This window comes from Astyanax mexicanus, chromosome 13 (genome assembly GCF_023375975.1).
Source record: "Astyanax mexicanus isolate ESR-SI-001 chromosome 13, AstMex3_surface, whole genome shotgun sequence".
NCBI classification, from domain to species: domain Eukaryota; kingdom Metazoa; phylum Chordata; class Actinopteri; order Characiformes; family Acestrorhamphidae; genus Astyanax; species Astyanax mexicanus.
In genome coordinates this window covers 20,334,841-20,405,045 of record NC_064420.1, presented here as the reverse complement: position 1 = coordinate 20,405,045, position 70,205 = coordinate 20,334,841, and the positions used below count along the sequence as shown (strand labels likewise).

Sequence of the window (70,205 nt, the reverse complement as noted above, 5' to 3'; positions counted from 1 at the left end):
TGCAGTTCTTCCAATTTAGAGCTGAACAGAGATATAAACAAGAGTTGAACATTGTAGCTCTTTATTTGCTCAATTTAACAATTTATACCCCTGTAACCCATTCATCAGCGGCTAGAGCCACTAGACCAACATCTGAATCACTGGATTCTCTAAAAAATTAGTTCTTTCAGTTTGAATTCTTCCATATTATAGCTTTATTTCATGTTTTCTTCTCTTTGGGCTTCAAACGAGATCTGAGTTTTAAAAATGTAGATGTTAACTGTTAGACTAACCTCTGAATCTCAGTGATTGCTACTGACGAGTTCCATTTATTTATTTGCTTTCATTCCAATTATTTATTTTCTTTTACTTCCCTTTTAGTTCTTCCAAATTAAATGCTTTCAGAGAAATTCACAAGATTTAAAAATTACTCATTACTTTCTGAACAATTTAACAATTTACACATTTGTAACCCATTCATCAGTGGCTGGAGCTAGACCATGCTCTGAATCACAGGGCTCGCTATTAATTATTTCCATTTATTTGCTTCTATTTATATCAGAAGTTATTTTCTGTTTGTTTTTCTTTTTTCACTCAATATATAATATTTATTTTTCTTCTTTATTGGTTATTTTGGTTTAAATCTTAACAATTTCTGTTTAAATCTTTAATTAATTATATTCTGCACACAGTGGCTGATCTGGGACCAAGTAAGGGGCCAAAATTTTTACACCAAAAATTAAATATGCAATCAAAAATGTAAGAATTAAAAGGAAAAAGTGAATGTTGCAAATTAAAAAAAACAGGGGAAAAGTCAAATATGTATATTGAAATATACTTGGGTAAGTTGATTATTCTTTGCAGTTATTTGAAAATGACTTTAGTCTGGCTTTTACCGTCTTTTCTTTAGTTTCTGTATTTTTGTGGATTTTGCTACTAAAAGTCTTTTGCTTCTGGAATCTCTCATTTGCTTTTGCTGTATTTTTACTGCTAAATGTATTTAATCTGCATTTTGCCGATCTCCTTATCAATTGTACATGCATTTTTACTGTAGATAGACGAATAATAAACACACACAGTGTGTAAGAAAATCCAGCATTTTATTCATGTTTTATTTAAATCATTTTACTTTTCACAAATACTGTTATTTCCAAAAATCAAAACACCTCTTCTACATGAGCTTTAATCACGCTGCACGTCCACTGTTGGGCTCATTGGCGCCATTAGTGTTTGAACATGGAACTGCATCCAACTATAATCTGATCATTGCTCTCAGGCAAAGGAGAGATGAGAGGATGACAGGACAGGGGTACTTCAGGGAGCCAATCAGATTTCAGCTGAGGCCAATACCCCTGTGGCCCTGACACTTGTAACAATTTACACTTTTGTGACCAAAGTAAATAACAGGGCTCGCAAGAAACTAGCGGAATTTATTGGCTTTTATTTATTTTAACATATTTTTTTAACACCATAATACTTTTGGTTTTTTCTTCACTCATTACATTATTTCAGTGCTTCATTTTAGTCTTTCTTCTCTTTTGATTCTTCCAATTTAGATCCTAACAGAGATATTCAGAGCTGGAAACTTTATCTTGTTATTTGCTGCAGAATTTAACAATTTACACCCATTACTTGGAACTAATGTAATTTATTTGCTTCCTTTTATCAAAGCAACTGTTATTTTCTTTTGTTATTATCACTCATAATATTTTATTTTGATGCCTTAATATTTTTTTTTTCATTTAACTTTTCTTTCACTTCTTCAAAATTAGATCCTAACCAAGATATGAAAACGATATTATATTTTTAAAAAAATTAACAATGTTGTAACCCATTTATTAATTACAAGAGCTATCAGACCAACCCCTAAATCAAAAGGCTCGCTAGGAACTAGTTCCATTTTCTATTAAGCTCAGAAAATGTATTTTTTTCACATATATTATTATATATTTGCATTATTTCCTTTTTACTTCTCTTTCTGTTCTTCCAACTTTGATCCATACATAGATACTCAAAAGATTTAAAAAGGTAGCTTCTTATTTTCTGCACAATTTATTATTTTTTTTGTTTGTTTGTTTTTTCTTCACTCTGTAAATGAATGTAGTGCTTTATTTTAGTCTCTCTTCTCTTTTGATTCTTCCAATTTAGATCCTAACAGAGATTTTCACAAGAGCAGAAAACTTTAAAGCTGTTATTTACTGCAGATTTTAACAAATTACACCCTTGTTACCCATTTTCATCAATTGATGAGTTAATAGATCATCCTCTGAGTCACAGGGATCAATAGGAACTAGTTCTATTTATTTACTTTCTTTATCGAAGCATTTTTTTTATCACTCATAATATTTTATTTTGGTGCTTTATTTTTATATCCAGTTCTAGCTAAGAACTAGTTCCATTTATTTGATTTCATTAATCTCAGAAAATTATTTTTTTATTTGGTTTTGTTTTTTCTTCACTAGTAATACTTTATTTTATTACATTATTTCCTTTCTGTTCCTTCAATTTAGATTACAGAGATATTAACCAGGGTTCAAATGCAGCTCATTATTTTTTGTGCAATTTAGCAATTAACACCCTCATAACCCATTCATAGAGCTATTAGACCAACCTCTGAATCACTGGCCTCGCTAATAACTACTTCCATTTATTTGTTTCCAGTTATATCAGCAAATTATGTTTTTGTTAATTTTTTTCACTCATAATACTTTATTGCAGTGCTTTATTTTTCTTTTACAAATTACACCCTTTACATCAATGGGTGGAGCTATAAGACCATCTTCTGAATCACAGGGATCACTGGGAAATAGTCAGTTTTCTTTCATTTGGTGATTTATTTTACTTTTGCCTTTCAGTTTGTCAGTGTTTTTACACATACTGTAATTTTAGTGCTTTATTTATTTTTTATTTTTTTTTATTATTATTATTATTTAACAATTTACACGTTCATAATCTAGTCAATTATCAATGGCTAGATCTATTATAGACCAACTTTTGCATCACTGGACTCGCTACTGACTAGTTCCATTTATTTGCTTCCATCAATATCAGTTTAAAAGTTATTTTTTTCCTTCATTATACTCATCAGTATAATTAAACATTTATTAAACATTTCAGCAATTTACAGCCTAGTTACACATTCACAGAGCTATTAGACCATCCTCTGGATCACTGGGCTTTTAGGAAGTTTCATTTATTTTATTTCATTGATTTCAACTTTTTTTTTATTTCAACTCTGTACATGAGAAAAGCAGAGAAAAACTCCTTTTCCTTCTTTCTGCAGGATATGAGAACATATTAACACATGTCGATTCAAACAGGATTAATATAACCTGCGATTATTTTTTCTGGCATTTTAAAGAAAGTTAAAAGCACCACAATTTTTACTAATGTGGGAGCAAAGAGAAACTCTTAATGACAGGAACTCTTTAACCAAAGATGATATAAGGTCTAAGATGATTAAGAACGACTAGCCTATGAAGTTTTACTGCAATTTTGGAAGTACTCAGTAGTTTGTTTCTACTTTAACTGTCCTTTCATTCAACTAACAGCCTTTTTTTCCTTTAAAGGATGGCTTTAGATTCTTTTACATTCTGGAGACTGACCACCAGACAGATTCAAGGAATTAAGCAGACTTTATTGTCATTCACATCACATGTGGTAGATGAGGTGGAACGAAATTGTCAATCTCACGGTTCAGTTCCACCCAAAAGAGAAATTATTATCTAAGACAGATCAAATAAAATAAAGAATAAAATAGAAAATGAAGAATAAAATAGATAAATAGGTATAAATATAGAAAAATAGGGAAGTAGCATCAACATGAAATCCAGTATGAGTGCAAAAAGCATTTTTTCTGAAGCAGCATGGATGAACAATAATATCTAATTGTTCTCATAAATTGCCAGTGCAGTGTGTTGGCTAAGTGGAGTTTAAGAGACTTACAGCCTCTGGAAAGAAGCTGTTCTTCAGTCTGGTTGTTTTGCACTTGATGCTCCGCAGCCTCCTGCCTGAGGGGAGCGGGACAAAAAAATCAAGTGTGCTGGGTGGGTGGGATCCTTCATGACACAGGTGGTCATCTTCTTGCATCTTGAGGTGTAGATGTTCGAGGTGCTGGGGAGGCTGACTCCGACAATCCTCTGTCCATCCTTCACCACAATTTGCAGAGCTTTCCTGAAGCATCTGAAAGCCATCTGAAGACGTTCCTGAGAAATGCTCCTCTGAGAATCTTGGTATAGGTTTATATATTTATAAGGTCTGAGTACTAGCCAGTGCTTATTGCTTCAAGTATGTAAGATTTCAACTGATTTCATCATTGAACTGTTATCAGACTGCTGGCTATGGAGTCAAAAAAGGGTCATAAAGATTTTGAGTTTGTAAAACAGAAGTCACAAATGTACTGAAACTTGTAACTGCGTTTAAACAACTGCATGCACGAAAATCCAAATCCACAAATTAACTGGAATGTGCAAGCTTGAAACAGAAAGTAATATTAATAATAATTCAAATGTACGAATGTGAAAAAAATATTTTAATTATATATAAATATATATTTTTTAATTTGTAAATCCAATCTCTTGAATGTGTGAATCAGTACTGCTCAAATGGCTTAAGCTGGGTCAGACCAAAAATCACATGGAATTTGTGAGGTTGTAAATGTGACAGTGGGTGTTTTTCACTGTGGAGCTAAAAATCCTCTCATTCACCTTCTCTGCTGTGTGTGCGAAGCTCTAGCTGCAGTTGCGAATTTTGCACTGGGCGTGTCGAAAGGTGTGGCCGCCATTTTGGAGTCGGCCACTATGCGCCCCCCAGTGGATCAATTTACACTGAGGAAGGAGTTTAATAAAACAATAATATTCATAACTCTACCATTTTTTTAACCGATTTACACATTACAAATACGTGCTTTCATGCTGAAATACTTTATATTATGTTCTAATAATATGAATTAATTTTATATTTATGTACATAGATGCACACACACACACACACACATATATATATATATATATATATATATATATATATATATATATATATATATATATATATATATATATATATATATATATTAATAAATAAATTAATTTATGTACTAATTAATATGCTATACCATATGTCTGTCTTTGATAAAGAGCATAATGTAAAGTATTTCAGCATGAAAGCACATATTTGTAATGTGTGACAGCGTCCTGTATCATTACTACATCTCTGCTGTTTGTAACAAAACAAACCGTGTGTAAATCGGGTAAAAATTGGTAGAGTTGTGAATATTATCGGTTTATTAAACTCCTTCCTCAGTGTAAATTAATCCACTGGGGGGCGCATGGTGGCCGACTCCAAAATGGCGGCCACGCGGAACGTCAGCTCCAATAGACCAATAGACGACCACCTTTCGACACGCCCAGTACTCCGACCTGCAGAGACCCACCCATTGTTCTGATTGGTTAAACAAACCCTGTAATCTGATTGGTCCGGATAAAGCTTTCCTATTGGTCCATCAATCAGGCGTCAAAACAGGGTCAAAATTCAAGTACCCCTCGCTGCAGAACCACAAGTCCAGGGGGTGGGGCTGGATCTGATCCAAGGGGTGGAGCCTGACCTCCTGACCACCCATATCTTCTTTTCATTGGTTTTAAGTCATCGCATTTCAATTCGTCGTTAAACTTAACACGTGTCGCTTACGTTTCCCGACCAGGACATATTTTATCTTATCAAATAAATCCTGGAACCCAACCTTAAGACTTTTACCGTTTATAGATCAAAATGTTATTTGCTACGTAGCACATTTAAATCACACAATACAGATTTAAAAGAAGGAACATGTCTGTGATTACAAACATAATAAAATGCTGTACATTTCCTATATAAATATTAATTATTTCATTTTTTATCTTTAATAAAAAGGGCCTAAAGACAAAATAAAAAATAAATAATTAAAATAAAGGATGCCAATGAGTGTCTTATCTACCAGCTACCATGTTCATTTATTATTACAGATATTAATACACAATCAAAACGGCGAACAAAAAACAGAGTTCTATAAAAAGAGTGTAACGATGTATAATTTTCCAAAGAGCTTGGAAAAATGCCCAGTACACTGAGAGTATAGAATGAGGATGTTGTTACTGCCAGATTGTTATTTATATTTTTTCTTTCTCCTCTTCCCCTTCCTCTTGTATGTTCAGCGTATTTGTCATTTGTTTGAAGCTTTCTTTATTCTTGCTTGATGTTCAACTAAATTGACTGCATCTCATTTTGATTCTAATATTTTTTTTCCTTTGTGCCTGTTTGCTTTGTATGTAAAGTGCCTTTGAGAATCTTGAAAAGCGCTGTATGAATAAAATGTATTATTATTATACCTTAATAAGCCACTTTATTAGTCGTACATCTGTTTCTCATTATTCTTGTTCAGGACCCCCACAAAGCAGGTATTGTGTGGGTTATGTATCATTCTCAGCACTGCAGAGACACTGAGATGGTGGTAGTATGTATGTACTTGTGCTGGTGTAATGTTTAAACACTGTCAGACTCTATTAGACACTCCTAACTTGTTGATCATCCCTCTATATATAAAGTTACTGATGAATGTATGTGGTAAGAAAGCTAACAACTAGAATTTACAGCATCAATTTCTAGCAGTAATGCTGTAACATCTTCTGTTTCACCCCAATTTGTATTTTTTCAAATAAGATTTTCCTACTGCTGTGTTGAACTTAAATTTCACCTGTCATAACCTTTAGTTAACAAAAAAACTACCACAAATAATTAAACATTGATTTTATTAAAATCAGACATAAAACATAAAAACATTCAAAAACAGTCATAAAATAAGTATCTAAAAAAATGCAAAAAAAAAAAAAAAAAGACCAGCACAACACTATGGCTAAATGTATTTGTCCAGCTTAACACCATTTTGGCATTTTGTATCTCCAACAACAGCCTAACTTGAATATTACAAGCTGAGGTCAATCACTGCTGACACACGAATATTTCTTTTATCTCTTACTTCAGATAAAAAAGTTCCATGTCATCTTGTAACTCAAACATAAAAACAAAAGGTTGCCATATCTCCTCTAGGTCTGAACATTCATCTTGGAACAATTGGTAGGTGGCAAGGGCCAACAAAGCATCTTCCTTCTCCATGTCCAGAACTTTTGGAAGAAGAACCCTTCCCTTCAGTGAGTGGCTATTGGTATTCACCCATTCCGCTGCAGCCACAATATTCTTCATCATTGGAGAATCCTTTAGTTAAAAAAAATAACACAAACCAAATACTATTATAACAACTATAAAACAGTGATACTCCAGAATTTGAGTAAATGTTTGCAATACTGACATGCAATGGCCAAGCCAGTTTATGTGCAGGCTAACAACTATTTAAATGTATAAACACTACATGGTAGCATTACATGTTATATAATACATGCTTTTTATACTTACTTCAAAACTCTCTGGTGGGCTGCTGTTTTGCTGGGCTGGTGTTTGTCTAGACTTCACGTCTTCCATGGAGGCAGCTGCCACTTTACTTAAATGTAAATTAACAATATTAAAAACATGTGAGTAAAACAAAACTATTGTTGCAAAAATACCACTTACATTATGTACTATAGAGAATTTATGTCCTACCTTCCTACAGGAAATGTCTCCAGAAGCTGTAGGCACCACCATCTCCTAACATCAGGCATGTCAGTCTAATGTTTAAAGTTGACAAAAACAGACCAGCAGAATATTTAAGTCCAAAGTGAGACAGGAAAATATTCAACATAGAAATTAGCATGAACATTACCTGTGTGAAGTCAAATGGCAACTCCATCACTACATAGAGTGCATACTGAAAAACAAAAACAACAAAACAATTTTATTAAAGTGCTATCAAGTTGATTAATGTCCACCTTTAGGGTCCAAAAAAAAGTATTGCTTACCATCAAAATGAAGAGGCCACAGTCTATGCCTCCCCACTGTAGTGGAGCATTCTGCAAATTGCACACACACACGAACACACACACGAACACACACACGAACACACACACGAACACACACAAATTGATTCTACCTTTTCTTTGAAAAACGAAAGAAAATCTAGCAATAAGATGCTTACCTGAAAGTCTCCCAAAGTCACTTCTGTCCACTGGCCAGGACAAAGCTAATTTGCCACATGTCTGTATCAAAATCAGTAAAACTTTTAAATATCAACAACAACAGAACAACTCTTCTTAAAAAAAAAAAAAAATCGAACTCCAATGGGGTCTTAACCAGAACTACCCCACTCATGTTACAGTCAGTAGTGTGAGAGTTTTAATGTCTAATGATTTTAATAATGTAACAATGTTACATTAACCTAAAAAATAGTTCTTTCAAAATGTAATAATTATGTTTACAACTGACTGGAACATGAACCATATATAACAATTATGAACATATATGAAGTTATGAACGCAGAATCAAGGAACAAGAACATATAATTTTTCCTGAAGTAAAACCTGAAAACAGCAAGGTAACTGTGGTGTCCAAAGCCTACAGGATTTGTGGAGTCAAAATAAAAGATCTGCCTAGCCTTTGGTTTTAAAATCTGTGAGGAACATGACATGACAGACATAATTTGAGACTCAACTCAATACCATTACTAGTAGAGACTTGCAATCAAGCAATTAAACAATGTTACTTATCGTTGCTGTCCAATGAAAAACGTATCTCCATTTCTGTCAATTTGAACTTTTCTTTGAACCCAGTGGATGCCATTTACTTTGTGTGAACATTCCATGACAAATAGACCAACATAAAAGGTTCAAAATAGTTTGGAAAAAATATCTGGTTCCATTGATTTACATGATATATTTTTTTGTAATCTGATATTTTGGAGGTACTTGTTTTTCATTGGCCAGTGACCATATGCACACTAATTAATAGGGAAAAGAGAGTGAGAATTGTACAGGGAGAGTAAGACAGAAACGGAGACAACTTACGCATAAAATCCAATGTCCGGATTCCCAGGAAGGGAAAAGAATGAAATCTTGAACACTGGCATCGGTCTGTAAAGGTTTTCAAAACAAATCACTAAATTACAGGTAAATTACAAGACAATTGGATCCTCTAAAACCCCAACGTATAGCTTAAACAAACAGTTTAAATGAGGAGCAAAAAATTACATGATCTCTGACTGCTAACCTCTGTGTGCTACTCTGGAAGAAGGAGGCACACACTACAGAATAAAGGTCCCCTTCTAAGTGTCCATGAGGTACTGAGCAGCACAACCAGTACAAATTATAAGTAACTATAGCAAACACTAATTCATTTGACAGTTTATGTCCAATATGAAGAATTCACAACAGCAGTATTTAATCCATCTGCATACTGTTTAGCTAACACTAACCGCTCGTCTTCTAACATCAGCTTTAACCGTCAGTTAGCCACCTACTAGATAGCTTAGGTTGTTCGCGCAAACAGAAGCAATCAGATTTTCAATTAAGTAAAATCACCCAACGAAACTAATTAATAGCATTAGCAAAATGAAAATGTGTCTATTATGAACTTACTTTCACGTTCGTGATTGTTTACTTGACTCCGAAAGGCGAGTGAGTAAAACCGGATGGGGAAGAGTCCGATCTGCTTCAGACCAATGAAAACACGACGTAGGAAGAGTTGGATCAGATCCAGCCCCACCCCCTGGACTTGTGGTTCTGCAGCGAGGGGTATCTCTCAAAATTCGCAACTGCAGCTAGAGCTTCGCACACGCAGCAGAGAAGGTGAATGAGAGGATTTTTAGCTCCACAGTGAAAAACGCCCACTGTCACATTTACAACCTCACAAATTCCATGTGATTTTTGGTCTGACCCAGCTTAAGCCATTTGAGCAGTACTGATTCACACATTCAAGAGATTGGATTTACAAATTAAAAAATATATATTTATATATAATTAAAATATTTTTTTCACATTCGTACATTTGAATTATTATTAATATTAATTTCTGTTTCAAGCTTGCACATTCCAGTTAATTTGTGGATTTGGATTTTCGTGCATGCAGTTGTTTAAACGCAGTTACAAGTTTCAGTACATTTGTGACTTCTGTTTTACAAACTCAAAATCTTTATGACCCTTTTTTGACTCCATAGTTGGCCTTAAACAAGGTTTAAGAGACCCTGAAGAGAACAGATTGAGTAGGAAAAAAAAAAAAAAGAAAAGCTAAATGAAAGAGGAGACTTACTGCCCTGGTCGTTAATATGAACCAGACTTCTTTCTAAATACCAGCCAAGCCAATCATATGTTTTAGTTGCAAAATTAGTAAATAGAACATCAGAATGAAGAGAAATACTGAAGGAGTTACTGGACAACGGAAAATAAATCCTCACCCTGGTGGACAAGCAAAAGTTCAAATTGTGGTGAGTGAGAGCCCCCTGCTGGTCTGGAGTGACTTACAAAACCTAAACAGCCTTTGATTCCTCAAGTAAAGAAATGCAAGCCACCAAACCTTCTACTTAATGGGAGTATAATCAGTTGAAGAACTGATTTATCATGGTTTTGACATTAACAAAACCTGTGAGCTTGTAACTGCTGATATGTATGGTGTATAATAGCCTAAAAAGCTCTTAGCCCTTTTAAAGACCACAGGTGCGTTCACACCTACATTTGATCCGAACTTTCTGACTGTTCAGTTTGGTCTGAACCAAATTGACAGGTAGAACAAAGGACCAAAATTCGGTCCAAATTACCGTAATCAAGAGGTGGTCTTGGGCTGGATCTACTAAAAATTTTGGACCAATTACAGGTAATAAAAAACAATCCAGAGGAAGAGAGGTGATCCTATATATATATCCTGATATATAGGTGATACGTCAACAGCACATTGTGTCTTTGCTATAATAACAATGGGAAAAGTACTCCTTGCACTGCTCGAAACATGCAAAAGGCATTTACTAATTCTCCTAATAAATCATAGGTGTGTATTGGGCATAACACAAACAAAACCAACAAACCAATTAGTATGTCACTTGCCATTCCCTTTTTTGTCATTTTTTTTATTTCAATATCAGCAATCAACACTTTACAATTACTTTTCCAGTTTATATTATATGTATAAACCCACCATCTTTCTTCTCCCCATTTAGCCCTCAACCCCTCCCCCATTCCCTAACAATCCCAAATCTTCTTCCCATACCCCCCCACTTCTCATAATAACAATCCCCGTCCCCTAGCCCCCACCCCTCTCCACCCACCAAAGCAATATTCCCAGAGACTGTAAAAAAAGATGGGCGCCGTGTCGCAGCTCCCATTCATTCAATGAAAATGAAGCCAAAATCTTCCGCCATGTTGCCGATCCTGATACCCGATTCTGCACAGTAGAGACCAGAGGAGGGAGAAAGACTGTGGAGAGACAGCCTACTCATTTAAATAACCCCGCCCCTGAGGGGTGCCCTCCACAGAACTCACACAGTTATTGGTCCCACCCATACAGCCCTTTTACAATAACCACCTTTTTTTAATAGAGCTGTATAACGTTTTAAAAAACGAGTTCTGTGGGGATAAAACATTTTTACAATATAAGCAGAGGTTACACTAGCTGCTGCATTTAAATAAAGAAGGTACAATTACAGTATATTGGAAAAAAAATTAAATTAAAAGTTGTCTGTTTTGCCATTTAAACCTATGGGGATGGGTGGGGTTACACAGCTTTCTGCAACCAAACAGCAGGGGGCTCCCGACCTGTGGCGGCTTCACTTTTGAGAAACGATGCTCTGTCCAGCTATACACAGTCTATAAATATTCCACCCACCCCTCATAATAACAACAATCCCTGTCCCCTAGCCCCCACCCCTCTCTCCACCCACCAAAGCAATATTCCACCCACCCCTCATAATAACAATCCCCATCCTCTAGCCCCCCATCAAAGCAATATTCCACCCACCATGGCAACATTTTCATAGAAGTCCTATTTCAACAAGAGATCCTATAAATTAGATACCAAGTTTTCCACATTAAGATAGATTGTGCTGTATTAATTCTTGCTGATGACAGTTACTTGCCATTACCTTTAGGAGCCAGATGCGTTCTGACTTTGGGCACATTGCTAACTTAAAGGCGCAGTGTTTCTGTGTGTCTCTGCAGAGAAAACTGACCCGCATGTTCACCCCGTGAAGGTGCATAAGCAGGTTAATTAAGGGAATGGCAATGTTATTTAATTCTGTATTCGGTTTATATAGTGTGAAAACAACCTAATATTTAGTACTTCTACAGGATTAACTTGGAAAAACTTTGCTGAAGCTTTGCTGGTATTGGGAACAGAATTTGCATTTGCTCCCAAAACCACCTAACCAGTTACAGAGCCTTAAGAGAAAGTTGATGGTGCCAAGTGCTATACAGGCTTGTTAAAAAACTATACAGTTCAGCATATTTTTATATAAAAGAAAAAACACACACAAGGAAAATACTTCCAGCAGACCACTATAAACATAACCAGTGGAATATTATGTAAGGCTAACATATTACAGGCTCATAAATATGCCCTTTTCTTGCTACATGAGGCAAACTTAAAGTTCTGCTGCTGCAAAAACATTGCAGTTCTGCACTTTAAAATGATGCCAAGCTTCAAAAGGAGCCAAGGCAAGTAAACACTCCCACACAAATCACTTCAGCATATATCAACGCAACGCACCTCTTAAATGTAAATACATACATAAATAAATGAATAAAATCAAATCAGATGTTGACAGGCGTTTGTTCGTGTGAAAGAGGAAAGTTTATTTAGTAAAAAAAAACATTTCAGCCTTCGGGTGGACAGAAACGCAGAAATGTTGTACACGGAGACTCTGGGAAACGGCTTACAGGTAACAAAGTGTTGCCTTGTGCTACAGAAACGTATTGAAACCTCAGACCCTGATATTACAGTTGGGCAAATATGACACGCCTTTGTTTACATACATACATACATACATACAGTACAGTATCAGTCAATGAACCAACCAATTATGTTGTGGAGCCTCCATTCCATAAATATATATAACCTGCCACCTCTTACACATGCACTACAGGCACTTATACCCTCAGTTTCCCCCGGTAACAGCATGAAGACACTTTTAAACCCTGTAACAAACACACATATTAGCATACACACTCCAGTTAAAACAGGGCACAGACCCTTATGGTACAAATTAGAGGGATCAAATTATAATTATCTTTTTTTTTTAACAAGAGCTCCAATTCTTTTTTTTTTTTTTTTAAAGGCCTTCACCTTGTGCTCCTTAACTGCCATTATTCACCTGTTAGAAGAAGAACAGACCCTGTCATCAGAACACGTCTAAAAGCAACAGTGCTGATCCATAATCCTGGTTTGTTGATGAATTGGGTACTCATTAGTTTTGATTGGAAAAAGATCTCTAATCTGATATTAGCACTCCTCTTCTAAAACTGTTCATGAAGACAGGTCCCAGGCCAAAGTGCAGATTAAACACTATGTCTAAGTAGTGAGTTTCTCCGTCTCTGGCTCAGTCACTCTAAAAGACTCTATTCTCTAGGTTGCCACTCCGGAATGGTGGGTTTGGACCCTCACAGCTTGGCATTGCCCGGCTTCAGCTGAAGGTTCTGGAGCTTCATGGCCATGCCCATGTTCCCTGTGATCTTCAGCTTACCCTGGAAGAAAGCCTGGAGAGAGAGGAAAAAGAGATGAAGATGGAGATTAGCGCTAGAGTGACACAAGCAATGGAGCATAAGAATATAATATCTATGCTGATGGGCTAGGTGTTCTGGAAGTAAAGTATGTTCGGGAACGTATTGCTGGCGTATTGCTATCTTGGCAACAGAAAACACAGGTGCACCACTGTCTGTTTTAAACACTGACAACTCTCAACCTTCAGACATTCATTGCTATCTTGGCAACGCAGGTGCGCCGTGCACACTTAATGCACGTACACCCCCCCTCGTTACACATACACAAAAGGACATGCAGCATTGTGCAAACCCAACTTTTTATATCAATAATAAACAGAATACTAAATAAAATATTTATTATAAAATTGTTAAAGGCACAGGTCTGTTTCCTCTGCTGAGACGTGCAGAAGCGCTGCGCCATTAAGACAGCAATGCGCCAAACTCAGAATGCACCTGGCTCTTAAAGGAAATGGAAAGTGACACACTGACTGGTTTATTTCACGATACCCCCAAAACAAACCCATAGTTAATTAAGAAAATTAGTACATTCCTTTTGCGTGTTTCAAGCTTCACTAGGTGTACTTTTCCTGATTTTACGATAGCAAAGACACACCCACATGCCCAAAATTAAGCTGCGTGGTGTGCAGCTGACGGCTCGCCTATAGAACGCTCTATAGGTCTGTATTTCTTTCTGTCTAAAGATTCCAAAAATCCAGATAATTCTCCAACAAATTCTGTGACATTCTTTTAAAACTAACCCATAAATTACTATACATACACAACTAGGTGTGTGATTATACAAGATTTACCAGTTTATCCAGTTTAGCAGGCAGATAATCAGTCATCAGAATGTCTCATTAGTTTCTTTAAGGCTGCCAATTTGCTCACAGTAGTGGTGATGTCCCCAACTTCCACAATGCCAAATCTTTCGGTTGACATGTCTGGGACATTGCATTCTCTTTTCCATTTTGGAATAAAGCCTTGGTCATGATTCACAAAATCCCTAATTCCCCCAAGACCTTGGATACATTGGATATATCTGGCAACCTTTCAAACCAGGCATGCCAGCTACAGAGTTCTTAATGCCGACTGCAGACAGTTTTCCCCTAAATGTCCAAGCACTTTTTTGGAAAAACTTGTTTAAAGGAAAGAAGTGTGGAAAACGAGACTTGATTTAAGTTCTTGATTAGCAGCATCATAGTGCTAAAAGGAAAATAAAAATGAAAGAGGCCTTCTCACAGTGATTTACTCAAAATTGGGCTTATTAATTAATTTTGAACTTAAGCTACAGCATTTTCATGTGATACTATCTATTGGTATTTCATGTATGTCATGGGACAGCAGTATGAAAATAAATCATGAAGTTTCACCTCAGAGGAAGACCTGTATAAGTTTTGAGGTGTTGTCTTGAGAGTGAGGCTGATCTAAAGCGCTGCCACTATGAGCGGGAGGTCGAAGGTTCGAACCCTCGCTCATGCAGCTTTGCCATCAAGCTACCAGCGCTCAGAGGGAGCAAAATTGGCCCTGCTCCCTCCGGGTGGGTAGATGGCGCTCTTTCCCCACATCACTCTTAGGGTGATGTCCGCAGCACAGGGCGTCTGTGAGCGATTGTATCAGAACCGAGCCGCTGCGCTTTCCTCCGAGCACGCTGTGATGCTACTCGGGAATGCTGCAGCAGTTTGAAAAGAAGTGGTGGCTTACTACACATGTATCGGAGGACGCGTGTGCTAATGAGCCCTCTTGGTGTGTTGGGGAATCACTAGTGATAGGGGGAGTCTTAATGAGTGGGTTGGGTAATTGGCCGTGTAAATTGGGGAGAAAATGGCAAAAATTTGAAATAAAATTATATATATATATATATATATATATATATATATATATATATATACATATAATAAAAAAAAGCGAGGCTGAACACTGGCCAGTACGCTCGTGGCAAGAGACACAGACTGCGACAGACTGAGACAGAAAGGCGCACAGAGACAGACAGAAAGAAACACAGACAGAGCAGCACACAGACAGACAAAGAAAAACACAGCTTTAATAGAGGAAATAAATGTCTGTAACAGTACCTGGCTGAATGTAAAGCTTCTACCAATAAAATAAACTGGTCTATGTTAGTTTTGACTGAATGTGAAGGAGGTAAAGGCTGAACTACAGAGAGAACAAGACTCTTTCCTTCATTATTTTTCATATTTTGCATTGATTCTGTGACTTTTTGGAAAGTCTGTTACTTGAACTTTCAGTTCACAAAGACCAATCTGTCTTCAAAGTTAAAAAGAAACAATTAAACAAACATATATGAATAGAAATTAAATCCCACTGTGGTGCTCTTACATTGATTCTTTTATATTACATTTAAAAATCCATTAGGAAAAGTTTTAGTGTTCAATCTTTTGAAAGTTGCCATTATGCATGACAGTGCAGAGCTATCTGAAAAACAGTGTTTGTAATTCATATCTTCATACATTATGTGCCTGGCACCAGCGCAAACCGTACACGAATCCTGAAATCCTCTGACAATCCTTTGATCTGATACTCTCAGGCTACATTTAGACAGATAGTCAAACCCAATTTATTTTTAAAACATGTCTAACACCTGTCTGAATAACACCACCACCCCCACCCACAAAATCAGTCCTTTGAAAAACCCTAACTAGACTGGATTTGTATGCTGTTCAGCACACCATCATTAACCAGCTAAAACACTGAGCAGCCCATTAAAGTTTATACAGGATTTTTTTCCCAGACTTGCAGGTAGAATTAAGTGAGTGCAGGGAGAATATGTCACAAAAAAGTTTAGTAAATGCCTTTAAAGTCTGTAAATGTCAAAAGTACCTTTAAACAAGTAAAGAATCCGAAAAGACATCAAATTCTACTTTCAGTTCCAATCGCCAAGTGCAATCAAAGGTCTTTAGATCTAAAAGAAATTCAGTATTAAATAGGACTAGGCTATGCTAGACTATGATCTAATCCCATTTCTCTTTTGTACCCCTACCCCTTGTTTTTTTCGAGTGTAACCCTTGACCTTGGACCAGAGTTACAAGGGGAAGGGGTGAAATCTTGCCTCTAAGAATTGGGACAACCCTTCAAGCACCCTATACAGATATAGCTCCAGCAGTAGAGTGCTAAAGTTCAGCAAGCTAGCTGCTGGTTAACTAGTTAAATTTAGGGCATTGTATGTCTTCAGAAAGTGGGAGGGTGGTGCAGTAATTCATTATTATTGTCCACTCCTTAATTTCTCTGTGATGGGGAGCTGAAATGAGCTTTTATTGGCTTTTTTTCACCCCATTTATTTTTCCATTCCACCTTAACCGCTGCAGCCTCTGCTGTCTGTTGCACCATTTATGGATGCAGCATTGCTCAGCAGCCATGGAGTAAGAAAGCGCCAACTACACATCCAGAGGGGGCAGGGCCAATTGTGCTCCCTCTGAGCGCCGGCTGCTTGATGATAGTAACGTTTCATAGTTTCTTAACTAGTGTCAATTAATAATAAATTAAAACATGGTTAAATGGTCAAGTAATGTTTATTGCTGTCGTAAGTGACCCATTTTTATAAAACTTTCACAATTTAAATTGAGTAACATTTAAGCCCAACTTTTTTTATTTTGTGCATTACAGAGAAATTCCAACCAATCGACATGTTTCTATTTAACTGCTTTATCTGTTGCAGACCACTACCCATCTCTGCACACAGCTTCAGCATCAAAGCAGGCTGTGTTATGACTCATTAAAGCAACATCATGTAACAACTGTAACCTTAAAATAGTCAGAACAGAACAGCTACTGCACTATAGAACTTTGTTGGAGCTGTATGAGACCTCTTTAAAGAACTGTAGAAAAATGGGTAACCAGTCATATTAGTGAAAACATTGTGATATTAGTCTACCGCTTTGGTCTGAATGCATGGTAAGCACAGATTAAAAAAATAATAATAATAATAATAAAAAAAAACTATTTTTGCATAATCCTGTTTTAACTCACCGTCTGAGGGTTCATCTTCCCAGTCATCAAGGCCAGCAGGTCAGAGTCAGTCATGGTCATAGTACAGTCTGCCTTCTTACCTGAAAGTGTGTAAGAGACAGGGAGAGACAGAAAGAAAGAGAGAGAGAAACAGACAGAAAGAGAGAGAGAGAGAGCGAGAAAGAGTAGATCACTTACATTTCAAACACGTTTTAAAATGGAGTTGTTTTGCTTTGCTTTGAAATCAGGGGCGGGGGGCTGTTTCTCTCACACACTGTTTAATACAACAATTACATTAATATGGAGAAAAATATTTTTTTTTCAATGCAATTAAGAAATGAAACTACACATCTTGAATACGTATCAGTAGAAAATCAGTTTAATATTTTTACTCCTGAAAATAATATTTCAGTTATAATATTTTAATATTGAGATAAAAAGTATCAGAATAAAAAAAAAACTGTAAAACCTTGATCTCGCAAGATTAGCGCACACACTGGTGTTCCACTGACTTATTAAAACCCTGACAACAGTCTACTGTCAGACATTCATTGCTTAATCCAACTTTTACATTAACAATAAACAGAATACAGAATAAAATAACATTGCTGTTCCCTTAAATTACCTGAATGCGCACCTTCACAGAATGAATGCACAGGTCAGTTTCCTTGCCCTAAACAAAGCTACACCCTAAGTCAAGCTACATAGTGCATGGTTGACAGATCACCTACAGATCCTAGGAAATAGGGTTCTAAAACTGCACAAGCTCAAGGGACTGCTATAAGGTAGTACAGTCATAAAAGATAAAACACCCGCGCCAGTATCCCAGTTTATAGCAAAAATCTTAAGTTTTAAAACAAGACACTCAGAACTTTGAAAGTGCACAGAAAGCTACAAAAGTGGAAATGCATGAATTGCAGCAGTTGCTGAAAATTTCCACAAAATTAATTTTGCAATCTGTTCCCTTATAAACAGTGTTTTAATAAACTTCCTGTACACTTTCAAACTTCTCAGTGCCTCGTTTTAAATATCAGGGACCTCAGAATTCTACCAATGAAATTTGGAGCTACTTCAAGCTTGTTAAATGTGTAAAAATAGTGATTTCTTTGAATGGACAATACTATGCCCCTATCACTAGCATTGTAAGCCTGTTGTGAGCATCAACTAAAAGCTTTGAATTTTACTGAAACGCTTGGGGTTTCACTAAATCCCAAGTCCATTTCACACCGGAATTCTCCTTTAAAAAATAAAAACCTTATTTTTATGCATTTTATGCATTTGTTGTAAATTTTAACTTTTTTTTTTTTGCTGTTTGTGTACAGTGTTTTGAAACACCAAACACAATAATACTGTTTTTGTTTTAAAAAAGTTTTGAGATCTCTTTACTGAAGAGTAAAATATGAATATGAATAAAAATAAATGAATGTATTGTGCTGCATTGTGAAAGCTGAATACCTATTATATTCTGAAAACTGTAAACGGCATTGAACTGAAACTCACTCGCGTCGTTGTGAACGCAGCCCCTCCCCTCTTTTACATCCACGAACCAGAGAGCCTCGCTTCCACCCGGGCCGTCCTTCACCTTAAAAGCAAACACACCTCCGATCTTCTTCACAAACTGCTCCCCTTCCTGCACACACACGTCCGTGAAACATACAAAAAGATAAAGGTGGTTTAAAAAGGCAGTGCATTCTGCATTCTGGAAAGTAAAGTCTTTAAGACTTTCAGTGTGTCCTATTAAATGGTTCTAAAATTGTTTTAAAAATTGTTTCTAAACTGCACAGATCATTACAGTCTTAATATAAATAATAATAGACCACTTCAGTCGTGCATCATTGTGTAGTCCTCGTCTGCCCATATTTGGCGTTTCGTGTCTAAGCGAGTCTAACCCTGTAATTGATTTGTTTAAATAAGAATATTGTAATGTTACAGGGCAGTTACGGACACACCGTATTTTTTTTTACCTATAAGGCGCACTTAAAATCCTTTAATTTTCCCAAAAATTGTCAGTGCTTATAATTTGGTGCGCCTTATGTATAAATTTTACCAGGAATTAAGAAGCAGTGAAGCCACTCTGCTGAAGTGGAGCGCTGCACAGGAGTGGAGTTTTAGTTTAGTTCTCCAGTACTGAAACTGGGCTGCATTAGCATTAGCCGCTAACAGCATTAAGCACTAGCTCTTTTGCCGTTCAGAGGGAAGTATTATTGGCCTGTACCCTGCTGCTAACCCCGGCTAGCATTGCTGGGGCAGCATTAGCATTAGCCACTAACCGCAGCGCTAACTCTTTTGCCGTTCAGAGGCAAGTATATTGGACTGCAGCCTGCAAACCGCTAGCTAATATCACCCTGGGTTACCGGAACACTCAGGGTTCCTCAGTTTAGCTCTGTCATGCGTCTTTAGTGGAAAGCTAAAAATCTAAGCTTACTGTAAATAAACGAAAGCGCTTTACTCACCCAAATAAACAGTTTTCATGAGAAACAATTGTGTAGATTAACATGCAGTGCTCGTTTGACTGTGACTAAAGCTCTGCTTTACAGGTCTCGCCACCCAGTGGTGGTACGCCTTATAATCCGGTGTGCTATGTGAATGAAAGTAGACATTTTATGATAGTGCGCCTCATAATATGAAAAAAGCGCCTTATAGAGCGAAAAATACGTTGTGTGTATATATATATATATATATATATATATATATATATATATATATATATATATATATATATATATATATATATATATATATATAATCAGTGGTTTGCAGTGAGGCCTTCTAAGGGGTGAGAATAAGTGCATGTAAATAATTACATAATTTTTAATCAGGAAATATATATCATAGTTAGTGTAAGTGTAAGAATTTATTTTATAAATTAACTAAAATAAAAAAAACAGCAACTAATTTAAACCATTAGCGTTTTTCAGTTGCTACAGGACTTTTTAACCAATCAAAGCTTTTTAAAATGGCTTCTGCCCCCATGTGACTGCGTGCCCCTTCTCCTGATTTTAAGAAAGGTGTAGTAATGAATCTATTAGAAAAGTCGGACAGTCTAACCCATCTAATTCATGATTTTCTCTCCGGGGGTGGGGCCATGGCTGCCTAACCCCTTCTCAGTGCTGTGTTAAAGGTGTTACGCGTTGCATAGTCATAAACGGAGCTAGTTAGCTAACTAGCAGAAGGGGTACCCACTATATTAACTGCACGCCACTGATAAATATATATATATATATATATATATATATATATATATATATATATATATATATATATATATATATATATATATACAGTTGTGGTCAAAAGTTTACATACACTTGTAAAAAAACATAATGTTATGGCTGTCTTGAGTTTTCAATAAGTTCTACAACTCTTATTTTTCTGTGATAGAGTGATCGGAACACATACATGTTTGTCACAAAAAACAGTCATAAAATTTGGTTCTTTCATAAATTTATTATGGGTCTGCTGAAAATGTCACCAAATCTGCTGGGTCAAAAATATACATACAGCAACATTAGTATTTGGTTACATGTCCCTTGGCCATTTTCACGGAAACTAGGCGCTTTTGGTAGCCATCCACAAGCTCCTGGCAAGCTTCAGGTCGAATGTTTGACCACTCTTCTTGACAGAATTGGTGCAGTTCAGCTAAATGTGATGGTTTTCTTGCATGAACCCGTTTCTTTAGCACTGTCCACATGTTCTCAATGGGGTTTAAGTCAGGACTTTGGGAAGGCCATTCTAAAACCTTAATTCTAGCCTGGTTTAGCCATTCCTTTACCACTTTTGATGTGTGTTTTGGGTCATTGTCTTGTTGGAACACCCAACTGCGCCCAAGACCCAACCTTCGGGCTGATGGTTTTAAGTTTTCCTGCAGAATTTGGAGGTAATCCTCCTTCTTCATTATCCCATTTACTTTCTGCAAAGAACCAGTTCCACTGGCAGCAAAACATCCCCAGAGCATAATACTACCACCACCATGCTTGACAGTAGGCATGGTGTTCCTGGGATTAAAGGCCTCACCTTTTCTCCTCCAAACATATTGCTGGGTGTTGTGGCCAAACAGCTCAATTTTTGTTTCGTCTGACCAGAGAACTTTCCTCCAGAAGGTTTTATCTTTGTCCATGTGATCAGCAGCAAACTTCAGCCCAGTCTTAAGGTGCCTTTTCTGGAGCAAGGGCTTCTTTCTTGCACGGCAGCCTCTCAGTCCATGGCGATGTAAAACACGCTTGACTGTGGAGACTGACACCTGTGTTCCATCAGCTTCCAAATCCTTGCAGGCCTGCTTCTTGGTGATTCTTGGTTGACTCTTGACCATCCTGACCAATCTCCTCTCGGCAGCATGTGATAGCTTGCGTTTTCTTCCTGATCGTGGCAGTGACACAACTGTTCCATGCACTTTATACTTGCGTATAATTGTCTGCACAGTTGCTCTTGGGACCTGTAGCTGCTTTGAAATGGCTCCAAGTGACTTCCCTGACTTGTTCAAGTCAATAATTCGCTTTTTCAGATCCACACTGAGTTCCTTTGACTTTCCCATTGTAGCTTTTGTAGCTGAGTCTAATCACTGGGTCAAATGAGCCCTATTTAAATGGGCTCATGAGAAGTCAACAGCTGTAGTCAATCAGAATCACTTACAAGAAGTGAAGAGGCCATGACATGAAGCTAATTTGATTGACACAACTCGCTACATCACCAAAATTGACAAATTTTGTTGCTGTATGTATATTTTTGACCCAGCAGATTTGGTGACATTTTCAGCAGACCCATAATAAATTTATGAAAGAACCAAATTTTATGACTGTTTTTTGTGACAAACATGTATGTGTTCCGATCACTCTATCACAGAAAAATAAGAGTTGTAGAACTTATTGAAAACTCAAGACAGCCATAACATTATGTTTTTTTACAAGTGTATGTAAACTTTTGACCACAACTGTATATATTAGGGGTGTCACGATCTCGATATTTTATCGAAATCGAATCGAAATGAGGTCACGATCTCGAGTATCGAAGTCAAAAAGAGGATCGACGATCCCTCCCGCGCGCGCTACGCAAATAGCGCAGCGCGCTACGCAAATGGCGCATCCTATTCATTTAAATAGAGATAGCCACTGCATGAGCGCAGTCGGCGGGAGTGTGATCACTGTTTTTATCTGTCCAACGGGGGGAGGGGGGGCGGGGGTTGGGCGCGCAGGTTTTGTATCTGTATCTAACGGAGGGGTGGGTGCGCGCAGGTGAGAGCGTGTGAACTCGCTGAAATGCGTGTGTCAGTGTGACTTGAGAACACTGACTATAGATCACAGTGAGGTGGATTAAAAATCTTAAACTTATAATTGACTACACCTGTTGCTTTCCATTGAATTAAAAAAACATCTTTCTCTCAGATAAAGTAAACACAAGCGTGTTTCTGACTAAAATAAAAGCTTTTCAGGAGAGATATAAGTTATGTGTAAATATTTATAAGACAATACCTGACAAAATCTGTTTTAATGACGTTAATAAACATCACTGTCACAGCGCTAGTCAGTTTCACCACATCACTTATCTAACCAGCCTGTACTGATTTCTGCCCCCAATAATGCTTTCAATAACCTCTTGTAACCCCTGGGAGCCAGGGGTTACACTCTAATAGCCTTTAATAGTCTTCAGTAGCCTTTAAAAGACTTACCTGGCGGCCGTGGTGTGTCCACTAAACTCCGTAGTTATAAACATCCTGAGGTTAGCAGCGCGCTAACTGACTTGTTTATAATGTAATCCGAGCAGTGCCTCCGTGTCGGCTGTTCTAACCTGCTGCTGTTAGCTGCTTGGGCTGAAAGATGAACTGTAGTGAGCTGTATTATCCGGTTAGTGGGGTTAAAACCTTTATTTGTTTACAGAAACAGTAAAAACGGACTGGCTGAGCTCTGTAGCCCGTGGCTGGGCTCTACTGAAGTAGTGACTGAGTGAAGAGAGCGGGGCTTGTGCTGCTGCTGCTAGTGGTTGGATGAAGAACTGCAGCTTCATGTAATGAGCAGTTTCACCAGCCATCCACACACAGCTCTGATAAACTGCTTGTTTTAATAGTGCACACTGTTGCTACCAAAAAAAGTCACTAGATGGCATTACCATATATATCTTAATAAATAATAATATTTATAATATTTATAATAATAATAATAATAAATATATTATTTAAATTTTATGAGGCATAAAATAATAACAAGAAAAAAAAACAAGAAAATCGAGAATCGAATCGAATCGTGACCCTCAAATCGAAAATGAAATCGAATCGAGGATTTAGAGAATCGTGACACCCCTAATATATATATATATATATATATATATATATATATATATAAAATCCTTAACGTAAATCCTAAACATAAATCAGATCGGGTACATCCCTAGATCCTAATCAAGGTTTGACACAATAATACATCCATTAAACAAAAGCAGTATAGTTGTAAACTGAAAGACATTTTTTCAGTGTAGGATCATATTGGAAAGAATTTTATCATCACATAAACTCCATTAAATATTGTGAATTCTTTTAAGGTCACATCGCTCACCATATTTCAAAGTGTATCTAATTGTGTGATTATTATCTGATTATGTTTAAACCCTGTAACATATAAGGAATGAAGGAAATTCCTCTGCCATTGGTCACATATCACACACTGATCCCTCATTACAGCAGAGAGATGAAGTCTCAGGAATGTGAGAGAATTCTTTCAAACGAATTTCACAGCAAATTTCACAGGACATGCTGCAGCTTTCAAAGCCAGCAGTGTTCAGGTTACTGCAACACAGCTCCCAGCCTCCTGTAGTTCTCATAATCTACAGATAATAATAATAACATCTTTACAAACCTACAAAGCATGTTGTGTTTAGTGCTATTATTACACAATAAAACATTTAAATAAGAGAACTCCATTAATCATTATTCAACATCTCTACAGTATTTAATGGTTTAGATAAACAGAGCAATTTATTTTATTTATCAGTATTTTCTTGAAAATAGTGTTGGGCGATGTGGCACTAAAATTATATCGCAATATTTTTGGGTATACTTGCAATTATTATATTTTTGGCGATATGACAACACAATGAAGAATATTTAAAGAATTTCCAGAATACACTACAGTGTAGGGATCTGCCATATATTGTATATACATAAAATATATTATATATCTTAAAATTTGATATTATAAAAAAAAAAAAAAAAACTCCATATTGTGAAATTGCAATATTCTTGAAAGCGGCCCGTTTTGTTTGTTTTGCAGTTTATATGCATGCACTGTATAAGTTGAATTTTAGTTTTTGTGGTAGATATGTGGTGTTACATTACATTACATTTTTTTATTTTGTTACACTATTATTATTATTATTATTATACTTGGTAAGTTACTGTTTGACAAACATTAGATTTCTTTATTTCTACTGAATGTATGAAACTGTGTAGTAAATAAAACGCATAATATCTATTTTGCTGCAGTAGTATATTCTTGAAATTAACAAAAAACTGGCTTTACATATCATTTTGCAAAAATACAACTGAGGCCCAGCAAAAAAAAAAAAAAAAAAAATCAACATATAATATGAAAATGGTTCATCTCACATATTTGCAAGCATCCCCTGCAAAAACTAAAACTAAAACAAAACTGCAGTGTTATGATTTAATGTTACGTAAAACTATTGTGTTTTATATGTTGGTCTTTCAAAATTAATAAAGTAATGAAACTTATAAAAAAAAAGTTTAAACAAGTATTGTTTCATGAAAAACGGATGAAGTATCCTAATTGAACCATTACTTGTTAGAGGTAAGGAACACCATTGTCCTAAATATCAATAGAATATTTAGTAATGGAGTCAGTAATGAAATATTTACACTGATTGTTAGGATTATTTTGGTTTCAGACTTTGGATAATTAAACATGCACCGGGATAAATTGACCAGGGAACACCATTGCTGTTACTGACAAATGAACATAACAGGAGAGAGAAAAAATATGGTTTTATTAAATTAATTGTTCATTCATTTAGCACATCTAAAAACTTTAATATTCCAATTTTAACATCTACATATATGTCTACTATCAATCATTTCTGTGACATTATATTTTGCTAAAAATAAAAATAGGTTACTATTACAGGCCTACTCCCCCACTTTCAGAAGACAATCACTGTCTGCTGGCCATTTTACCTGGGTCTTTTGCAGTGAAGTTAACGGGAGGTGCAGTGTAAAGCTGCCAACACAGTCTGAATGGAGGAGTTCATTCAGATGAGGACAATGACCTGGTTCCTGGTGATAGCCCAGCATCAGAGGATGAGGGTCAGGTCATTAAATGGACTACAAGGCTGATAAATGAGGGGATGACACAATCTGGTACCACAAAAGGTTATTTAACAAATGCCACTGTAGAATTAATTTTGGTTTAATAAAGAATATTTTAAAAGTTATTTTAGTATGAAGAACATTTAGATGGATGAAGAAGCTTTACATACACTTCTATAACCCTTTAAAAGGTTCTTCAGACATACATCTCTTTCACAAACACAGTTTCTCTGTGGTATCTCTCCATAAACCTTTTGTGGGACCTTTATTTCAAGCTTATTTTCAATCTATACAGACCTGGACTGAAAACTAAATTCAGCTCTGATTTTGGTTCAGGCTAGTTTTCTTGTCATCTTATTTACTAATATCTCAGAGAATTGGGCTTTTCTACAGGGCTGAGGTTCAGACTCCCGTACTGCCATGCTTTTGCAGACTTGTTCATAAACACGTACCTCCTGTAGCTTTTTAGCAATCTCCTGAAACACAGCGTGAGCCTTGAATCCCTCCAGGCCTGTGGGGGCGCTAGTCAACACCGCCTGAATCATTTGAGAACTGCAAGAGAATTCACAAAAGCAAACATATATAAAAAGAGAATTATAACGTATTAAATATGACAAAAAAAATCCCTATAAGTTAAAAAATGTAGAACAAAAAAGAAGACAATGTAGAATAAAGGGATGATGTGTAAAATGTAAATAAATACAACTAAACACAGAACCCAATGATTTGGATTCACAGAACATGTATCAGACGCTGAAAATAAGACATTTTACCATTTCATTAAAAACATTAACTCAAACTTGATGGCATCAACACATCTCAAGTTGTCAAAGCTGCAATTGGAGCGATAAAACTTGGTATAAATGGAGCATTTTAGGGCATTTTCACTCCTGTAGTAGGTTTCTCTGGTCTGAGTCAGTTGAGGAGTTTGTTTACTCTGAGCGTTTCCCCCCTTGGTTTGGTTTGATTGGTCAAAACTGTCTGTCATGGGAGCAAAAAGATCCTGTGTTCCAGACTAGCACATATAAAGGAGCTGCTTTAATACTAAAGGCAGAAAATAGTGCTGCTCCACTTTCAAACACAGTGTTTACACTGGGATGCGCAGTGCAGATATCTGCAGTAAGTGTTGTTTGCGTACAGGTGTAAGTGAAGAACTCTGCACATGGCATTCAGTGTGAAAACACTGCATGGAGCAGAAGCAGTGACAGCATTTGTTCATAGCTGTGACAATTATCTGTGTAATAAATCAAGTTGAACTGCACCCGAATAGCCATTTAGCTCAAATAAAAGGAATACATGTGATAGCTGGGTCGGATCATGTCCTCATTACAAAAGAACAGCTATGGAGTTTGTTTGGGACTGGAGTGCAAAGACCCAAGTGCAACTACTTTTTTCACACCTGCTTAAACCAACCACACCAAGAGTACAAACAATCCAGAGTTCATTTTAACCGGACCAAATAGTGCTGGTGTGAAAACACCCTCAAACATTCTCCCAGAAATGGGCAGATATATGTTTCTCAACATAAAATTGCTTTGAGAGTTTGGATATGCCATCACTCTGCTTTAAAATCAGGCTGTACTGATTCTATACTGGAAATAATTGCATGGGCTCAGAAACACGTCCAGAAATCCATTCCAAAAATTTGTGAATACAGTTAATCTTTTACTGGCCAAAGATCATTTAAAATGAACTGTGGTGAAATGGAAAACTGTTCTGTGGTCAGATTAATCAGCCAATTAATCAGATTAATTTCTGGATTGTGTTGGAATATGGCTTTTTCTGATGCACCTACCCATCTTTACTTCTGAGAGGCCCTGCTTCTGTATAAAGCTTTTTTTATACCCAGTCATGTGAGTTTCAAACTGCTCCTACTGCAGCTGTTTTTTATTAGTACTACTATTTTTGGTTGTGAATCTGTACAATTTTATTATGTTAAAGCCTTTGCACAACAAAATCTGAGCTCAGCATCCAAAAGCTTGATACTTGGATGTGTTTTGAGTTTCAAGTCATCATCAATGAAGACACTGATGGTCACATGGGCATATTTCAATTCACTCTTAGTATACTATTAATACTTTGCTTCCATCTACTGGATAGATTCTGAACTACAGCATATGAGTAAATAAACATTATAACACTGACCAACTGATTGAACAAGTGGAATCAGGTGTGCTTCTGGTTGTAAAGAAAAAGGTTTGGGATATTGAATCAATGAATCATTTGATTTGGTAAAAGAAATCTATATATTTTTACAAATAGTAAGCTGCCCCCTTAAACCTTAAATGCAGCTTCAATATTAAACACAATGCAAACATATCCTCTTTGTAGTTCAGTGTAAAATATGTAAATCACTGCCACATAAAAAAAAGGTTCTACAGGTTTCTGACAGAAACAAATGTCTGAAAATGAAAATCTCCTTCTTGACTTATACTTTCAAAAGGCAACAACTAGCTATACAAGACAGTAGAACGTAACCACACAGCAAAATTAGTTTTTCTGTGATCAGGTTCTGATTTAACTCTACGTCTCCCTCAGTCTTCGTATAGCCCATCTAGTCTTCATAAAGTGTCTAATTTCTGTGCAAATTCTCGATTAACTGCTGAATCTACATTACTGGAAAGCATTTAGTCTATAAGGAACATGTGTCAGATTCCTCCAAACCAGACCCACAGTAATTTCTGCCTGAGGCTAATGTTGAACAGGCCTGTTTGAGGAATGTGTTTTGCAAACTGTTGTCTTGTACCTAGCTGCATCTGCAAAAACTAAACATGGAGGTCACCTGACGTTCATACTGTTTTCAGATCTCTTTCCAGCACACTTTTTAAAAAAATCACTGACATACTCAATTAAAATAAGCTTAACTTGCTTTGTGTTTGACAGTTCTGGTTTTGCACAAATTATAGTTAATCTAGATACATCTCTTTCAGGATTGAATCATTATCGGCATATAATCAAATACCAAAATACCAGAAATTATGGATTTATTGGTCTCAGTTTCCCAGAATTCAACAACCAACATTCTTCACTACAGGTTTACCCTGTTCATTTGATTATAGCACCACCACATGGAGTAATAAAGCAGTAACTTTAGTAAATTACATTGGGGACGAGTCTTAGAAAGTTTAGAGTGCTTAGGTTTCAGTAAAAATATAGACATTTATCAACACTTATTATTAAACAATATTCATACCCCTTGAACTTCTTCACATTTTCTCAACTTACAACAACAAACTTAAATGTATTTTATAGACATTTTAAGTAGGGGTGTCACGATTCTCTAAATCCTCGATTCGATTTCATTTTCGATTTGAGGGTCACGATTCGATTCGATTCTCGATTTTCTTGTTTTTTTTTCTTGTTATTATTTTATGCCTCATAAAATTTAAATAATATATTTATTATTATTATTATTATAAATATTATAAATATTATTATTTATTAAGATATATATGGTAATGCCATCTAGTGACTTTTTTTGGTAGCAACAGTGTGCACTATTAAAACAAGCAGTTTATCAGAGCTGTGTGTGGATGGCTGGTGAAACTGCTCATTACATGAAGCTGCAGTTCTTCATCCAACCACTAGCAGCAGCAGCACAAGCCCCGCTCTCTTCACTCAGTCACTACTTCAGTACAGCCCAGCCACGGGCTACAGAGCTCAGCCAGTCCGTTTTTACTGTTTCTGTAAACAAATAAAGGTTTTAACCCCACTAACCGGCTAATACAGCTCACTACAGTTCATCTTTCAGCCCAAGCAGCTAACAGCAGCAGGTTAGAACAGCCGACACGGAGGCACTGCTCGGATTACATTATAAACAAGTCAGTTAGCGCGCTGCTAACCTCAGGATGTTTATAACTACGGAGTTTAGTGGACACACCACGGCCGCCAGGTAAGTCTTTTAAAGGCTACTGAAGACTATTAAAGGCTATTAGAGTGTAACCCCTGGCTCCCAGGGGTTACAAGAGGTTATTGAAAGCATTATTGGGGGGCAGAAATCAGTACAGGCTGGTTAGATAAGTGATGTGGGTATTGTCTTATAAATATTTACACATAACTTATATCTCTCCTGAAAAGCTTTTATTTTAGTCAGAAACACGCTTGTGTTTACTTTATCTGAGAGAAAGATGTTTTTTTAATTCAATGGAAAGCAACAGGTGTAGTCAATTATAAGTTTAAGATTTTTAATCCACCTCACTGTGATCTATAGTCAGTGTTCTCAAGTCACACTGACACACGCATTTCAGCGAGTTCACACGCTCTCACCTGCGCGCACCCACCCCTCCGTTAGATACAGATACAAAACCTGCGCGCCCAACCCCCGCCCCCCCTCCCCCCGTTGGACAGATAAAAACAGTGATCACACTCCCGCCGACTGCGCTCATGCAGTGGCTATCTCTATTTAAATGAATAGGATGCGCTGTGTTGGTGCCGCGCCATTTGCGTAGCGCGCTGCGCTATTTGCGTAGCGCGCGCGGGAGGGATCGTCGATCCTCTTTTTGACTTCGATACTCGAGATCGTGACCTCATTTCGATTCGATTTCGATAAAATATCGAGATCGTGACACCCCTAATTTTAAGTGATAAACCAACACAGTAGCACATCATTGTATAGTGGAACGGAAATTATACATTTTGATTAAAATCAAAATATAAAAAGTTTGACATGCAAAACTATTCAGCCTCCTTTACTTTGAAACTCCTAATTAAAATCCAGTGCAGTCAATTGTCTTCAGAAGTCACTAAATTAGTTAGAGTACAGCTGTGTGTAATTTAGAATCAGCATAAATACACAAATTGTGTAGGCCTCAGAGGTTTCTTAGAGAACAATAGTGAACAAACAGCATCATGAGACCAAGGAACTCACCACACAGGTCAGAGATATAGTTGAGGAGAAGTCTAAAGCAGTTAGGTTATAAAACCATATTCCAAGCTTTGGGTATCACAAGGAGCACTGTTCAATCCATCATCCAAAAATGAAAAATGTATTCTACAGCTACAAACCTATAAAGACATTGTCGTCCACCCAAACTGACAGATCGAGCAACGAGAACACTGGTCAGAAAAGCGGCCAAGAGGTCCATGGTCACTCTAGAGGAGCTGCAGAAATCCACAGCTCAGGTGGAAGAATCTGTTTACAGGACAACTATAAAGTTGTGCACTCCACAAATTGGGCCTTTTAGGAAAAGTGGCAAGAAGAAAACTATTGTTAAAAGAATACATAAGAAGTGCCTTTTGCAGTTTGCCACAAGTCATTTAGGGGACACAGCAAATATGTGCTGTGGTCAGATTAGAACAAAGTTGAACTTTTTGAACTAAATACAAAGCACTGTGTGTGGCACTGTTCATGTGTTAGAATGGCCCAGTCAAATTCCTGCCCTAAATCCCCTAAATTGCGTTTCTGTGGCCTAAATTGCTGTAAACAGACGCTCTCCATTCAACCTGGCTGAGCTTGAGCTGCTTTGCATAGAAGAATGGGCAAAAATCTTAGTCTCTAGATGCCAGAGACATAGGGACATACCCCAAAAGACTACCCCTGTAGACCATACTTGGCACTAGACGTACTCTCAATAGGTTCACGTTCTTGATCGGCTCCAGAGAGTCCCATTCTATTGGCAATACTTCTCTACTGGAACTAGAAAATTCAGATACACAGTGTAATGCCGACCTTACACCTAACGATTTGCAAGTGATTTCACTGTTGCTGACAAATTTCCATAGTCTAAATCTCAAGAGTCAAGAGTCTAAGAGTCAAGCTGCAGTCACGTCATCTTGATGGTTCAGTGTAAGGTGCTAAGAATTAAAAGTTTTAGTTTTAGTTTTTAGTTTTTTTCCCGTCCTGCGTTCACATAAAATCAACTGTGTTTAATTTTATCGTAAGTCTTGAGACTTGGCTCACGCAAATAGTCACGTCAACAATGTCAACAACCAATAATAAAGCTACGGGAAGCCGCAAGGCAAGAATATTTTACGTGAGTCTTTACAAATGATTTTGAAAAAAAAAGAACACATTTTTTTTTGCTTTTTTGGATCTTATTTTAATATGTAAAGTATTTTAAAAACAGGAAGCATTTCAACGTCATTATATGTAAAGTTGTTTTATTTTGCACTATTTTGTCTTATTGCGCAGTGTTAGTTTTGATACAAACAAGTTTGATAAATACACATTTTGCAAGAATTATGTTCTTAATTCCATCTAAAACAAAGGCTAATGTATAGCAGTAAAACTGTAATTATTTGCTATACAAGGGTGTAGCAAAAAAAAGGGTATTTATTCTATGTATTCTATTTAAAGAACTAACAGTGTGGCAGTAAAATAAACTGTTGATTGAGACAAAAGTTGTGAATCTCTGATAAATCAAATTTTTTATGTTGATACACATTATTAATATGTAATATGTATTGTATGTAAACTCCAGCAGAAGCATGATGGGAAATAATCTCAGAAAGAATCTAGCTGCAGTCTTGCAGTTAAGTGACCCGCAGTCTTTACAAAATCTTAGTCTGTTAATAAAAAGTCTGTGACTAGCCTGTAGATGTGCGAGGGTGTCAGACTTCAGTCTGTTAAAAGTCTTTTCAGAGTCTTTTCAAAGTCCTGGACAGCCATAGCTGAAGCTCCTGTATTTAGTTTAAGACTCTTTAACGGGTGGTGCAGGTGAGCTACGAGACTGCAGGTGGAGAACTGTGTTCAGTCTGTCCTACAGAGCGGAGATATGACGGATATTTATTAATAATATTGGATAATTCTCTGTTTTGGATTAGATCTATGCGGTTTTCCGTGAAAACCCGCGGCTGTTTATACAGCCAGTGTTCTGTCGAGTTATGCTACCCATCGATACGTGCATAAAGGCACTGCGCATGCGCTGACCTACACTTTTAATTATTTATCGTGTTTTTTTTTTACAATAAATCTGTTACAACCTCACTGTTATTGCTAAAAAAAACTGTAAATGGAAATTAATAATAATAATAATAATTATTATTATTATTCAAAACAAAATGCAAATGCAGTTTGTAATGGCCTCTCATTGCCATAACTTTACCATGATACTGTGATTTATGCTATCCAACTATACTAACGCTACATCTACTGGGTCTTCTACTGGCAACATGCTCTAATAAGGGCCTTTTTTTGTATTTTGACAGTTGAATATACACTCGGGTAGCACGGTTTGACAGGGTAGCACAACTCGACAAAACACCGGGTTGGGAAAACGCTGATCTCCACCTGATATCCACACGCACAGCGCATGCGCATATGATTTGTAGATCAACGGTTCTAGGGTACACTAATCGAGCGAGCGGCGGGCTGTGTAAACGGGTCAGTCCGCGGTCTGTAGTCGGTTTACCGCCGCTGTGATCTCACCTGGACTTCTCTGTTAGCAGCATCCTGCCGTCTGCGCTCAACCTGCTGCTGCTGCTGCTGCTGGAAGGACGAAGGACCGGGCAGCACTTCCTGCTGATCCGGCTCAGCCAGAGATAGTTCACTGGGAGACTGAACACTTCTTGTCTAACCAGTAACATCACAAAATTGCTGTACACCGATAGAGGGAGCCCGCGAGTGAGGACAAAGTGAATGGGGCAGAATGGAGATAAATGGCCAAAAACACACAATAAAATAAAATCGTATCATTCGCCTGTTTTTCCATTTTTTTTCTAGAGGAAAGTAGCTAAAACATGCTTGAAAAGTCGTTGATGGTTAATTTTACAAGGGCAAAAAAACATTACATTCACGAAAACAAAACTAAAGAAGTAAAAATTAGTACCTTTAAGAAAACAAAATTACAAAAGCAAAAATTAATTTACAGCAAAAAAAATAATAATTTAAGAAAACAAAACTACAAAATTAAAAACTATTACATTCAAGAAAACAAAACGATACAAATAAAAATTATATTTAAGAAAAAACTATAAAAGTAAAAACTAATTTGACAATACCCAAAAACATTACATGGGACAAAGTTACAGTTAAAGTATTAGTTACTCTATAAAGCAAGCTAATGTAATACAGAGTAAAGATGTTTTTGGTTTTAATGTCTCAAAAGTCTACTTTACTTTGAATCTAACGGTCCTCTTTGGGGAACATTATTTACACAAATTGCAGTTTGGTTAAGGTAAACCATTTTATTATGTGTTATTATGTGATTCTGTTGAATCTAATTTGTATATGTAGTCTCTTAGTTGCCCTAGCAACAAAAAAGCTGTGTCCACTATAAAGTACTTGAAGGAGTTAAATTAGCTGGTTGATGAATGGGATATGTTGTCAGTATAAACGTTTTGTTTAGCTTGTAAAACCTTTTTGGGTTGTATGAAGATAATGTCTAATATTGTTACATGCCTGCAACTGCTACAAAACTCAGTGGAACAGTAACCACATGGCAGAACAGTTAGTAATTAAACATTCTAATTTAATTTTCAATTCTGAGCAGCTTTTATCATGATTTAGCTAAAAGAGAGGGGCCAGTGGTGCATCCTGGTATTGGGAAGACACTGTGCCCTGCAGCCCCACCTCCCTGCGCCCTCCACAGTCACACACACACACACACACACACACACAGTCTGTAGCGACGGCCACCACGTTATGGTTATATTAGCAGATTTTACCATTGTTAACGTGTAATGTATTATAACAAAAGCATTTTGACCTTAGATACAGACAGAGATACAGGAAGAGAGAGAAGATATTCATATGCATAATACAAGGGAGCTTCTCATGAAAACAGATAAAATATTTGAAGGTGAAAGACTTTACATAAGAAAGGTTTTAGAGTATTTATGAACTCAAAATAAGATTACATCATCACTGTAGCACACATATTGATATAAATATAATTGACTGTGAAACTGGTATGGAGAAAAATAACCTTTATCTAACTGACATATATTGACTTCAGGATCTTACATAAAGTGGTCTAATGCTGCCATCTGCTGACAGCGTGTTAAGCCTCAACCCTGAACACACCAAGCTTATTATTTACTTTGGGCTTCAGGGTTATGCACACCACTCATAACAATAATACAACTTTTCACTGTGATAAATATAACATTAAAATAAATAATCATTTAACCAAACAGATAACTATTTAAGTTGTTTAATGAGCTACAGTTCTAAAAATAAACGATTACCTTTTCTACAGAATCAATAAAACATTAACTTTCTATGGTTAAAACGTTTATTATTAAAAAAAAACCCTTATTTTGCTGAGAAGTCATTAAATTGTACAGATTGTATTATATAGTCAACAGCAGATCTTCAGTGTTGTCAATATGGTGAAAATGCTTGGTTAAAATTTATGACAGTGTTTTCTCAATAATATTGTGTAGTCAAAAGGGTAAGTCAGTTAATTTACTTAGATTTATTTGGCTGTAAACTTGGTTATTAAAATATATATTTCAGAAATGAAAGTGGACTTCACCAATATTGCCAATAATACAAATGTATTTAATGGTCATGTACAGTTAAAAAAAAGTTTATTGTAGTACTTAAAAAAATATGTACAATGCAGACACTGACACACTTTTTTATAGTATCAGGTACTAATTGTATTGCAAATATATCCATTAATATTACATAATATTTTCCAATACAGCAGCGTATACATATTTACACAAATTGCAACATATTTACAGAGCTAATAAACATTATAAATGAGTTTTTTGCATTTGTTTATACTGTGCTGATCTAACAAGGGAGCTGAGTAATAGGATGGAGAGTAAAAAAGATAAAAAAAACCTTTAGAAGAACAGATAAAATTACTGCTGTTTACATTGCTCTGTGGCTTTCTTCAACTGAGGAAATTTATGCTTCTTCATATCTTGGACTAATCTTTCTCTCAGCTCCAATTGCAGTTTTTGTATTTCCATATCTTTAGCTCTAACCAGTTGATCCTTCTGGTTTCTCAGCTCTTCCTCTCTCTCCTGAACCGCTCTTTCCACGTTCTCTTCCATCTCGTTTCTCAGCTGCTCTTCTCTCTCCTGAAATGCTTTTTCCGCACTCTCATACATCTCCTTTCTCAGCTCCTGCTCTCTCTCCTGAATCGCTCTTTCCACATTCTCATACATCTCATTGGTGTAGCAGCCCGCATCATTTTCTGATACTATTTTATCAATTATTTCGATCAGTCTGACGACCTGAGACCGATCATCTAATTTCTCATTGTTAAAGACACAATAACGGCCACCGCACTTCTCCACCACCTGATTCAGGGCATCTCCTGCGCTATCTAAATACTCCTCTATGGTCTGTGCTGATAACCGATCTCCCCGAGTGAAGAGAACGATGGTGTATTTGGTCGCCTCTTCTCCAAAGATCCACTGCAGTCTCTCTACCGTCTGTTTATCCTCCTGAGTAAATCGCCCCACCGAGACCACAAGAAGGAAGACGTGAGGTCCAGGGCAGGACAGTGCGATACATTCAACCAGCCTGTTAATTATCGACGATTCTGTCAGGTCAGTGTCAAACAGCCCAGGAGTGTCAATCACAGACACTTTTCTGCCGTCAACCTCTCCTTTTACCTTTATACAGTCTTTGGTCACTGATTGGGCAGAATGGGATACTTGGAAAACATCCTTGCTCAATATGGTGTTTCCAGTAGAGCTCTTGCCCACACCAGTCTTTCCCACCAGCACAATCCTCATATCAGACACTAAAGACACAATGGGCAGAAGAATTAAGAACATGGCTTTGTTTAAAGCAAAGTATAGTTAATTTTTTTTCTCCTTTATTGCTCACTTTCAATGTTACATTAACAAACATGTAACACGTTTGTCTGGATTAAGAGGCAATGGCTTTAGCTCCCAGGGAGCAGAGATGTTCACTAAACCGGTATTGTATCTGCTGAGCCACCACTCCCCCAAATAAAATGGCACAAAATAATGCTATGAATTTGTTTAAGTTCTTCCAAGGCATGTATGTTTTTTTTTCAGGGAAATGTTGTATTATGCCTTTGTTATACAATTTATTTTATTTATTCATTATCTAGTTAAAAAACTTACTTGTAGGTGGATGACGCATGCTGTCACTGTCTCCTGCCTCTTTACCAGCTGTATTTCAGAAATAGGCAAGAAATCCAAATTACCACATTCAGATTGGTCAGGTTGCTTCGGTTGCTCAAATGCAAATAGCAATAAATATTTTCATCTCAAGAGCATCTCAAAAGCAAAGTGTCAGCAGAGGGAAGCAAGAAGTGCTGTAAGATTTTCCAGGAAAACACTGCACTGACTTTGGACTTGATAATATAACACACTGGATCAACACCAGCAGATGACATGGCTCTCCAAACCATCACTGATTGTGACCATCAGTAAATTTTATATTTTATTTGGAAATCAAGGGACCAAAGTCTGGATGAAGTCAGTGCAGTGTTTTCCCATAAAATCTTACAGCACTTCATGCTTCCCTCTGCTCACAACTTTTATGAAGATGCGGATTTCATTTTCCAGCAGGACTTGGCACACGGCCAAAAGTACAAATCGGTTTTCTTAGACACAGACTCTTTATTTTATTTTTATTTATTAGGTTTTTATTGGCTGTAAGCCATAATCATCAACAATAAACTAAATAAACACTTAAAATAGATCACTCTGTGTGTAATACATTTATATTATATATGAGTTTCACATTTTGAACTGAATTACTGAAAAAAAGTAACTTTTCAATTATATATATATTTTTGGAGATGCTTCTGTAATTCCAGGACTACAAAATAATTATATAATGGAATAGATCAATACATAGTTATATTATGTATTAATTTGTAATCAAAACTTACTTGAAGTAGGATGCTGCATGTTGTCACTGTCTCCTGGCTCTTTGGTAGCTGTATTTGAGAATGCAAGAAATCAAAAACACGTAGCTGATGTACTTTAAATATTATAACATTACAAAAAAATAAAATAAAAAACACTGAGTTTAACACTGAGTTATGGCAGCAAATATTTTTTTATGTTAATTATGAACAACCTTTAAATAATCTTTATTTATTATTGCCTCACAGGTAAGTCTGGGTAATCTATTTTAAAATGAGATATCATGAAGATAAGACAATACTGTTTATATTGATATAGCTCTGACAATTCACCTTTCTCTTCTCCCAGTTTTGAATATGATACATCTTTCCACCTTTAGAATATCTCATGTCAATCTACAGCTGAATTTTAATAAAAGTGGCTGTATAACATTTGGAACACGTAGCTTTCTTTGTCTTAGAAGTGACTTTTAGTTATTATCTTATGGGATGGAAAAAATAATGGGATATATCACATATCGCATTTAAGCAATAATAATAATAATAATAATAATAATAATAATAATAATAATAATAATATACGTTATTATTATTATGATTATTATGATTATTATTTCTACACTGCAGGAAAACAGTACACGCTATAATAATAGAATACAAACAAGATATAAATATTTAATGTAAAGAATAGATTAATACAAACGATGCATATTAAACCAACTTCAGCCTCGTTGTTCTGACGCTGATTTGATGCATTAGACGATGGGAAAAAAAAGGTTAATATGACGTACTTTTGCTATCTGGGTGATTTAAGGAATACAGTAAATCGTGATAGAAGCTAAGCCAGGACAGAGGTGGTGTTATAACACGGCTGTAGGGAATCGTATTGTATATTATATTTAAACAAAAAACTTCAATCAGTTTACTTTAAACAACTGAAATCGAAAGTAAATCCAGGGGCGCAAAAAAACCCTCGTTCACTCTGTTCAACTAATAGATTTCATCGCTCCACACTTTCTGAAACCGCGTAAAACTGCAGTTGAAATACAACAGATTACAACTTAATAAGTTAATAAAACTCACCAGCGTCACAAGTGTAGTCGTTGTTTTCAGCCATTTTGGAATCAACACCCTTAGCTTCTTCCTCCGAGGGCGGGGGGGGGGGGGGGGGGGGTTCTCTTTTTAGTTTCGTTTTTGAGTTTGCGCAAACTCCGTTTGGGCGGATATAGGACGTGTTCGAGGCTTTCTGGGCACTTTGCTAACTTGTTATGGAGCCTTTACGCTTTTAGACAAACTACAAGAACACATTAATGTAACCAAGTAGATTTATCGCGTCGTTGAGTCTCAGAAACGCAAGTTATGAACATCCATGAGAACCCCGTCTCCTGAAGACTTCAGCTCACAGCCCGCGCACAGCCATGGCATGGTCCAGTAAGTAGCCTCAAATGCTAATCTAAAGAGCTAACCTAGCTATAACCTTCTGTTCCGATCAGTATTTATCAGTTAGCTAAATATACGTTGCGTTTGAGTGTCAGCAGTTAAAAGAATCTATAAGGAAAACCTTTTGAACACATGAACGTTTTAGTTTAAAGTTATTGACCTACTCTTTATTTTGATATAATCAGCCAGTGTCTCACAACTTAGTAAAGTTAAAACTTGAAAAAGGTTAGCTAGCTAAGCGTGTTATCCCTGAATCACACCAGTGTTCATTTCTGATAAACAGCAAATTAGCCAGGGTAAAATGTACATAACATATGTAGGATTGATTTGCCAGACAGGTATTAAGCCTAGTCCTGGTTATTTAATTTATTCTTTCTGTCGAGAATCTCCATTCAGACTGCTGTGTAATACAGGCCCGTTTTTAAAATAATATCATGATATTTGAGCTAATTTTGCGATAACAATAAAAAAAGAAAGAAAGAAATATTTTAAATAATTGCCACAAAATACATTTTCAGTTGAAAAGTTTAAAATCTGCACTTTTGTACATTTGCGCTGTACTTTTGTTTTTAAGAAGCCTCGTGATTATGTACAGCTCTGAAAAAATTAAGAGACTGCTTTAGGTTCTTAATCAGTTTCTATGATTTGGCTATTTATAGGTATATGTTTGAATGAAATGATTATTGTTGTTTTATTGTATAAACTACTCCCAAAAAAAAATCCAAATAAAAATGTTTTTAGTGAAAATGAGAAATGGCTGGAATGAAAAAAAGATGCAGTCAGAGCTTTCAGACCTCAAATAATGCAGAGAAAACAACTTCATATCATACAATTTTAAGAGTTCAGAAATTAATATTTGGTGGAATAACCCTGTTTTTTAATCACAGTTTTCATGCATCTTGGCATGTTCTCCTCCATCAGTCTTACACACTGCTTTTGGATAACTTTATGTCACTCCTGGTGCAAAAAATTCAAACAGTTCACTTTGGTTTGATGGCTTGTGATCATCCATCTTCCTCTTGATTATATTCCAGAGGTTTTCAATTTGGTAAAAACAAAGAAACTCATCATTTTTAGTGGTCTCTTATTTTTTCCAGAGCTGTATGTCATAAAAACATTATAATAATAACAATGATAACAACAACAACAACAACAACAATAATAATAATAATGAAACAAAAATTATGTGGTGTAGCAAATAAATCTGCCAACAATACTAAAGTGCAGAATATCTAATGAATCAGTATTTATTTCAGAATTTCAGAAGCAAAAAGTTTTACTCAGCTAAATAACAGACTCAAGACTAGTTTCAGAAGCTGTTTGTAGAAGATCAAGGTGGTAAAACATGGATCATTCAGACCATTCTCTTTGCTGGTAAGCAAGTTAGCTGATATTGTGATGATATAAAAGCCTTATAATAGTACTTCACTCTTTTAAAGAGAAGTTAACTTTTGATAGCGAGTTAAGAATATTCAGATATTGCAATTAGAATCGAGAAACGTTTTACATATGGTACGTAAAAAAAATACACAGAATATTTAGAAATCAAAATAAGCACTTTAGTTATTTATCCAATTATTTTCAAAGATAATTTATGCCATATTACATGATCAAATAGGTGCAGCTCTACTCATTAAATAAACAATAAAAATAGACAGTAATTGGGGCTGCAAAAATGTTAAGGTTAATGTAAGCATAACAGCATATGTTTTTATTTGAGTTTGATGTGTAATCTGATGCCAGTATTACCATTTTGACCAAATTGATGTTCTACCCTTGGAAAGGATAGTTATTTAGTTTATCAGGTGACATTTTGATTTCAAATCTTGGTATTTATGTTTGGTTTACTTTTTCCAGACAGACAGAGGGTAAAATGCTAATTGTTCAATATGTTACATGACTCATATTTACTTATTTTCCTTAACTTGCAGGGCCTTTTAGGAGACAGGAGCTCAGGGTGGTCCTTCTTGGGAACGTAGGTTCAGGCAAAAGTGCATCAGGCAACACTCTGCTAGGCACCTCGCGCTTTGCCTGTAAAGTCAGTGCCTGCCCAGTCACTCATCAGTGTGAGGCTGAGACTGTGACTCGGGAATGGGGGAAAATCACAATGGTGGACACTCCAGGACTGACTGCAGAAATAGTCACAGATACTAAAGAAAAACTGCTTAGGTGCCTTCAGCTCTCGGCTCCAGGGCCACACGTTTTCTTGCTGGTGATCCCCCTGGGTCGATTTACCCAGGAGGAGAAGGACACAGTGCAGAGGGCAGCTCAGTTATTTAAGGAACATTTTTACACATTCACCATCATTCTCTTCACTTTTAAAGACAATCTGAAAAATAGCTCAATTAGTGAGTACATCAGCACCGCTGGAGAGGGTCTTCAGCAGCTGCTGCAGAAGTGTGGCCACAGGTACCATGCCTTCAACAACAACAATCCCACTGAATACGATCAAGCGGAACAGCTTTCATGGAAGATGAACAGCCTGGTACAAAAGAACTTCAGAACATATTACACGTTAGATGATCGCAGTAAGTATACAGAAACTTTAGGCATCTGTTAAAGTTCAGTCACATAATCACTATTAAATTCATGTGTAATGAAATGAAATGAGTTTTTGAAAAAGACACATCAAGAGCTGTAATCATTTTGGGATATTTTAAAATAATAGCATTACTTAATTAAAAAAATCACTGTCCTTTCAGGAAACCACAGCAAACACCACCGATACCATATCAAAACCTTAGCAACCACTTAGCAATAATATAGCAACCACTATGGATACCATAGCCACACCTTAGCAACCACCTTGCAACCACTTAGCAGCTCCTGTTTAAAGGAATAAAAAAAAAAATTCCACTCACTGTCCACTTTATTAGACACTCCTGTTGATCTGCTTCATGTTGTAGATGTAGTCTGATACAGAATCTAATGCTGCACAGTACTTGGGTCATCTTCTCATCCTTTATCAGTGGCTACAGGACACTGTTAGATGGATATTTCTGTTTGTTGTATTATTCTCAGTCTAACAGTGACACAGGGGGTTTTCAAACTCATAGGGGTTCCTTATCATACTACATGCTAACATAGTATGTAGGGACACAGGTCGATTACAGTATATTGTCATACAGATAGAGCTGGGCAATGTGGCCTAATAAAAAAAAAATATATATATATATATATATATATATATATATATATATATATATATATATATATATATATATATATATATATATATACACACACACATTGGCTTGCAAAAAAGTACCCCTTGAACCTTTTCACACTTTTTTACCTTTTCAGCTTACAACTACAAATAAATGTATTTTTGAGATTTTAAGTAAGAGACCATCACAAAGTAGCAAATAATTGTGAAGTGCAATGAACATGATACATGATTTTCAGAATTAAATAAAAAAAAAAGTTTTTAGCCCCCTTTACTCTGAAAGCCCTAAACAAATCCAGTGCCATTAGTCACCTTTAAAAGCCACTTAATTAGTTAATAGAATCCAGCGGTCCATCTGCCTTTTGAAGTACGGCTGCAACTAATCATTATTTTGGTAGTCGACTAATCAGATGATTATTTTTTTAGATTAATCGATTGGTCAACTAGTATATCTGCCATGTCCTCCATCTCTAAAAATGATAGAAACAGCTGAACGAGATTTAAAAGGCATTTAAATGTCTGGATGTTGTTTAAACATGGAAAGTACTGATATTTGGTGATTAAATATGTATTATATCTGTTGTGTTTGGGCATTTTGAGACACAAACTGAGTTATGTGTAACCTGTGGGAGTGAGCCATATTTGATATTTAAATAATCAATATTGTCGATTATGTTGACTAATAGTTGCAGCTCTACTGTGAAGGCCTCAGTGGTTTATGAACAAACTGCATCATGCAGACCAAGGAACTCATCAGACAGGTCAGAGATAAAGTTGTGGAGTTTAAGTTTAAAGCAGGGTTAGGTTATAAAAACATAACCCAAGCTTTGAGTATCCCAATGAGCACTGTTCAATCCATCATCCAAAAAATATAAAACAGTATTCTACAACTGCAATCCTGCCAAGACAGGGCCGTCCAGCCAAACTGACAGATCGAGCAAGAAGAGTCTGACCTTTATGAAAGAGTGGCAAGCAGAAAGCCATTGTTGAAAGAAAGACAAAAGAAGTGTCATTTGCAGTTTGCCACAAGCCATGTAGGGGACACAGCAAGGGTTTTTGGTCAGAAGAGACCAATGTTTACCTTTTTGGCCTAAATGCAAAGCTCTATGTGGAGCAGAAAAGAGAAACTGCTCATCATCCTGATGACACCATCCCCACTGTGAAACATGGTGGTGTCAGCATCATGCTGTGGGGATGCTTTTTCTTCAGCAGGGACAGGGAAGCTGGATAGATGAAGCTAAATACAGTTCAATCCTCGAAGAAAACCTGTTGGAGGCTGCAAAAGAATTGAGAAGGAGATTTTTCTTCCTGCAAGACAATGACTGTAAATATACAGTCAGAGCCACAGTGGAATGATTAAGATCAAATAATATTCATATGTTAGAATGGCCCAAACAAAGTCCTGACCTAAATACCATTGAGCTTCTGTGGCAAGACATGAAAACTGCTGTTCACAGACGCTCTCCATCCAACCTGGCTGAACTACTTTGCAAAGAAGAATGGGCAAAAATCTCAGTCTCTAGATGTGCAAAGCTGGTGGAGACTTACCCCAAAAGACTTGCAGCTGTATTTGCAGCGAAAAGTGGTTCTGCTAAGTATTGATATAGTAGGGCTAAATACTTTTGCACATCACACTTTTAGATTATTATTTGATTCAGATTTTGAAAACCATGTATCATTTTTGTTTCCTTTTCACAATTTTGTGCTACTTTGTGCTGGTCTATAACTTAAAGTTCTGATAAAATACATTTAAGATTGTGGTTGTAAGGTGACACAATGTAAAAATACCCAAGGGGTATACATACTTTTGAAAGCAACTGTACAGAAAAGTGGATCTGATAAAATTGATATTTAGGGCACCAACTGGGACACCAGTTTCAGGAACCTTAATTTGTGCAGGATCTATAGACCAATCTGCAACATCTGTAGGCAAAAGTGCTACAGGATGCCATATTTCAGCTTGCTTCCAGGCTAGAAATGGCACAACTGGGTACTAGAGCATCCTTGTACTTTACCAAGAGCCAAATTATTTTCTTCTGGTATCATAATCACATAATCATGCACAAAGCTTATATGAAAGCTTATATAACTAATTTTAGTTCGTATTTGGCTGTTCACACTTCATCTTTTAATGTGACTTATAGCCTACAATTGTCTGAACATTTAACAGTACAGTATGCAGGGTTTCCCCCAGGATTTCCTTGAAGGTGCGGTGGCAGGACCCCCCGGTTGGGAACCGATAATTTATATTTTAATACCCTTTTCCAAAGAAAATTAAGACCAACTCGCAAGATCATATACGTTAAAATAAAAAAACTATTAATTGTTTACGTTTAATCTAGCTGCTTGAAAACTTCAAATGTGAATGCACAAGACACAATACGAGACACAAACATTACAATTTTCTCACTGTACAGTATACACAATTAAACTTTATACAAAACCAAATTCAATTTAATATATTTAATATATATGTATTATTTATTCGCTCTTATCTGTATTAGGTATTTTAAATGTGAGAATGAGTAAATAAAATAAAAAATATTATTGAATTTAATTAAAAATTGTGCTTATTAAAACAGACAAATAATATCTTTAATCTTTAATTTAATTACAATAAAATGTTTACTGGACCGTGAAAACAAATGCATCACAGAGCTGTTCTAGGGTGCCTCTATTCTAGGGCCCTACATCCTTGCTTTATGACAGCTCCAGAAACAGAAACATAGCGTGATTTTCACTCCACCAGGTGAGTGAGCCTGAGTGGACACCTGCGTAAGTTGAAGCTGTTTAATCACTGTTTAATTCATCTCTCTCTCTCGCGCGCGCATTATGTTTCAGTCTCTCTCTCTCTCTCTCTCTCTCTCTCTCTCTCTCGCATTATGTTTCAGTCTCTCTCTCTCGCTATTTACAGGCGCGCTCTCGCTCTCTCTCTCTCTCTCGCGTTATGTTTCAGTCTCTCTCTCTCGCTGTGTCCTATACTCACACTCTCTCTCGCGCGCGCGCGTTATGTTGGCACTGCATGACTAACTACCGATTTCCACCCCCGAAGTTCAACACATGGCTGACGGAATTATTCCCCCCTAATTTTAGCTCCGGCCAAATTAAGACATTTTGGGTGAAATTGTAAGACAAAATAAGACTTTTCAAGGCCTTATTTGACAAAAATGAAATTTAATACCATTTAAGACTTTTTAAGGACCCGCGGCCAGCCTGCTACATGTGCAGGACTGGAACACAGCTGTGCGTTTAGGAATTACGGCTAGAGGAGCCCTCACCTGTAGCCTCCCGAAATAGATGCAACATGCGAAACCAGACGTGTTGTGTAGGCTACGTCTACAACATATTACCGATATAACCCTTGAACAATGTTCAACAACTTGTTCACAAATATAAAAAAAACATCATTTCAGCGCCACATACCTCGGATTCAGTTGTCCAGTTTGACAGCCGGTGTCCTGTCGAGATGATCAAATTCCAGTGTCAGAAACGAGAGAGGGCGGGGCAACGCTGATCAAGCGCGGGAAAAACGCCGGGCTCCGAATTTTCACGAAGGGTGGCGGGGAAGAACGAAGGCGTGGCGGACCGCCGCACTGAAATGAACGTGGCGGAAACCCTGGTATGGCCTTTCCAGCATCACTGCAGTTATCAAGAAGCTCCAGTTGTTGTTAACTATCACAGAGAATTGTTGTAAAAAAGCTTGTTGTAAAAAGAACAAGTTGTTTGGCCACACTGAATTCTGGTTTGCATTTGTTAAACTTCACTTTCAATCTTTTTATTTTTATTCTAACACTAAAATGCTCCTGTTGCCACATTCAGATATTTCCTGAAAAGTTTTTCAAACACAGAGTGGTTGTGATATTTGCCTTCTAATTTAGTTTAAAGCAGTGTTCCTCAAAAGGCGTGACCTAGGAAAAACATTAATGGTTTAACAATGTTTAGTTTTTTTTTTTTCAAATTGGAACAGTAAACAAACCATGGTTTTACATTGAACTGCTTTTATACTAAATACAGAAAAGTTGATGTGCTTTTTTTTTTTCAATCAAAAGCACCATGCAGAGGTTGTCTGCTGATGTAGACTCGCAGGGTCATCAAATATTCAAATGTTTTCAAGTTGTTTACACCACTTTGGCCAAGTTGCAACCCAGCCAATCGCTCAATCGCTTTCAGACGAAAATACACCATTACTCATTAGTGCTTTTTAAATAACTAGGACTATTAATTCATTAATGCACTCTTTTTTCAAAAGATTTTTGACATTTTAATTACAGCCTATAGAACAGAACTCTTACACTATGACATGCTCATCTTTATTTCCAAATATCTGTGTTTGTTGTTTTTTTGTACTCAGATTTAGCTTGATTATTATTCTTACAGTTTTTGCAGATTTTTCGTTATATAAAAAAAAGCACACATAGACTGTTGGAACAGTCTAGTGACAAATGTAGTGCATAAAGGAAAAAGTAGTTAATAAAGTTAAAAAGAAATATATTTCTATTCTTTCTGTTACATTTCTATTAAATTACCAAAATAAGTGAAATAAATTTTTCTAGCAGTAAAAGAAATTATTATTCTCGGTGCTAGCCGGAGTTAGCAGCAGGCTGGGTCAATTTTATTGAACGACAACATGGTGAATACTTTTTGGCATCATTTCTAAAGAACAAAAGGGATTCATGGTGTCCAAACTACAGTAATTGTTTATTCATTATCAAAATGAATGTGTACATAAAATGTTTCATTTCTTTGCAGTGCGGGAAGAAAGGATGGAACGTGGTAAGTCCTTCTTTTATCTTTATCTCTGTCAGTCGTGGGTTTGTTTTCTTGTTCAGAAGATCAGTAACAGGTTGGAGGATTATTACGTTATTTTGAGATTATTTACTGCTAATGTTTATTAAAATAATAGCCTTTAAGTTTTGTTGCATTTAAATTATGCTAACATTGAAATATTTTTTCAAGCAAGTGACCGTTAATGGAGGTGGGACGAATAAAGTCAAGTTTCTGAAATGAAACACTTCTACTGCAGTACAGATTTATACTAACATTACTGGCTTTCAGTAGACTAGACTTACATTACTTAACAAGTGTATTTAAAACTCCTCCAGTTCAGTAACAGCAATGTTTAGCTCGGTTCAAATACAGCTACACAGGTTATATAATCTTCTGTATTTAGTAAAATATCCAGCACAGCAGACTCTCTATCTGTTAAAAACTAAAAACACAAAGTAATCACAGTGTAAACAGAGACAGAGGAGAATTCTGCCCTCAGGGTTTTCTAACAGAAACAGTGAGAGTTAGGAAAAAAATGGAAGCTGCTTCTCTGTGTGTTTATATACTAACCCCTCACTCGTGCTGAAGTTAACGTTCATTTTCATGGAAAGTGGATTAACGCGTCTAACGTGCGTTACCCATTAGTTTATTAGAATATAAAAAGCAGTAAAGGCACCTTAGCTAATGATGACAGATTATACAGATCCCTTTTACACCCAAACATTGCTACTGGGCTGAGCATGCAGTTCAGCGCGCTGCCTGAAAGGATGCTGTTCCTGTTCGCGGCGCTACTTAAACAGGAAATAGAAAATAAACTTTCTCGAATCCTATCGCCCGGGCTTATCATAGTTATCGCAATATATATTTTCCTTTCAAAATATCGATATCGTTTTATCGCCCAGCACTAATATATATATATATATATATATATATGTATATATATATATATATATATACATATATATATATATGTGTATACACATTGGCTTGCAAAAAAGTATTCATACCCCCAGTGATGTCAGTAGCGCTTTATTTAGTAACGCGTGACTCTAATCTGACCCTTTTTTTCAGTAACGAGTAATCTAACGCGTTACTATTTCCAATCCAGTAATCAGATTAAAGTTACTTATTTAAGTCACTGTGCGTTACTCTCTCTCTCTCTCTCCACCTCATCTCCTCCACCAACACACACACACACACACACACACACCGCTCCCTTACCCATTCCCCCTCCGCTCTTCCCCAATCACACGCGTCTCGCTTTCTCCCCTGTCTCTCTCTCTCGCGCTCGGCGTGTCTTTAGTTTCCGCCCGTTTTTGTTTTTCGCCAGTTCTCTTTATAAAGGCGTTTTTTTTGCGGCCGCGTCCCAATTCACTAGCCAGGGCAGCGGTCTGCCACAAATTTGATTGGCAGAGGAGAGCGTTTGAAGATTTTACACCACACGTGATTGGAAGTTCACTGTGGTGCAAGAAAAGACAAGAAAAGTTCCGGTGCTTTAAATGAACACTGTCAGAATTAAATCCTTCTCAGTAGTTGGGTCCGGTATGGGTCCGTATTGGACAACGTCTGGGTCCGGACCCAGACCGCAGTCTGCAAATATGTGATCCCTGGTCTAGACCGTATACACGGTTCTGTTTTATAAAACCACTCCTTGCTGCCCTGCAGAGAACAACAAGTTCAATGTTCAGTTTTACAATGTTAAATATGTCAGGTCAAGAAAGACTTTCTTTATTTTATATATTTTTTTATAAAAACAAGTATTTATGTTTAGTAAAATCAAGAAAGACCGTATTTTATTTTTTATAAAAAAAAATTATGTTAAGTTGATTTTTTTTATTTTTATTTAAAAAACTTATTTTTTTAGGAAATAGTTCAACTTAATAGAGATAAATTGTTGCTGTTAAAAATGCATTTTCCAATAAAGGTAGTATTGGCAAAACTGGTTATAATGTTTATGTTAAGGCGGCGGGAGGTGGTGTCTGCAGCTGCTGAAAGTAACTAATAAAGTAACTTGTAAAGTAACTTAGTTACTTTTAAAATCAAGTAATCCATAAAGTAACTAAGTTACTTTTTAAAGGAGTAATCAGTAATCGGATTACTTTTTCAAAGTAACTATACCATCACTGCATACCCCTTGAACCTTTTCACATTTTCACCTTTTCAGCTTACAACTACAAATAAATGTATGTTTGAGATTTTAAGTGAGAGACCATCACAAAGTAGCACATAATTGTGAAGTGCAATACAAATAATGCAAATAGTGCAAATACAAAAAAAAAAAAAAAGCCCTGAAACAAATCCAGTGCCATTAGTCACCTTTAAAAGCCACTTAATTAGTTAATAGAATCCAGCGGTCCATCTGCCTTTTGAAGTACGGCTGCAACTAATCATTATTTTGGTAGTCGACTAATCAGATGATTATTTTTTTAGATTAATCGATTGGTCAACTAGTATATCTGCCATGTCCTCCATCTCTAAAAATGATAGAAACAGCTGAACGAGATTTAAAAGGCATTTAAATGTCTGGATGTTGTTTAAACATGGAAAGTACTGATATTTGGTGATTAAATATGTATTATATCTGTTGTGTTTGGGCATTTTGAGACACAAACTGAGTTATGTGTAACCTGTGGGAGTGAGCCATATTTGATATTTAAATAATCAATATTGTCGATTATGTTGACTAATAGTTGCAGCTCTACTGTGAAGGCCTCAGTGGTTTATGAACAAACTGCATCATGCAGACCAAGGAACTCATCAGACAGGTCAGAGATAAAGTTGTGGAGTTTAAGTTTAAAGCAGGGTTAGGTTATAAAAACATAACCCAAGCTTTGAGTATCCCAATGAGCACTGTTCAATCCATCATCCAAAAAATATAAAACAGTATTCTACAACTGCAATCCTGCCAAGACAGGGCCGTCCAGCCAAACTGACAGATCGAGCAAGAAGAGTCTGACCTTTATGAAAGAGTGGCAAGCAGAAAGCCATTGTTGAAAGAAAGACAAAAGAAGTGTCATTTGCAGTTTGCCACAAGCCATGTAGGGGACACAGCAAGGGTTTTTGGTCAGAAGAGACCAATGTTTACCTTTTTGGCCTAAATGCAAAGCTCTATGTGGAGCAGAAAAGAGAAACTGCTCATCATCCTGATGACACCATCCCCACTGTGAAACATGGTGGTGTCAGCATCATGCTGTGGGGATGCTTTTTCTTCAGCAGGGACAGGGAAGCTGGATAGATGAAGCTAAATACAGTTCAATCCTCGAAGAAAACCTGTTGGAGGCTGCAAAAGAATTGAGAAGGAGATTTTTCTTCCTGCAAGACAATGACTGTAAATATACAGTCAGAGCCACAGTGGAATGATTAAGATCAAATAATATTCATATGTTAGAATGGCCCAAACAAAGTCCTGACCTAAATACCATTGAGCTTCTGTGGCAAGACATGAAAACTGCTGTTCACAGACGCTCTCCATCCAACCTGGCTGAACTACTTTGCAAAGAAGAATGGGCAAAAATCTCAGTCTCTAGATGTGCAAAGCTGGTGGAGACTTACCCCAAAAGACTTGCAGCTGTATTTGCAGCGAAAAGTGGTTCTGCTAAGTATTGATATAGTAGGGCTAAATACTTTTGCACATCACACTTTTAGATTATTATTTGATTCAGATTTTGAAAACCATGTATCATTTTTGTTTCCTTTTCACAATTTTGTGCTACTTTGTGCTGGTCTATAACTTAAAGTTCTGATAAAATACATTTAAGATTGTGGTTGTAAGGTGACACAATGTAAAAATACCCAAGGGGTATACATACTTTTGAAAGCAACTGTACAGAAAAGTGGATCTGATAAAATTGATATTTAGGGCACCAACTGGGACACCAGTTTCAGGAACCTTAATTTGTGCAGGATCTATAGACCAATCTGCAACATCTGTAGGCAAAAGTGCTACAGGATGCCATATTTCAGCTTGCTTCCAGGCTAGAAATGGCACAACAGGGTACTAGAGCATCCTTGTACTTGGTTTTACCATGGTTTTACATTGAACTGCTTTCATACTAAATACAGAAAAGTTGCTGTGCTTTTTTTTTTCTTCAATCAAAAGCACCATGCAGAGGTTGTCTGCTGATGTAGACTCGCAGGGTCATCAAATATTCAAATGTTTTCAAGTTGTTTACACCACTTTGGCCAAGATGGAACCCTCAATCGCTTTGATTCAGACGAAAATACACCATTACTCATTAGTGCTTTTTAAATAACTAGGGCTATTCATTCATTAATTCATTAATGCACTCTTTTTTCAAAAGATTTTTGACATTTTAATTACAGCCTATAGAACAGAACTCTTACACTATGACATGCTCATCTTTATTTCCAAATATTTGTGTTTGTTGTTTTTTTGTACTCAGATTTAGCTTGATTATAATTCTTACAGTTATTGCAGATTTTTCGTTATATAAAAAAAAGCACACATAGACTGTTGGAACAGTCTAGTGACAAATGTAGTGCATAAAGGAAAAAGTAGTTAATAAAGTTAAAAAGAAATATATTTCTATTCTTTCTGTTACATTTCTATTAAATTACCAAAATAAGTGAAATAAATTATTTTTATTAACATGGTGAATATTTTTGGCCTTATGTCCAAAGAACAAAAGGGATTCATGGTGTCCAAACTACAGTAATTGTTTATTCATTATCAGAATGAATGTGTACATTAAATGTTTCATTTCTTTGCAGTGCGGGAAGAAAGGATGGAACGTGCAATTCCATAAAAGTCCTTCTTTTATCTTTATCTCTGTCAGTCGTGGGTTTGTTATGTTGTTCAGAAGATCAGTAACAGGTTGGGCTGCTGTATCAGACACTGTCCAAAGCTCTAGTTGACTGCAATCAAATCCTCACAACAATGATCCAAACTCTAATAAACATCCATCCCTGTGAGCTGGAGACAGTTACTGCAGCAAAAGCAGGATAATTCTCTTGATTTCAGAAGAAACTATCAGTAAGCAGGTGCTCCAGTGCTGTTGTTCATATGCTCTACTTTAGCTACATCTGAAATGACGTTAAACTCTGAGGACTAGCTGTGATCACTTCTTGTTACTGCAGAGCTGCACTGTGGATCTGAAAGTGGGGATCAGTTCACTGAGCTGTGGAGCTGAACATGCTGTTCATATTTCTCTTTTAAAGCTCAGTGTTGTTTCAGAAGTCAGTCTATGTGAATGTAAACTGTTTGCTGCAGTTCAGGAAAGAGCAGCATCTGAACAGTGTTTACGTTAGGAATGTTCTAGTGCAGATCCAGAACAATCCCACATCTTCCACCACAGAAAGCTTTTGCTGTAATTCCTCAATGTGACTCTTCAGTTTTACACATGTACACAATATTTTTTTTTGGGGCGCCGCAGTATAGTATGATCGGCAAACTCACATCCTCACTAGCTTATACAGTTGCATCATAGAGAGCATCCTAAAGACTGCTACAGGCAGGAAAAGCCAATAGATCAGGTTAGACCGCAGTCACCCAGCACACAGCCTGTTTATCATACTGCCATCAGGCAGAAGGTGACTCCTCTCTCTCTCTCTCTCCGGCGTATGTCCTTAGACCCTCAGTTCTGTTGCTGCAAGCCAGTCCAGTGTTTCGTTGTCCAGGTCTATTAGACCTTGAGTGCCATTTGGTGGCCGGAATTTGGGGCAGGTAGTCATCACGTGTTCCAGAGTTTGTGATGGGTCCCCACATTCGCAGTGGGCACTGTCTGTAAGACCCCAACTCTGCATCACTGCACCAAAGCGCCCTACTAATGTTCTCAGGCGGTTTAGGGTTGTCCACTCCCTATGGGTGAGATGCTGGCCAGGTACATCCGTCAGATCTTTGATAAACTGATGAAGTGTAGATGGTCCTGCTGCCTTCCACTGGTCCTTCCATCTTGCCTTCACCCAGGAGGCCTTGGAGATGTCAACTGGTGTTGTGCAGAGCAGTTCTGGGCATGTGTGGCAAAGGGGCGTCGGGACTTGAGGCGCATGCGCTGTGAAGTCTTTGTGACGGTCTTGTGGAGGAGGTGGGATTCACTCAACTGTGCCTTCCGAGCTAGAACCAGCATGGCTGCTCCTCTTCTGATCTCTGCTGGGGCAATACCAGCGAGGACAGGCAGTTGATAGGTTGGAGTGGCTCATAGGCATCCAGAGATGGTCAGCAGGGCAGTGTTAAGGCTGCATTCAGCTTCTTTATATGGGGGCCACGGCACCAGACTGGGGCGCAGTACTCAGCGGTGGGGAAAACCAGGGCCTCAGTGGAGATGCGCAATGTCTTTGTGTCAGCTCCCTACGTAGTGCCAGCGAGACGCCGTATCAGTGCAGCACGGGTGCTGGTTTTTGCCTTGACGCAGTCCAGGTGTTGCTTAAAGGACAGTGTTCTGTCTAGCTTCACTCCGAGGTACGTCGGGGAGGGTTCGGATTGTAGCTGCACATTATCAACTGTGATGTTGATTTTGCGGGTTGCATCCTTGTTGTAGAGGTGGAACATTGTTGTTACAGTCTTATCGACACTGAGCTTGAGGTGCCAGTTCTTCAAGTAGGAGCACAAGATCTCCATGTCCTTGGAGAGGCCCTCCTCTACTGCTTCCCAGGATCGACTGCTGAATAAGATGGCCAGGTCATCTGCATAGCTGTACTTCCGGGATGTTGTTAAGGGGAGGTCATGGATGTAGATGTTAAACAGCATTGGGGCCAGCACTGAACCCTGTGGGACGCCGTTCCTGAGCCTTCTCATCCTACTGCTTTGGCCATTGCTGGTGTGTAGTCAAAAGCTGCGGTTGCTTAGCATCTCCATGATGAAGCTCACCATGTGCTTGTCTGGGATGGTATCCAGAAGCTTCATATGTAGCCCACGCAGCCAGACCGTGTCATATGCAGCTGTGAGGTCCAGGAAAACAGCACCAGCTTTCTCACCTGCCTGAAAGCTTTCCTCTATGTCATGGCACAGGAGGGTCACCTGATCTGTTGATCTGCCAGTTCAAAAACCAGCTTGTTCTTTGGGCAACTGGGGGTCAATCACTGGGGTGAGACGTGCCAGGATGAGACGCTCAAGAAGCTTGTAAGGAACACACAGAAGTGAGATGGGCTGGTATCCCTTTGGGTCATCACTTGGCTTGTTCGGTTTCGGGAGGGCTATCACCTTTGCACAACGCCAGATCTTGGGCAGTTTTAAGTACCTGAGGCATGCAGAGAGAAAGGAACAGAGCCAGTCAGTTGCTTTCTTGCCTTGGTGTTTTATGTACTCAGAATGGATGCCGTCTATGCCTGGTGCCTTGCCAGTCTTCAGGCATTGGATTACCAGTTCAAGTTCTTGCGTTGTGAAGTTGTTAGATAGGTTGGAATCGCATCCTGGGGACCTAAGCAGCTCGTGGACTCTTACTGATGTCTGTCAAGCGAAGTCCTTGTCTGTAGACTAGCAGCTGCTTTGCTGACTTGTTCGGTGAAGCCTGCCCAGTTTGCTTTCCGAAAGTTCCACCTATTGACATCCTTCCCTTGCGTAGCCTGGACCATAGATGGAATTGTGATGAGTGATGGTCGGTGGTGTGACCGGGGAAATATATCCAGGGTGCGTCTTACAGGAAGTGGCTGGATGTTGTTCCATTTCACAAATGCCAGGTCAGGATTGGTGGTACTGTTCCATCGGGCAGAATAGAATGTGCATGGCTCCTTTGGGTCATATAGGAGTGTTGCATCCACAGCTGAGGCCAAGTTTACCAGGACGTCACCATCACTGTTGGATTTGCTGTAACCCCAGTCTGTGTGGTGGCTATTGAAGTCACCAGCGTATACAGAAGGGGCTGGGATGTCTGGCAGAGATGATTGGACCATTCTGCTGGGTGGTGGTTTGTAGATGTTGATGATTGTGGTATCATGCACTTTTGTTGTTAGCCATTCTATCGCTGCACTGTGGATCTGAAAGTAAGTTTATCCAAATAGTAAGTTTATGCACCACAACAAGCCTTTAAAGGATCTACACCAACAGCTTCAAATACCTGTTTGCTGGTTTGTAATGGCATTTTAGCAGCTGCTCTCTTAATCTGATGAACTAGCCTTCCTCATTTTTTCTTTATCTGCACGAACCCGTCTGTGCTCTGATTCAGCCACAAATCTCTTCACAGTACGATGATCACGCTGAAGTTTTCGTGATACCTTGTCCATGTCATTGCACTGTTTGAGGCTTTTCGGCAGCAGAAAGATCCTTTTTCTTCTCCATGTTGCTTGAAACCTGTGTCCTGCTTAATACAAATCAGTTTTTCAACATTTCACATAATAAGTGTTGCAGCATTTTTACAGTGCTGTCTGGTGCAGGGCAGAAAGACATTTCCAACACACCTTTCTTGAAGTCAAGGTCTTGAGTCTTCCAATAAAGTTTAACATGTTTATTGGTCTTTCAGGCATCCAAGGGTACAGTTATTCCAGTTACATTGCCTGTCTTACATCCTTAACTAAAACTAACCAAAAGGGGGGGTTAAAAAACTGTACTGCTAAACTTCCTCCTGCTGCCACTCTCTCTGCCATTAGTTTGTGTGAGCCATTACATGCTGCCCCACAATAGAGTCAGTGACGGGTATGCCCTCTAGAGAGGGTGGCAATAACTGCAGGTAGGCATGAAAGTGAAGTGAGGCAATGGTGGAATCAGTACAAGCATAATACAAAATCAAAATAATCTACAACATACTAACTCAAATCCTAACTAACAAATTTACGTATACAGCTTAAATTTAATTGACTGTAAACATAAACAAATCATTTACAAAAAATAATATTTTCTCGAACAATAAGTTTATGGAATTTCTCTGATAGTTAACTTAGTTTTCACTGATCTCACTGATTTGATCTGTTTAGTCACACTAAATTCATGTCTATGATAATCACATTTTCCAGCAATAGAAATGATTATTGGGGGCTCTGAGTGGTCCAGGTCGTCGGTTCGAATCCTGTTCATGTAGCTTGCCATCGGGTACCTGAATCCTGAGAGAGCACAACTGGCTTTGCTCTCTCTTTTAATTTTAATCACAGCCTTAAACCAGCAGCACTTGTTGACTTATTTCCAAACTGACTAAAAAGCAGGCAGGTGCTGAACCTCAGATTCAGCCGTTCACACCAGCAACGCTTTTATAGAATTCTTTAATAACAAAATTGAAAACATTCTGTAAAACTTTCAACAGATAAACAGCACATCCTCTCTGTCATCTGGTCCGGATGATATAGAACAAAACTCAGTTACTGAAGTTAGAATAGAAATCTTTAATCCACTTCCACAGCTACAACTAGAGACAATGATCTCCTCATCAAACAGCACAACCTGCACACTTGATGCAGTTTCTACACAATTACTAAAACAGATACTCAAGTCAAGTCAAGTAGTTTTATTGTGAATACTGCATATGTACAGGACATGCAGAGAACTGAAACTACGTTACTCTCCTTTCCAAAAATTACAATAAGAACAGAAAATAGATATATAATATAAAAGAATGGGAGACACTATATGTACAATACAACAGGGACACAAATAGACACACTTGAGACAGAAGACAATAGTGCAGTAGTGATGGGGGTGATTAAGATGGAATGAGAGTACAAGTATAAACAGAACCCGTATAAATCAGTAGTGTAAATATGGTATAATAGCTGGTAAAGTGAATGAGTGAATAAAGTTCACAGTTTATGGGGAGTTAAAGTGAGTAATGCAGTGCGAGTGTAGCAGTAGTGCAGGTATGGGATGTGTAGTGCAGGTTCCAGTACTGTGTGTGTTCTAGTGCAGAGTTCTAGATATAATTAAACTGCTGTTAATGATAGTAAACTCATCACTCACCCTGGGGTATGTACCCAAAGCCTTTAAAATAGCAGTAATTAAACCTTTGATCAAGAAAACACATATTGATCTTATTGTAGTGTCTAACTATAGACCCATTTTAAACCATTTATGTCTAAGATTTTAGAAAAAGCTGTAGCCCAACAACTTTGTTCTTCCCTGCAAAGAAACCAGATCTATAAAAATTCCAATCTGGGCCTCATCATAGCACTGAGACAGCTTTAGTTAAGATAACAAACAATCTGCTTCTTACCGCCGACCAGCGCTGTGTTTCCCTACTGGTACTTCCTGATCTGAGTGCAGCCGTTGATACACTAGATAATACTATACTTTTAGAAAGATTAGAGAACATGGTTGGTGTAACTGGAACTGCCTTATCATGGTTTAACTCATACTTAACTGTTAACAGTTTGTGAGGATAAATTATATACCCTCCAGTTATACTAAGGTAAGATATGGAATTCCACAAGGCTCTATATTAGGACCGTTATTATTTACATTATATTTGCTCCCACTGTGCAAAGTTATTAGAAAACATGACGTAAATGTTCATTGTTATGTGGATGATACACAGCTCTTCATATCAGCAAACCTGATGACAGTGAGAATAAAGAAAATAGAGGAATGTGTAAAAGATGTGAAATCATGGATGTAGCACAACTTCCTCCTATTAAATAATGATAAAACAGAAGTTCTCCTATTAGACTCTAAAGCTGCTAGAAATAAATGATCAGACTTAATGATAAATCTGTCTGACTCCGTCACACCTGGTTATTGTTATGATAGATTCAGATCTAGCATTAGATAAACACATATCTAATGTTACTAGAACAGCTTTTCTACACCTCTGTAACATTTCCAGACTAAGAAATGCCTGATCCCTGCATGAAGCAGTAAAATGAGTACATGTCTTCATTACCTCAAGACTAGATTATTGTAATGCTCTACTGTCAGGATGTTCCTGCAGTAACTTCGATAAACTTCAGCTAGATCTAATGCTGCAGTCAGGGTTCTTACTAAAACTAGAAAATCTGATCATATTAATCCAGTTCTATCAGAACTGCACTGGATTCCAGTCAAATTAGACTATAAAATTCTCCTGTTAACGTATAAAGCTCTACACGGACTCACTCCTGAATATTTACGAGATCTCATCTCCTAAATGAACCGCCGTGATTACACAGATCTCAGCCTGCTGCTTTCTTAGTAGTTCCCAGAATTCAGAGGAGCTCTGCAGGAGGAAGAGCTTTCTCTTATAAAGCTCCCCAACTCTGAACTAACCTTCCTGAATATGTTCAGAACTCAGACACAGTATCAATCTTTATCTCTCTGTACTGCAGTGTTCATTTTGTTAACAAATAACTTTCGTCATAGTTTTCGTCAACAAAGCTTTTTTTTTCAAGACAAAAACGATACTATAACTAAATAAAAAATGCATAAAATAATAAAATGATTACAAAATAACTGACATTTTCTTCACAGAATAAAAACGAGACGAAAATGTTTGGCAGGGACGACATCCAATCAGAACTCATTTAGTTTTGTGAAAGTTAGGGACCAGTTAGGAAGAGATCCAATCACTACTTCTTTAGCGTAGGTGAAGAGGCGGGACAAGCAGGGTGGTCATCCAATCAGTAATGGTTTCTTTTTCAGTATCACGGTCAGATACAAAACCCGGGAAGACTGTACTCGCCTGTGAACTGTCTTTACTTATGAGACTCGACAGTGTCGGCAGCAGGGAGAGAGAGGAGAGACTGTATATTTCTCCTTTAACGCTGCAAAAAACAAGACAATGTGTAAAAACCATGTGTAGCGACTCCATCTCCTGTAAAAACACCACAAATCTTTCACAAGTCCCACAGATCTCCATACAAAGATCAGCATTTTAATGCTAATGATATTTCATAAGCTGAGTGTGTGTTTAACTCAGCTGTGTACTAAAAGACACCACTGCTGTTCTGTAAAGTTAATGTTACTGATACAGATTAACTCACCCATTAAGATCAGATCATCTGTTTAGTCCCACAGTGGGAAACATATAGCTGTGCTGACAGCAGGAACAGTTCAGAAAGGAAAAATCTAACAATAAAATAAGTGAATCTCTTAAACCCAAAAGTCTGAGTAAAGTAGTTCCTCACAGCACTTTCTCATCAGTTTCTCACTATAACTCATAAAGTCTCTCAGTACATCCTGAGAGCATCTCTACAGGACAGTGTGTGAATGTGGGTTTCTGACCTCATTTATAGAATAGAGCTACAGTAGAGAAAAACTAGATCCTTTAAAAGCTGTGTTTATGCGTCTACAGCTCTGTTTAAACTAGAATTTAACCATTCAAATGTTTTAATTCAACTCGAGGGGGATGTGTTCCTCTGACTGAGTCTTGGTTGTTTCTTCCTCTTAATGTAAGAGAGTTTTTTCTTGCCACTGTTTTCACCACAATAATAATTGTTATCTCTGTGGTGCTGCTCATAAGAGGCGTGGATCTGTTTTTCTCTGTTAAGCTGCTTTATGAAACTTCTATTGTAAAAAGCTCTGTAGAAATAAAATTTAATTGAATTAAATTGAACATGGAGGACAGAGCTGAATATCACATTAAGTAAACTGAAGATGTTCAAATGTTTGTGGACGCCCCTTTTAATAAATGAATGAATTAATCTACATTAAGATTTACACAGTGCTGACACAGATGAGCAAATGCACACATCCAGCTTATCTAGTCCCTGTGTAAAAGTAGTATCAGTAGAGCAGATGATCATCAGTGTATCTGCATCATGTGTAACGTCAGACGTGGGTTAGAGGGGTCAGTAAGCAGGTGCTCCAGTGCTGTTGTTCATATGCTCTACTTTAGCTCCATCTGAAATGATGTTAAACTCTGAGGACTAGCTGTGATCACTTCTTGTTACTGCAGAGCTGCACTGTGGATCTGAAAGTGGGGATCAGTTCACTGAGCTGTGGAGCTGAACATGCTGTTCATATTTCTCTTTTAAAGCTCAGTGTTGTTTCAGAAGTCAGTCTATGTGAATGTAAACTGTTTGCTGCAGTTCAGGAAAGAGCAGCATCTGAACAGTGTTTACATTAGGAATGTTCTAGTGCAGATCCAGAACAATCCCACATCTTCCACCACAGAAAGCTTTTACTGTAATTCCTCCATGTGACTCCATGTTTTACACATTCTACATGTAGCTATGATTTAAATTCAGATATGATTCAGATCTTCCAGACTGACGACACGTTTTCTATCAGCACTGAGCAACATTATTCACAGTAGCAGAAAACACAATAAATACAGTAGAAATATAGAAAATATTGCATTTTAAACCGTTAGATGAGGAACTGCAGCTGCATGGGATTGAGTCGGCTTCTGTAGCTGTATTAGTTCTTAATTAGTGAAATATAACTCATATGTTGTCTGAACTGACCTGATCAGTCTAGGGCTGCACGATATTGTAAAATTTTGACATTACATTACATTACATTTGGCAGACACTTTTGTCCAAAGCGACTTACAATATTGAAGTGCAAATAATAGAAGAGGTTAAGTACAAAAATAATAGAAGTTAAAAATAAAGCATCTATAGATAGGGCCTTAAGGAGGTCAGAGGGAAATAATGGGATAGAGGAGTAGAGAAGAGGAAGAAGGAGATGAGGTTAGAATTAGTTAGTGTGTTAGAGGTGTTAGGAGAGCAAGTGCTCTTTGAAGAGCCCTGTCTTCAGGAGTTTATTAAAGATAGCGAGAGATTCTCCTGATCTGGTAGTGGGAGGTAGTTTGTTCCACCACTGTGGAACTCTGTATGAGAACAGTCTGGATTGCTTTGTGTGAATGTTTGTTTGGCAAAGCGAGGCGACGTTCATTGGAGGAGCGCAGCGGGCGGGAGGTAGCGTAAGCCTTCAGGAGCGAGTGCAGGTAGGAAGGAGCCTGTACTATCATCACCTTGTAGGTGATTGTAAGCGCTTTGAATTTGATGCGAGCAGCAACCGGTAGCCAGTGGAGCTCAATGAGCAGCGGAGTGACATGTGCCCGTTTTGGCTGGTTGAAGACCAAACGTGCTGCTGCATTCTGAATCATCTGTAGTGGTTTTACTACACAGGCCGGGAGGCCAGTTAGCAGGGCATTGCAGTAGTCGAGGCGTGAGGATAACCCGACCTAGAGAGGTGGTGTATATTGAGAAGAGAAGAGGTCCCAGTACCGAACCCTGGGGAACCCCAGTGGATAACGATTGGGCTGAGGACAGCCGTCCTTGCCATGACACCCTGAACGAGCGCCCAGCGAGGTACGATCTGAACCACGACAGCGCATTGTCTGAGATCCCCATGTTCGAGAGTATAGTTAGGAGGAAGTCATGGTTGACTGTGTCGAAAGCAGCCGAGAGGTCCAGCAGAATGAGCACTGAGGACTGTCCTGCAGCTCTAGCAGTTTTTAACGCTTCTGTCACAGACAACAGAGCCGTCTCAGTAGAGTGCCCTTTCTTGAAACCAGATTGGTTTTGGTCCAGGAGGTCATTTTGGGTGAGGAAGCCAGAGATTTGATTGAGAGCTGCTCTTTCTAATGTTTTAGAAAGAAAACGCAGTAGTGAGACCGGTCTGTAGTTATCAACCTGGGCGGGGTTGAGAGAAGGCTTTTTAAGCAGTGGTGTGACCTGTGCTTGTTTAAAAGCAGTCGGGAACACACCAGATGTTAAAGAGGCATTGATTGTGTGAGTAATAGCCGGAATGATTGCAGGTGCAATGGTTTGCAGTAGGTCTGAAGGAATCGGGTCAAGTGGACACGTAGTAGGACGGCTACGCGTTAGGAGAGCCAGTGTCTCGTTCTCAGTGAGAGGAGCGAACGAGGAGAAAGTGACGCCTTCGGTAGAGGGATACCGGGCAGCAGAGCATGATGTAGGACCGCTACATGTCGCATCAGTAAACTGGCTGCTGATAGCTGCCACTTTCCCAGTAAAGAATGAGGCAAGTGCTTCAGATGTAAGGCAGGTAGCCTGAGGAGGAGGTGGAGGGTTGAGTAGTGTTTTGAATGTAGCAAATAGTTTCCGGGAGTCTGTGAGGGAGCTGATTTTTTGTGATAAAATTCAGCTTTAGCAGCAGTGAGGCTGGCTGAAAAAGAAGCCAAGAGCAGTTGGTAGTTTTTTAGGTCTGTCTGGTTTTGCTTTTTTTGCCATTTTCTTTCAGCAGCTCTGAGTTTGGAGCGTAGTTCCCTGAGCGTGTCATTTTTGAGCCATGGCTGCGGTTTGCTTGGTTTAATGGCTTGAGATGTTTGAGGACAGAGGTCGTCCAAACAGGAGCTTAATGTGGAGCAAAGAGCATCAGTGGCATCATTAACATTGAGTGATGAAAATGAGCCTAGTGGAGGCATATTGTCAGTCACCAGCGAGGAGTACTGGTCTGCTTGGAGATCTCAAAGATTTCGGCGGAACGAGACCATAGTAGGAGTAGCTGTGGGTTTTTTCGAAATGCGAACATTGAGTTGCATAAAGAAGTGGTCTGAGAGGTGCAGAGGAGTGACAGTTAAAGAGTTGGTGTCACAGTTACGAGTGAAGATCAGGTCTAGATGTTTGCCAGCTTTATGTGTTGGAGGGCTGGGGACCTGCTCCAGATCGAAAGACTGCATGAGGGATGAGAAGTCTGTAAAGCTGGTACTGTCATGATGGATGTTCATATCCCCTAGAATGAGTATGGGGCAATCTTGCTCGGGGATAGAAGACGGTAGCATGTCAAGTTCATGTGTGAACTCGCCCATTTGTCCAGGAGGACGGTAGATGACAACGACAGTAAGTTTTGATGGAGTATTTACCAGTGTGGCATGATACTCGAACGAGTTGTATGAGTTTGCAGGTAATAGTGGAGTGTATTTTAAGCCATTCGCGAGTAATAGGCCAGTTCCACCTCCTCGTCCTGAGAGACGAGAAGTATGGGTGAAGGAATAATTATTGGAAAGAGCCGCCGGAGTAGCAGTGTTTTCAGGTTTAATCCAGGTTTCAGTCAGAGCCAGTAGTTGTAATGACTGATGATTCGCATAAGAGGCGATAAAGTCTGCTTTATTAACCGCCGACTGGCAGTTCCACAGCCCAACAGAGAATGAGGTAGTAGTGGGCGTGGTTTGCTTAAGAGGACGCAGGTTAGTATGGTCCTGGCGCCTATGTGTGTTTTTACGCCTTCTGTGCGTACCGGAGATGACAGGTATGTGATGGGAGCACATTTTGTGAGGCAGTAGGACGGGCTGCCTTGTCAGTGGCATTGCTCGGTGGACTCGCGCAGGTAGACTCGCAGGTCTTTACCCGAGTTAGGTCTTCACACGAGACGGTCTTCACACAACAGCTGACGCCTCGGCGAGTGTGAGTGACGAAATAGGAGTCTGAATTGCGCGCAGGTGCGGGCGATATAGGAAATCAGCTCCACCAGACTGTCTTTTAAAGCGTGAGTAACGCCCCTGAGGTGTGTAGACAGAGAATGTGTGAATTAGGGGGTTTGCCACGCCCCGCTCAAGTGAGAATCGCTCAGCCTTGTCCGAAAAAGCTCGCAGAAAAGCGCGTTTGCTGTTGCTCTTACAGCGTAGCTGTAGTAAAAATGGGGTAAAAGCGGTCTGGTGTAGCTTCAGTTACTGTTTGCTCTCGTAGTGTGCCCACTCTACATGGCATTGTTGTTGTTTCGGCAATATATATTTCGCGATATTAAATAATGCAGGACCTGTGCCAGCACAAGCCCCGCTCCCACCCGCACGCTGTCTCACGACAGAAATCCAGACCGACTGAGAGCTGAGTCAGCGCTTTGAGTCAGCCAAGCACTCAAAACCCGAGGAAAACAGCATTTACATGCCATTTTATAAGGTAAATAATAGAGTTTTTCTGCAATTAAAAGCGTGATTCCGGCTGTAACTGGAAAAAAAAAACTGCGCGGAACTGAGGTGCACAGCTTTGGACAGTCTGCTATGGATTTGCTCACGTGTAAAATATAGCTGTGCTCACACATTTTCCATGCTCTCTCTTAGGGATGTCCCGGTCCAGCTTTTTGAACTTCCGATCCGATAACGATATTGGCCGATACCGACCTATCAGAGCATATATTAAAGTTTAAAGTTATTTAACCAACCTACTTTGTTTTCAAACTCATGTTGAAAAGCATTTTTCTCTTGATAACAAGTAGCCAGCTGAATTAGGTGTGTTTGAATAATACAGAATGGTTGGTAAGGAGAAACTGACCTGTTTATTTAGCAATTAATAAACTCACAATAGACAAAATAATAAATAACAAACAGAAATGCTATCAGTAAACCAATGCTTAAAAAAGCCATAAGTGCAAATAATATTGTAAATTGTATTAAAATAGCAAAACACACAACCTGAGTAGAAAATATGATGGGGAGATTCTTTTTTACAAAGACGAGCATTTCAATATGCTCAGGTGTCAGCCAGCTTCTGTGTTAGTAATGTAACCATAATATAATAAATATTTTGTATAAGCCATCAAAGCTAAATTATCAAACTAAGATACATTTCACACAGTTTTACCTTTTAGTTGCATGAATAAGAAACATAACATGTTTCATAAACTTCTTTATTTGCAAATAATTGTGAAATTTACCCATACCCACTAGTTGAGATGAGATACTACAATAAGCATAATGACACTAAAAACACAACAAGCAAAAATATTAATGTTAAGAGAGAGAAAACTTTATTAAATTCAAAGAAAAAGCTCTTCATAAAGGGAGCTAATGCTGCCTCCAGCCGGTCTGACCGGAGTTCATCTTTCCTGGCCTGCGTTCATCCCTGTGGACAAAATAATCTAAATTAGTAACAGAGCTAGGAGCGCTTAATTCCACTATTTACACATTAAATCACCCAGTTACACAGTAATCCACAGTAACTCAATCTAACAGTTTGTAACTATTTACACATTAAATCACTTAGGTATACGTAACATTGACTTAAAACAGTTAAAGGTTTTGTAATACTGGACGGCCGGGTTATCTTAGTTTCCTAGCGGGCTTTCTACAGCGCTGCAGCCGCGTTTGGTACACTGTAACTCGGCTAGATCCGTGTTAGCTTACCCGGTAAATTAGCGTGATACGCTAACGGTAGCTTCACGCGGTCAGGTCTTACATTAAATAACGTACAGGCAAAAACAACACTGGAAAACAACTTAAACAGTCTAAAATAGTGCTGGGCGATATAACGATATCGATTTGTTTCGCGATAATTTTTCCCTCGATGACGATGATAAGCCTGTGCAATAGAATTCGATAAACATTCATTTCCATTTCCCGTCTAAGTAGCGCCGCAAACGGGCGCAGCACGTGATCACGCTGAACTGCATGCTCAGCCAAGTACCACTGGGGCTGGATCTGATCCAAGTCAGCTGACCAACGAAAACACAAAACGTGTAACCAATCCAGAGGACGCTGGAGCAAATTAATAAATAGTTAAGAAAATTGTAATATCACGCAGTTATTCTCATGCATGCAACAAAAAACCCTAAAGAAAAGTGGAGTATTGACCAACACACGCAAACAACGATAGTGTTTGGACTGTGGGACTAAACGGCCGGACTGTTCAGCGCGTTTTAAATACATTTTAAGTAAATTTTAAGCACTAAATGTAATTAATTCAATTTATATTAGGACCGCGGGGCAGGTGCGGCAAAAAAGTGTATGTGGCGGGCGCGGGATTAAAAGAAGAGTTTTTTTGCGGAGCGGTAACAGGACAAAAACACCTTAAGAATGATGTCTAAATTACTTTCCTCTAATCTAATATAATTTAACATGGTTTAAGAATATAAAATAATTTCTAAACAAACGAACTTTTTAATATTGAGCTTATGGCCCAAGTGCAAAAACACAAAATCATTTATCATTTAGATTATCTGCCTGAACGCGAACCCGAACCCGAGCTTGAACGCCAGCCTGACTCAGGCGCTGCATGAACTCGGGCTGGTCCAGAACACCGCTTTCCTTGGGCCCTGTCAGGTTATAGGTGAAAGAAAATGGTCTGTTTTTAATGTAACAAATCACACTGTGATTTTTGTGATATTTCCCCAATTACAGCTCAGCTGCGCGTTTAAAGCTCAACGCATGAATTAATCGGTGCGCTGCGCGCCGCGCGTGCTCTCGGGGCATTTGACGCGTCTGTCAAGCAAGTTAATGCACCGTTTTGGGGGCAGAGATTAAGAAGTACAGCAGCTACATCTCAGATTTGTAGTTTAATGCTCTACTAAATTAGTGGCTTTAAAACTGGCTCATGATATGGTCGGTTCTGGCTGGATTTTTTCCTGCCTACAGGCTGCATTTGACGGAAAGCAGCTCCTCAGTCAGACAACAGTGTCAGCATATAAATCGCGTGTATTTCCTACAGGACAAACCATTTAAAAGTGCAGATGAACTCAATAAAAATCACACAGTGTCTGTCTGGCTTAAAATACTTAGGTACAGCTTTTAAATTAATAAATCAACATTCATTAAAAATCAGTGAAAATTTATTCCCCTTTTACCTCCTTTTATCCCTATCCAATGATGTTTTACCTTTAAACTTATTTTACATTGTACTTGACTATTGTAAGTCGCTTTGGACAAAAGCGTCTGCCAAATGTAATGTAATGTAATGTAAAAAATGACAAGCTAAGCTAATAAACTATTTAATAATAACAGAAAAATAGATATGAATTCGGAAAATAACCAACTAAAGTGAGCTCAAAATGCAATAAGAAATATAATCTAACGAATTTCATAATATAAATTCGAAATATTGAACAGCAGGCAGTAAAAAAAATAAAATAATACTACAAAAAAACGCAAAGTAAATAACCGATAGAACATAACGAACAGAAAAAATAAATGTGAAATTGGAAAAAAAAAACAAATTATCTAAGTTCAAAATGCTAAAAGAAATAAAATCTAACGAATTTCAAAATATTAAATCGAAATATTGCACTGCAGCAGTACAAAAGCCTAAGTGCTTAAACAAACTGTAAACTGGATCGTGAGATCACAATTTCGTTCCACCTCATGTACCACATAAGATGCGAATGACAATAAAATCTCCTTGAATCCTTGAATCCTTGAAACAAACAAAAAAAAACAGCCCATCACATATCATTTTCTTGAGCCCGACCCAGCTGAGGAAAAGGTGGGAAATATATTTTTTTCAGGCCGGGTCCTGGAAAAGTTTTTGGTGAATTAAAGGGGCCGTGAGTTGCATTTTTTGTTTTACTTTAATCAGTTTTTAATCCGTCTTTTTAAAAACGAATATTCGCTGCCAATCAGTGCCGAATATTCTGAGCTCAAAAAACGCTATTCGGGCCTGCCCTACTAATCTAATATAATTTAACATGGTTTAAGAACATAAAATAATTTCTAAACAAACGAAATATTTAATATTGAGCTAATAGCCCAAGTTTTTTTTTCTGCCGTGGAAAATTTTTGCTGTGGATTAATTTGTTTTTAATCCGTCTTTTACGTGATTTGATTTATATCGTGATACATATCGATATCGACTGATATGGAAAACTATATCGTGATAAGATTTTTTTCCATATCGCCCAGCTCTAGTCTAAAATATACTAGTCTGATAAACACACGCAGCGGTGAGTGGAAATACAGGAGAAAATTACTTACATTGGTAGAGAAACTCCAGGCTCCGTCCGCCATGTATTTAAATCTGAGCGCTGGAACGCTGAGCTGGTGAATTTCACCGGACCGGATTTTACTCTCACTGGCGAAAACACAGCAAAACTGGAATGGATTATCTAAATGGGTGCGCTGGAAAACCCGGATCAAGCTTTAAAAAAAACTGGATCGGGAGTCTGGATCGGCACTTTCTCGTGCCTGCCGATCCGATACCGATGAGCATATCAGCGGCCGATCCGATCCAAATATCGGATCGGGACAAGCCTACTCTCTCTAAAATGCACGATTATCATACAGAGAGCATTTGTTTACTACCGGTGAAAGAATAGTCAGCTGATAAACTCACCCGCACTCAACTCTGCTCTGTTTCAGCTGCTCAAGCACACAGTGGTGAGAATTTAGTGCAACAGATTTAATCACTCTCCATCTCCATAAAATAATCGAAATAAAATCAGCAGTGTGGGAATATTTGGATAGCTGCCAAACAGACGAGAGGATGGGAATCTAATTTGAAAGCAATATAGTTGTAAAGTGGCAGCTAAAGGAGGAAATACATAAACCTTGTTCTTCCATCTCCGAGATCATCCGAACTATGGTACCGGACTCGATGTGAAAGACGCCATTAATTTACATATAAATTATAATAATAAACATTTTATTTAAATATAGCATTTGGTCTAATATTTGACTAATATTTAAATTGGTTTGATGTTCCGAAATATTTAAGTGTGACAAACATGCAGGAAATCAGGAAATCAGGAAGGGGAAAACACTTTTTCACACCACTGTATCTACAGTACCAGTCAAAAGTTTGGACACACTTTCTTGTCCAATGTTTTTTCTCTATTTCTTCATTTAATTTAATTAATACATTGTAGATTAATATGAAAAACATAAATCAATTATAGAACACATTTAAAATTTCGTAGTAAATAATAATATTAAGTGTTTGTTCTGATCAAAACTTCTGAACCTGTATTACAATGTGAAAAACCATAAAAAGAAAGAAAACGCATTGAATGTAAATGAATGAGTGAGTAATTAGATATGTAAATGAATGAGTGAGTAATTAGATATGTAAATGAATGAATGAGTAATTAGATGTGTAAATGAATGAGTGAGTAATTAGATATGTAAATGAATGAGTGAGTAATTAGATATGTAAATGAATGAATGGGTAATTAGATATGTAAATGAATGAATGGGTAATTAGATATGTAAATGAATGAATGAGTAATTAGATATGTAAATGAACGAGTGAGTAGTTAGATATGTAAATGAATGAGTGAGTAATTAGATATGTAAATGAATGAGTGAGTAATTAGATATGTAAATGAATGAATGGGTAATTAGATATGTAAATGAATGAATGAGTAATTAGATATGTAAATGAACGAGTGAGTAGTTAGATATGTAAATGAATGAGTGAGTAATTAGATATGTAAATGAATGAGTGAGTAATTAGATATGTAAATGAATGAATGGGTAATTATCTGATGATCTGTTGTGTTGTTAATTAGAGGATCAGTGAATTACAGTTAGTCAGATTTCAGATCATTGTTAGTGGAGGAAACTCATCTGCAGTGATGGAATTCTGTTTCAGTGTTTTGTTTGTGTTTCACTGTTATTTCTTATCAGAATGATGAAATATTCCCATTTTAACATGAAATATTTCTCTTTTCTTTACAGAGAGTATCTCTGGTAAGTTGTTCTTTCTTCATCTTTATCAGTCAGTTGGGGGTTTATTCTCTTAATCAGAAGATCAGTTACAGGATGAGCTACTGTATCAAATTAACATATCAGAAATTAAATATGCAAATGATTGAATACGTAATTAAATATCTAAATGAACGAATCAGTAATTAAATATCTAAATGAACAGATCAGTAATTAAATGTAAATTAACAGATCAGTAATTACGTATGCAAATTATTGAATCAGTAATTAAATATCTAAATGAACGTATCAATAATTAAATATCTAAATGATTGAATCAGTACTTAAATATCTAAATGAACAGATCAATAATTAAATATCTAAATGAACAGATCAGTAATTAAATGTAAATTAACAGATTAGTAATTACGTATGCAAATTATTGAATCAGTAATTAAATATCTAAATGAACGTATCAATAATTAAATATCTAAATGAACAAATCAGTAATTAAATATCTAAATGATTGAATCAGTACTTAAATATCTAAATGAACAGATCAATAATTAAATATTTAAATGAACAGATCAGTAATTAAATATGTAAATAAACAGATTATTATTTTCATGATAAATGGACCAATAGAAATGCTGTAAAAGGACTAAATGGGATAAAATAAACGGACGTTTATTGAAAGTGAAGAGGGATTTTCTTCTCCTGTAAAGATGTTGTTTAGGAGATTTTAGGTTTTTGTTTGATAGAAATGATCTTTAAACCTCAAATGATGATCTGTAGAGTTTATGCTTAAATAAACAGATAATTATATAAAAATATACATAAACGGATTGATCATTAAATATATAAATAAATGATCATTCATTTCATAAAAAGATGAAGATTTATAATTAAACACATCAATAATTACATGTGTAGATGAACAGATCAATAAGTAAATCTATAAATGAATAAATAATTTATTAAATGTGTAATTTACCTCATCAGTAATGAAATATGCAACAGATTATTGGGTAAATAATATAGTGACCAGTGTTACAATACCAAAATTATATAAATATCTGCCTA

The 70,205-nt window shown here is 37.4% G+C and overlaps 3 protein-coding genes across 4 annotated transcripts; 1 reads left to right on the top strand and 2 right to left on the bottom strand.

Annotated features, from left to right (window-relative positions):
• Window positions 1–12,691: 12,691 nt before the first annotated feature.
• scp2b (sterol carrier protein 2b) lies at window positions 12,692–33,432 on the bottom strand. Its single transcript, XM_022664246.2, has 5 exons — window positions 33,260–33,432; window positions 26,346–26,445; window positions 19,086–19,215; window positions 17,607–17,686; window positions 12,692–13,616 (listed from the first exon to the last, which is right to left on the bottom strand). The coding sequence occupies exons 1-5, from the start codon at window positions 33,415–33,417 to the stop codon at window positions 13,521–13,523; spliced, it is 564 nt and encodes a 187-aa protein (XP_022519967.2). The 5' UTR covers window positions 33,418–33,432; the 3' UTR covers window positions 12,692–13,520.
• A 1,961-nt stretch (window positions 33,433–35,393) lies between these two features.
• LOC103034074 (GTPase IMAP family member 7-like) lies at window positions 35,394–38,763 on the bottom strand. Of its 2 annotated transcripts, XM_007233111.4 has the most exons (4): window positions 38,724–38,763; window positions 37,665–37,712; window positions 36,889–36,936; window positions 35,394–36,539 (listed from the first exon to the last, which is right to left on the bottom strand). In XM_007233111.4, the coding sequence occupies exons 1-4, from the start codon at window positions 38,755–38,757 to the stop codon at window positions 35,647–35,649; spliced, it is 1,023 nt and encodes a 340-aa protein (XP_007233173.3). In that variant the 5' UTR covers window positions 38,758–38,763; the 3' UTR covers window positions 35,394–35,646. The 2 variants fall into 2 exon arrangements, with proteins under 2 accessions (XP_007233173.3, XP_049318699.1); XM_049462742.1 differs by lacking the exon at window positions 36,889–36,936 and having other exon boundaries at window positions 38,724–38,756.
• A 63-nt stretch (window positions 38,764–38,826) lies between these two features.
• Window positions 38,827–41,877, top strand: LOC103036602 (GTPase IMAP family member 9-like). The gene is made up of 2 exons (XM_022664247.2): window positions 38,827–39,071; window positions 41,012–41,877. Exons 1-2 carry the CDS (start codon window positions 39,059–39,061, stop codon window positions 41,638–41,640), a joined length of 642 nt encoding a protein of 213 aa, XP_022519968.2. The 5' UTR covers window positions 38,827–39,058; the 3' UTR covers window positions 41,641–41,877.
• The last annotated feature ends 28,328 nt before the right edge of the window (window positions 41,878–70,205 follow it).

Coding starts and splice junctions, on each gene's coding strand:
- scp2b (XM_022664246.2), bottom strand. CDS start 33,417: ATGTTACTGGTTAGACAAGAAGTGTTCAGTCTCCCAGTGAACTATCTC. Junction 19,216..26,345: donor TTGCTAAAAAGCTACAGGAG/GTACGTGTTTAT, acceptor GTGTGTGTGCAG/GAAGGGGAGCAGTTTGTGAA. Junction 13,617..17,606: donor GGAAGATGAACCCTCAGACG/GTGAGTTAAAAC, acceptor CTCTCTCTCCAG/GCTTTCTTCCAGGGTAAGCT.
- LOC103034074 (XM_007233111.4), bottom strand. CDS start 38,757: ATGGCTGAAAACAACGACTACACTTGTGACGCTG. Junction 37,713..38,723: donor CGACTACACTTGTGACGCTG/GTGAGTTTTATT, acceptor TCTCAAATACAG/CTACCAAAGAGCCAGGAGAC. Junction 36,540..36,888: donor CATGCGTCATCCACCTACAA/GTAAGTTTTTTA, acceptor TTGTGTCTTTAG/TGTCTGATATGAGGATTGTG.